General features: G+C 33.5%; 5 protein-coding genes across 13 annotated transcripts; 3 read left to right on the top strand and 2 right to left on the bottom strand.

Moving 5' to 3' along the window:
* Nucleotides 1–1024: 1024 nt before the first annotated feature.
* On the bottom strand, nucleotides 1025–4579 carry GRF12 (general regulatory factor 12). The gene is made up of 7 exons (XM_028202022.2): nucleotides 4394–4579; nucleotides 3112–3418; nucleotides 2559–2646; nucleotides 2317–2426; nucleotides 2035–2183; nucleotides 1421–1467; nucleotides 1025–1340 (listed from the first exon to the last, which is right to left on the bottom strand). Exons 1-7 carry the CDS (start codon nucleotides 4464–4466, stop codon nucleotides 1335–1337), a joined length of 780 nt encoding a protein of 259 aa, XP_028057823.1. The 5' UTR covers nucleotides 4467–4579; the 3' UTR covers nucleotides 1025–1334.
* Nucleotides 4580–10703: 6124 nt separating this feature from the next.
* LOC114261744 (uncharacterized) lies at nucleotides 10704–11687 on the bottom strand. The gene is made up of 2 exons (XM_028202043.2): nucleotides 10983–11687; nucleotides 10704–10880 (listed from the first exon to the last, which is right to left on the bottom strand). Exons 1-2 carry the CDS (start codon nucleotides 11685–11687, stop codon nucleotides 10704–10706), a joined length of 882 nt encoding a protein of 293 aa, XP_028057844.2.
* Nucleotides 11688–14401: 2714 nt separating this feature from the next.
* On the top strand, nucleotides 14402–19915 carry LOC114261722 (protein KTI12 homolog). Of its 5 annotated transcripts, none has more exons than XR_014330840.1 (3): nucleotides 14421–14705; nucleotides 16062–18398; nucleotides 18726–19915. XR_014330840.1 is itself a non-coding variant. In XM_082871102.1 (3 exons), exons 2-3 carry the CDS (start codon nucleotides 17637–17639, stop codon nucleotides 19688–19690), a joined length of 975 nt encoding a protein of 324 aa, XP_082727228.1. In that variant the 5' UTR covers nucleotides 14423–14705; nucleotides 16062–17636; the 3' UTR covers nucleotides 19691–19915. The 5 variants fall into 5 exon arrangements, 4 of the variants coding, with proteins under 4 accessions (XP_028057826.1, XP_082727228.1, XP_028057827.1 ...); XM_082871102.1 differs by having other exon boundaries at nucleotides 14423–14705; nucleotides 16062–17646; XM_028202026.2 differs by having other exon boundaries at nucleotides 14441–14705; nucleotides 16062–16091.
* An 18519-nt stretch (nucleotides 19916–38434) lies between these two features.
* On the top strand, nucleotides 38435–46394 carry LOC114261723 (putative methyltransferase PMT5). 2 transcript variants are annotated; one of them, XM_082871099.1, is made up of 10 exons: nucleotides 38435–38733; nucleotides 38859–39780; nucleotides 39951–40086; nucleotides 40227–40467; nucleotides 41846–42071; nucleotides 42286–42448; nucleotides 42636–42937; nucleotides 43115–43247; nucleotides 43498–43705; nucleotides 46042–46394. In XM_082871099.1, exons 2-9 carry the CDS (start codon nucleotides 39269–39271, stop codon nucleotides 43645–43647), a joined length of 1863 nt encoding a protein of 620 aa, XP_082727225.1. In that variant the 5' UTR covers nucleotides 38435–38733; nucleotides 38859–39268; the 3' UTR covers nucleotides 43648–43705; nucleotides 46042–46394. The 2 variants fall into 2 exon arrangements, with proteins under 2 accessions (XP_082727225.1, XP_082727226.1); XM_082871100.1 differs by having other exon boundaries at nucleotides 45987–46394.
* Nucleotides 46395–50509: 4115 nt separating this feature from the next.
* On the top strand, nucleotides 50510–58855 carry LOC114284111 (beta-glucosidase 6). Of its 4 annotated transcripts, none has more exons than XM_028226990.2 (13): nucleotides 50510–50952; nucleotides 53942–54008; nucleotides 54199–54257; nucleotides 55024–55099; nucleotides 55890–55961; nucleotides 56117–56204; nucleotides 56306–56561; nucleotides 56838–56953; nucleotides 57416–57639; nucleotides 57750–57781; nucleotides 57891–57993; nucleotides 58319–58427; nucleotides 58526–58855. In XM_028226990.2, exons 1-13 carry the CDS (start codon nucleotides 50809–50811, stop codon nucleotides 58698–58700), a joined length of 1521 nt encoding a protein of 506 aa, XP_028082791.2. In that variant the 5' UTR covers nucleotides 50510–50808; the 3' UTR covers nucleotides 58701–58855. The 4 variants fall into 4 exon arrangements, with proteins under 4 accessions (XP_028082791.2, XP_028082792.2, XP_028082793.2 ...); XM_028226991.2 differs by lacking the exon at nucleotides 50510–50952 and adding an exon at nucleotides 53753–53846; XM_028226992.2 differs by lacking the exons at nucleotides 50510–50952; nucleotides 53942–54008; nucleotides 54199–54257 and adding an exon at nucleotides 54805–54823.
* The last annotated feature ends 13234 nt before the right edge of the window (nucleotides 58856–72089 follow it).

Below are 72089 nucleotides of genomic sequence, written 5' to 3'. Positions count from 1 at the left end.
AAATGTGTTTGATTTTATAATTAATTTATGTACAAATAAAAAAAAAATCTAATATTTGACATTATTCACACAAAGTGATTGTCCTAAAATACTGGTACAATCTCCCAAGCATAAGAATGGCATTTATTCCGCTTCTAATTCATGAATGTGTATACTGTTCTATGCGCATAAACATCAAGCCACAATACAAATGACTTGTATTGCTCGACTAGGCAGGGGGCTTGTTCTCTACCCCGCCCTCCTTTCATAGCCCGTCTTTCCTCCTTCACTACTGACAATTTTGGTCGACACTTTCTAAATCAATTCATCAAATATGAGATACAGAAAAATCCAACTCCACCATTGCCTTCTACCAAAAAATCGAGCAAAATAAAATAAAAAAAGCAAGCGATTTATGACAAACAAATTAGAGAGAGAAATAAATGCAATGTAAAGATTGTTAATTTTGAAGAAGGGGCCCAAGTTGTCAAGGGCACCATTGTAATCCACCAAATAAATTAATTGATAAAGTCAACAAATGGTGTCACAGAGGGGATAAATTATAATGAGATTATAATTTTTATGGAGGAAAATGTTATTTCCAAACCGTCAAGGAAGTATTCAATATTAAAGCCAAACCTCAAGAGTGTAGACCCAATTTAGCCAATGCAATTATGTAAACAAACTAAAGTTAAAAACTCTTTGAACCTTATTATTATTTGAGCTCAATTTGAAATGGGGGTTGATAAACCCATCTACACTTTTTTTTTTGTTAAAAAAAGGCTCTCAAGCTGAGTTCAATTATTCAGAATGATATAACAGCTATATGTTTCCTCATTTTAACATCAAAAGTCCATCAAAATGACCCCTATTTCTAAGAATGCCATTGTCACATTGTTCTTGTCGCAATTTTGTATAACAACTCTATTTGTAAATCAATTTTCATTTTTAATCGAAATTTGAACAATCAACTCTAATTAGATCAACATGATTTGTTTACTATACCAATAATTTAATAGGCAAGATAAGAAGAGAAAAGTAGTCATTTAAAACAAGAGCTGAAATATAAATATTTATATATTTGAAAAATAGAAGTATCTATGGAAGTACATGAAGCAGCAAAATTCGAAGCAAATGATCAACATAGAAAAATAAAATAGGAACAATTATCAGGCAGATCATCAAAAATTCTCATCATCATCTGGCTTGGGATGAGCTGAAAAGATTGACTGTCCATCATAAAATGTTGACACTGTCCCATGTAAATTCCTCCCCTTGTGAGAAAAACTGAGGCAAAAGCCAATTTTGCATAGTATTGTCATGGATTGCCTTTCACAGTGCTCTTGGTTACCTCATCAATGCTGCAAAAGAGATTAATTTTAGATTTTTAAATTAACATTAAGAATAGAAAAACACAGAGAAAAACAAGTGAAGGATTAACCTCTGGCTCTGCTGATTTTGGTTCTTCAACTTTGAAGTTCTCATCTCCTGCACGAGTTATTTACAATTTAGATTTCACGAGTACAACAATGCTAGAGATTTCTAAAAACACACCTCTAATGAGGTGGAAAAGGGAAAAAAAAAAAAAAAAAAAAAAAAAATTCAAGACACATGACTGACAGTGGCAGTGGGTGGGACCCACTGCCACATCACTAGTGGTACCTCTAAATTAGAGGTCCCAAGCATTTTTCTTCATGAGCATGTTTCTGTGCCAATGTAAGTTGGGGAAACACCGGAACAGAAATTCAAACTCCTCCCTCATTGTTTTCCAAGCATTAAAAATATCATTTGCATGCAAGTGTATTAGCGATTGATATGCACCTCACATTCTCTCTTCTTAAAATTCACCCTTCAACAATTTACTGCTTGAATTTCATGTATGAAAACAATATCAATAATGAAAAGAATTTGAACTTTCAATTTGAGCACTGTATAAAAGGCTTTTCCAACCAATGGAAACAGATTTAAATTTGAGAGATCAGAGCCAAGCCAAGTGCGCTGAAATCCCCACATCAAAAAACTTCCTAATCTATTTTGTTTCTGGCTAGACTATACCTCCATCTTCAGGCAAATCAGAGGTCCAGAGAGTGAGATTGTCTCTCAACAGCTGCATAATCAGGGTGCTGTCTTTGTATGATTCCTCACTCAACGTGTCCAACTCTGCAATTGCTTCATCAAAAGCTTGTTTGGCCAAATGGCATGCTCTGCAAATTCAACCACCGATATAAATCATTAAATAGCCATAAAAATTGAGGTGAGAATGTCCACAGAAAAAAAAAATAAAATAAAAACCAAACCTCAAGAAGTGACACTAGATGCTTGAGCAATAAAAATTACCTCTCAGGAGAATTCATTATTTCATAGTAGAAGACAGAGAAGTTGAGAGCAAGGCCAAGACGAATTGGGTGTGTTGAAGGGAGATCTGTATTTGCAGTGGCAGAAGCAGCCTAACAAAGAAACAGCAACAAGAAGACTCATCAAGTGAAAGTTCAAAAAAAAAAAAAAAAAAAAAAACTATGTAATATGCAGCAGTGCACCATGCATCTCTATGTATAAGATGTTACGACAAGTAAACGTGCCTCATAGCCCTTCAATGATTGTTCAGCTGCCTCTTTCCTTTCTTGGTCAGTCTTAAACTCAGCAAGATACCGGTAGTAGTCACCTTTCCTGAATTAGCCAAAACACCGTAACTTGTAACTTTGAGAAGACAATAAAATTATCAGAAAAAAGAAAAGTAACCAAGTGCACCACTTGTCTTGTATAAAAACCAATAAAGGGATAGAAAGAAAAGATCAAATGGATAGTTCAATTCCTTTCATGAGTGCACCACTTGTTTTTGTATAAAGGAGGGAAGCATGGAAAGCAAAGCAAAAATGCTGTCCCCTTGCATGCGAGACTTTGAAACTAATCAAACACAAAGTACACAATAATGGCAAGAAAAGTGACCTCTCATTGTCATAGTGACATAAGGCGGTTTTCACCTAGAATATATTCAATGAGATATCTGAAGATAATAGTAGTATATTCCAAATGAAAAGGCATCATCAAGCACGTGGGAATTGTCACAGAGTAATCCATATCAAACAAGCAATCATATTAAGAGAATTATACCATTAGAACAACATGACTCACATCTTGTAGTAAAAAACAGTTGCTTCCCCCGAGTTGGAAGAGGGGATGAGATGCTTGTCAATTATAGTCAGAATGTCACTGCAAATCTTTGAGAGCTCCTCCTCTACCTTGTGACGGTAACCCTTAATGAGCTTAACATTGTTCTCATTTCCCTTAGATTCTTCTTTCTGCTCAATTGAAGACATAATTCGCCAAGATGCTCTCCGGGCACCTATCACATTCTTGTACCCCACAGAGAGCAGGTTCCTCTCCTCTACAGTCAGCTCCACATCAAGTTTTGCAACACTCTTCATACACTCAACCATTTCTGTAACAGCAATCAAAGTTAAAGTTTAGCATTGCAACAATCTTGCATTGTTACTAATCGAGAATTCACATTCAATGTCTGTCCACAAGAGTTAACACAGATTTTACGATCTTAGAGAAAAATTTTAAAACTACATTGGAGTGTAAAATATGGTTGTATCTATATTCCATATATACATATACAAAAAGAAAAGAAAGAAAACTGTCCAGAAACATAGGAAACTTAATATTGTGTAATCTAAGCTTGCCCAACCAATGAATAAACCACCAATATGAAAGGATTTTTTTTTTTTTTGATCGACCCATCAATATGAAAGATTGAAGTTCATTTTGCCTACCCCATAATCCATATATATGAGTTTGCAAAACTACCAGTAGTACACTATCGTTCAGTATTTTAACCCCGATCTAAAAAAATTTATTTCAACTTGCATCCAATGAACAACCCAAACTGTAACATGAAACAATGACCGTAAAGAAAGAAAAGAAATACAACAATGCCCATTTCCTTTGAGGGTCCAAACGATCAAAATCAATCACACTCAACCAATCAATCGATAACCAAATAACAATAACATCTCTCATTTCTGTCTTGCTTCTCACATGCATCAAATCAAAACCAAAAACACAAGAATTATAACTAGAATTTTCGACTCCAATAAAACAAGCGAATCAAAATAAATTTAACAATGCAATCAATCGAATTGGCATCTACATTTCCAAATAACACAAATATAATCAAACCAAACAAATCAGGATTAGATCAGACCATATCATCAAAGCAAAAGAAACATCGGATTAATCATCAATATAGAGATTCCACGAATTCCTCATATATACAAATCAAAACACGAGGCCAAATCATTTGGCATTTATGAGCTGAAATATACAATTCCTATACATGAACAAACACATTCTTATTATGTACATACACATATACAAATGGATATATATCTATATATATATATGTATGTACCGTCATATCGCTCGGCTTGTTCGGCGAGCTTGGCCATGTAAACGTGAGTCTCCCTCTCCTTTTCGGTCGACATTGTTGAAACGAACTCCAAAGGGCAAGAGTTGCAGAGACGATTTTCAGAGTTAGAGAGAGAAATGAAGAGAGAAAGAGATATAGAGAGAGAGGAATGGAGCGTGAGAAATGGAGGGGGGCATTTATATATAGTCAAGGTGGGGGGAAGACTGGATCTGGACCGTTGGATGTGGGGGGTTTGGAAATTTTGAAATTGGAATTATTTCTATTTATTTATTTTTGTTATCTATATATAGGTTTGAGGAGAGAGAATGTGAGTGAGTGAGTGAGGTGGATTGATTTGTTCAATCTTATGGCTCGGAGGGGGTGTTTGGTTGGGAGGAAAATGGAAGAAAAAAGGTATAGGTATGGAGGGATGATTGCTTTGTAAACAATAGTGAACCATATTAATTTTTATTAGATTTGAAAAAAATATTATTAGTCACATATTTTTAATATATTTATATTTGTATTAATATTTTAATTCATATAATAGTAAGTCAGGTTTTATTAATAATTAATCCGTATAATAAAAGAAAACTTCTCTTAAAATTTTTAAAATGAGATAAATCTTCTTTTTAAGTTAGTTTTTAATTAAACGGACTCCTCTAAAATTTGATGAAATTGCATAAATCTTTTCTAAAGTTTTTGAAATAACAAAAGAAGTTTTATTATTAATTAAATTACCTCCTGTGAGGTTTAACGAAATTGAATAAATCTCTTTTGAAATTTTTGAAATGACATAAATTTCCTTTTGAAGGTTTAGTTTCTTATTATAAATTTTTTCTTTTGTTACTTTATTGTGAAAAAATTAACAGAAAATGTTGACATCATTGAATAATTTAATTATATTTTAATTTTACTCTTTAAAATTGTGTAAAATTATAAAGAATTTTTTTAAAAAATGTAATTTCTATTATTTCTTTGTTATGCCTGCAATTACTTTTGGTTGCATTTGCCTCTTTTGTTGTAAACATAACGAATGGAGAATAGAAATGAATTAGCTTCCCTCTTGTCCATAATTTGAGTTGAAAGGTATTGTTTGTTCATTTTATAAAACTTTTTGGGTATATTATTTATATTAAAAATAATAGTTTGATAATTGCAAATATTCAATTTATCGTGTCTTTAAACAAAAAATTAGACGGTCTATTTTTAAAAATATACTTGTCATTAATATTTTTTACACAAATATAATAAAATTCAATAAGTTATTATTATTAAATTGATTTAATTTTTTTATAAATAATATATACGAAAACTCTTACAAAATTAATCATTTGAATCATAGAAATGGAACCATACTGAGATCTATGAGCCCGGAAAATACCATCTCATCCAGATTATAAATTGGAGGATAAAATATTAAGTGTGACCATGATACCATCCTATTTAAGTATTACCAGCGAATAAAAAATCCCAAATAAAGTTAGATGAAAGTCTTATATATCATTAACTCAATAATGTTGAGTACTAATATTACTGTAAATTGACATTTAGAGCTGAATAAGGAATCTGTGAAATTCGTAATTTGATTCGGTTCAGTCTAATTTAGTAGATTTGGATTGGTTTTTTGAATCCATAGTTCGGCTCCGGATTGAAAAATTAAAAATTCATAATTCACGGATTGGTTCTAGATTGAACCCCACGGTTCCGGATTGGAACCGATTCGGACCGTATACAAATAGTCTATATTTTTATTATACACCCTCCTGCATATTATCTTCTCTTATTTCATATAAAACTTAAATCCAAACCTAAATTTAAACTTGCATAGTATCTTTTTTTATTACTTTTGTTTGCTAGTTTTTAGTGTTAATTTATAATGGTCTAAATACTTATGATGGAACTAGTTTTCTTATGATTATTTAAATTATAGAACAGTTTGTCGCTATTATGAAAAGACATGTTACTATTGTGAAATTAATATGATGTTATATTTATATTTTTATGAAATTAAAGTGTTATATATATATTTTTTATTATTTAATTATATAAATCCGTAGTTCTAAACCTATTCAATCTGTGTTTAAATAAATTGATTCGAATTGATTTTACAATTTAAACGACTTAGATTAGTCAAATCCGGACCATGTTCAACATTAGTGACATTGCTTATCGAATGTGATGCCATCACATGTGACTTTCTAACCGTTTTTTAGGGAAACGTCAATGGAGGCCTGTAGCCTTCATTTGACAATTGGGCTGGATTTCGGGTTAGTTTAATTTTAATGAAATAAAATAGATTTTTTAATTTAATAAAATAAAATATAATATTTAATTTATAATTATTATATTATTTATCTTATAAAAATTTAAAAAAATTAAAAAATTTATTTCAAATAAGATTTTTAACCCCAAACTTAAATAGTAAAAAATCCAAAAATTTTAAAAATCAACCTACTTCCTAAACGAACGAAAAAATTATTAGTTGGTCATAAGGTATTACGTGACTATATTTTAGGCCAATCACAAAACTTTATGTCCCTCATATTCCTTAATCACTTAATACAAAATTATGAATTCTATCACCATTATCAATCACAATATATAGGTTTTATTTGGGAAATTGGCTATTTTAGTATATTATTTTAGTTTTTGAATATTTTAGTATGTTAAAATTTTTGTGTTTTGAAAGATGATTATTTTTTTTTTGTAATTAGATGGGACGTATGTGAAAGAAAAAGTGAAATGATTATGAATTTGATATGACATTTTGGGAAATTCTATTTCCAACACCCTGATAAACTCATGGCAAATCTTTTCTCAATACACATCTCTATTAATTTAATTATTAAGTAATTATCTCAACCCACATCCTTAAAATTACAAATAACCCTTTCACTCATATGTACACACACTTTACTCTCAAAATACACACTTGAATTTCCACCTACTCCTGTGAAGACCAAAGTGACCCCAATTTACATCTGTACTTCAAACAGGAAGGAAGAAGAAGAAGTTCAAACAGGAAACAAAAAAAAAAAAAAAAAAATCTGCACTTTCCTCACCTCCATTGAAGATTTCAAGAGCTCCATTCAATATCTACTAAACACTGTTGAAAACCTTGTTTAAGGTAAGAAATCTTTCAATTTTATTATTACATTTATCATTTTGTTATTAGATTGACAATTTTCGGATCTCTCTTCACTCCATTGGCATGAAAGTAGGTTAGATTTGCGACTGGAGGTGCTCGGCACTGGGTTTTCGAAAATATGTTTTTCATTCGGAACTTGACTTCCGAATATTATGCATAATTTCGTCCATTGACTTCCGAAAAAAATAGATAACTTCGTTGTTCCAGAACCGAATGTATTCTATATTTTCAGTGCTCTAATTCCGAATAAATGCATTGATTTCGGGACTTTATTGATGAAATATTTTTGTAGGTTCAGTCCTGAAGTGACGAATGGTTTTTTTTTTTTTTATATAGAACTAGGTTACATAGGCCACCAATATTTGTTTTACTTTAGGTTCAATTTTATTTTATGGGTATGTTTATGTATTTTTTTTTCCCCCAAATTGAATGCATAACAATAGAAACAAAAAACTATGTAGTATTAGTATGTTCACATGATATTGTTAGCTTAATAGTTGGGTCTTCATAAATTTTGTTAGCTAAATAGGTGAACAAAATAATTGCATTTTATAGAGTATTAAAAGCTTGAGTTAATTTCACATCCAAATTGTGAATTTAATGGTCTATAACTGTGTATTAGATTTCATTAAGGTGGCATGGTTAGGCTAGTTATTACCCGCATTGATGTGATCCTTTTATGGGAGTGCTTATTATGTTTCATTATATTGGGTTGATAAGAACAACTTTTCTTATGCAGATGGATGTCGGTCAACGTCGATCAGTAACAGCTTCGAACAGAAGACTCTGTGAATTAGAGAGACGTAGACGTGGATGTGGACGTGGACGTGCTCGAGTGCATGATGATGACATGCACATTGCCATGGATGAAAATCCTATACATGGGGCACCAGCTATGGATGATATTGCTATGGATGATGACCCTATTGGTGATGATGTTGACATTGTTGATGAAGATATCCTTACTCAGCCATTTTCGGGAGGTCCAACTGATCCATCAATCCTTAAAAGTTTTAAAAGTCATGTTGCCGCAGCTATTTGGAATGGTGCTGATGAAAGGGGGCCCTTAAAGTGTCATAATCACTCATCTAAGATTCATTCGTGGCCATGGTGGGAACAAGGAAACAACGGTACATTTGTAAACATTGCGGAGATGTCAGGACTTGCACAATTAGCTCGTTGCACATACCGCTTTGTCAATAAAATTGTAGTGTCTAGTTTTGTTGAGAGATGGCAACCGGAGACAAACACATTCCATTTGACTGTTGAAGAGATGACTATCACATTGGACAATGTCGCCACTATCCTAGGGCTTCCCATTGTAGGCAAATCTATTAGCCTGCGTAAGTTGTCAGAAAGGCGGGTTGTTACATTAGTAGTTAATACCTTGGAAATTGATGAGCAAGAAGTCAAACATGAGATGTCTACTGCTGGAGGCAATTCAGTGAGGCTTGAGTGGTTGAGGGCACAGTTTCATAATGTCACAGACAATGATTCAATGGAAAGAATTGCATGTGCAGGTAGAGCATACTTGCTATTTTTGTTAGGTTGTACACTTTTTAGTGACAAGACATGTACTAGGGTCCCCGTTGTTTATTTGAGTTTGTTGTCCGATTTGACGACTGTATCTTCATATGCTTGGGGTGCTGTTGCATTGGCATACTTATATAGGCAGTTGGGGTACGCTAGCAGGTCCAGCGTGAAACAAATAGCCGGTTACATGACACTCCTTGAGGGGTGGATTTATGAGCACTTTCGTGGATTCCGACCACACTTGAATATGAATTACACTCGAGACATACCACATGTTTACCGTTGGACTTCTCAGAGAGAGTGTGGTGAAGAGAAACAGTTGCAGGCTTTTCGAGAGGAGCTTGATAGGTTGGGTGTACATGATGTAAGTTGAAAAGTCCTTCAAAATTTGAAATTCTATATCATACAAAATTTACAGTTGTCATATCTTACAGTTTTTATTGTTTGTAGGTTATTTGGGACCCGTACTAGAGTTGCAGAGATGTCCATCCATGTCATCCAGTTACGTTCAACCACGGTTGCCTAAAGTGTTTGGAAGTAGTTGAACCATATCACCCTGATAGAGTGTTGAGACAGTTTAGCAGAGTGCGGACAATCCCTAATCTACCACTTGGCCCTATGCGTGCTTCTCGAGGAGCCACAGCTCCACGCTACAATGTTATGTATGCATATTTGGACATCATTTGGGAGGCATGGGGCAACCATGTGTTATCTGATCGGAGGAGGAGTACACCGGTACGGCAACCTTGGGATTGTGCTCCTGGTTACATGGATTGGTACCAAACCATTACCCATATGTATGTACAAAACCCATCGCGTCGTTCTCAAGTGGATCTGAATATCCATCATTATCAGTATCCTAGCCAAGACGCATAGGTATCCTTTTTTTCATTTACATTGCAAATTATTTATGTAAACTGTTACAAGTTTGTACATAATGTTATATTTGTTCTCGTAATGCAGCGTATGTCACAGATATATCATATTACTCATCCTTTCATTAAGGCTGGCTATGAGGACAATGTTCAACATCCTGATAGGCTTTACTACGCAATTGATGCAATCGAACAACTTCTTCAAGATCAGCACATTAGTGAAGCTGCGCCCAGCACATCCACTAAGGGTCGGTCTGCACCCAGCTCTTCCACTGCACATCGTTTTGGAGCACATTACACTCGCCGGTCACGTAGTTAATAGTAGTTCATAATGTTAGCACAAATAGTTTCTGATGATGTTGGTAGATGTATAAGGGGACAAATATTATTATTATCTTCGAATTATGTATCTTTTGGATTATGTACAAGCAGACATGTCGTTTGTGATGGTGCGGATGGATTGAACTACTATTTAGTATATATATATATATTTTATTTACATACTTGTTTAATCCAATAGCATTTTAATTGCAATTGCACTTGGTTAATATTATTTTCGTTACGTTTTGTGTTCAGACAATGTAAAAATAATATGACATCCATTCCATAAATTGGAGAACTATAATATTCTATTTTGCAAAACAAAACTGACCATTACAAAATCCAATGGCAAAATGCTATCTACCTCGTTACTGTATACTAGTAAATCATAAAAACTAATGTCCTAACCCTCTCATTACTACTCTGTAATACCTCAATCTATGTCAACTACATCAAATGTCTCTCGAGTAGCTACAGTAGGTCCTATGTTGTCTTTGAATTTTTGAATGCGGCTAACATATGCATTCTCCCATTCTGACGCACAGGGGTGATGGAAAACTCGCCAAAGCACGGCAATGGGAGGAACTGGATGATCGGCTTCCAAAAATACCTGCACATACATCCAAAAAATTACATATCTTTACCAAATACATAAAAATTGCAATTACACAAATATTAGACAACAATGTTTGGTTATTTTCATAACTTATACCTGCACAAAATGATTTTCATTAACAAATCCAACGGCAATCTCGCGACGATCAGCTAGGGTTACCGGCGGTGCTCTTAAAGGTAAGAAAGTGAGACACTGTTGCAATGACAAGTGGTACAAGACTACATTATAAAATGATGCAATAAGATGCCCCATGTCAGGCATAATCATCCAACGATCAAAGCCTGCGCTATTTTCAAAATATAAAAGGATGTGTGTCAGCTCCTTAACCCTCTCATGCGACCCATATAGTACGACGTATTCATCTCTGTGATTATTCAATTCAAGTAGCAGATCACGCCTAACTTGCACCCAGTCATTCTCTCCAAGACCAAATAAACCTGCAATAGCTCGAAATCCACAATTCCCATCACCATCTACATCCTTCATCAACTTTATGAATGGTATTAACATAGGCGGGAAGCCAGCAACATATGCATTCGGTAAACTTGTTCTTGTACGATATGCCTTTGTCTTCACATTCCGCTTCTTCTCATGCACTTTTGAAGCTCTCTTTTTCTTTGACTGACTGGAAGCTAATGTGCTTTGGCTATCATGCTCATCATCAACTAACTCAAATGCACACGGGTCACGACGACAAGATATATCAATTTTCTTATGTCCTCGACGTAGATTAGGTTTCACATCGGGCTCAATAAGAAAAGTGCTAGCTGGATTTGCAATTTCCCTCAACTTCTTCAACATATCCAATTGCGTGGCAATATCAGACTCTTCGAACCGCTTTAAAATCAACTCAAGTTCTGGGATACAAGTCAATTCCAACTTTTGTTCCTTCAAATTATGCACACATATAGTAAGGTGCGTCTAATGTACAAGTATGCTACTGAGTGGAATAGGACGGCCTTGTCTCGTGTAATCTGCAATCTCGTGAGCACAAGGTAAACCATGTGTGCGCCTAAGAACACACCCACATGTTGCAACATCAATTCCAACTGAATTTGATCTCTTGCTCTCTGCTAACACATACTCAAATGCACAAATAGACACATTACCCCGGAGCTCTCTGAATTGAGAAGGTTTGAATTGATGTTGTACAGTTGTCAAACTCTTCTCGAATGATGCTTTAACTTGAATGTGCTGCAACTCAAGTAGACAATGTATTTTTTCAAATGAAACCTCAAATGTCGTTTGACTTGAACCTAATTGCCTCTTCAATCTAGCATGAGCACTCTCAACCCTGTTCATATGGATGTAAACCAAAATAGTCAAGTATAATAATTAAAAATAACAATATGATTTATTAAAAATTAAAAAAAAAAAACAAATCTTACCGATTGGTTGTAACATTGCCAAAATGCATACACATGTCTGTATGTACCGCAATGAATTTTTCTTGATACGGATTCAACCAACTCACAGTAACATATTTGATTGCCTCCGGATAGTTACTGAAATCCTTATGTAGTGTTGCAAGGTGATCATTGTATTCCTCTTCAGTGGATGACAATATCAAATAGTTCCATGCAGTGTTAAACTTGTCCCATTTTTCTTTTGTCTCAAACATTTTCTTGCATTTTGTCAATACATTCTTATTAATATGCCAACGACATAACAAATGTCGAGCATTTGGGAAGGTGTTGTCAATGGCATTCATCAAAGCAAGCTCTCTGTCTGTGACAATGACTTCAGGTAAAACACTGTCGTCCATAAGATCACGCAATGTTTGTAACGCCCATGCATAATTATCAACCCGCTCAGTTTGCAAGTATGCGATAGTCACGGAGAATGTCATATGAGTTGATGTTACTCCCACAATTTCAAGAAGAGGAAGCCGATATCTATTCGTCTTATATGTGCAATCCATAATCAACACACGAGGGAATGTACGAAGCAAATCCAAACTCACTGGATGTGCCCAAAACAAGTCTGTGACAGTCATAGAGCCTTCCTCACATCGATGACGCTCAATGTACTTATGTTTCGCTAATTCACCCAGCAGTTATTGCATCTGGGATCTACCAGCTTTCTGTAGAACCCTACATCGATGTCGTACATTGTAAACTATCTTCATTGTGCTCATCCTCTGTTTGAGTGTAATGAGTATCTCTTTTGGTCTTACTAGGCTCTTTGACATATCAACTAATAGTGACTTTTCATTAGCTGACAATCTCCCTGCATATGAATGTCCTTGGAGATGCTCCGCAGCTGGATGATTATGCAGCCCGCAAACTACATTCAATGTCCATTCATCGTTTGTTCTCAACTTGAATGCCCTCAATTCAAATGGACATTCGCACTTCTTTGTACCAGTTTGTCTCAATAAGTCTTTTGGGCCATCTTTCAGCTTTTTACGCAATCTATACTTCCCACTCCGCTCACAAGCAAGATAAATTCTTGGTCTCTTACGACCGCCACCATAGTCCGATGCCCTTATAATAATAACAAAGCCATTTATCCTTCCAATGTCTCGTACCCAAGTGAGTAATTCATCTTTACTGTCGAAAACCTATATATGATGTCACATAACTTTCATAATAACAAACTAAACAAACTAACTAACACAAATTTATGAACTTACAAATTTTATGTTAAAAATTACCTGTTTAGCTGTAAAATGACTAGTACAATCCACCATAATATCCGATCGAATCTTAGGTTCTTCAGTGCATGCCATCTGAAGAGGAGGCGGAAAATTTTAATTCGGTTCTACAGAGGCGAAATAAATAAAAAAATTCGGAAATTGAAGAACGAAAATAATAATAAAATTCGGATTCCTAGTACCGAATACATTGATTTTGTTCGGAACACTAAAACCGAAACAAATTAAAAAAATCGAATTTATAGTGACGAACTATTTATATTATTTCGGAATTGTATTACCGAATTAATTTAGTAAATTCGGCACTGCATTACCGACTGAAAAACGCAAAAAAGAAAAAAAATTACTCAACGATTTTACCTTTTCAACACTGATTTTGCCATCACTATTGCTTGAGTTTGAACTGTCATAGGTTTGCAATTCTTCCATATCAAAATCAAATAAAAATTGTTGAACTAATAATTAAACGATGTTAATAATTGAGTATAAACTTAAAGATTAAAACAATAGAGGAGATGTTTTGTTTGCAAATAAGAGAGAGGAGTACAGAGTGTATAAGAAGCAAAGTGACTACAAAAAAAAATTAGGGTTTAATTTTTTTGTTTCAAACAGTGTATATTAAGATATTTTTATTTTTAAAAGATGTGTATAGAGAATTTATATATATAATATTAGGAGGGTTGATCAATGGCTATTATAGTAAATTTCAAGTAGGATATAATTGTCATTAATCTAATTTTTCATTAAGTGTGTTGACTGAGTTTATTAGGGTGTTGAAAATAGAATTTTCCTGACATTTTATCTTATTGACTATTTTAATATATTTTAACTTTTAGTGAATTTTAACTTCAAAAGCCAAATTTTAGCTTTGCCAAACAAGGCCATAGTGTCACGATTCCCCTCGAGTCACCCTGCTCCTGTTTCTTTGTCAAAGAACCATCCATTGACGATCATCTCGCCTCCATCAACCATCTCGTCTCTCTCTCTCTCTCTCTCTCTCTCTCTCAATATCAACCATTGTCTGCCCTCGAAAGCGAAGGAATCTCACTCTCCTGGGACCGCCTCCGAATCTCAACATTCAAGAGGGGGTCTATCTCACCATTCTTCTTTATCTCTCTTCGTCTGTGCAACCACTCCATCTAAAGTCTCGTTCTTTGCCTGAGGTAATCTCAATTCATACCTTCTAATTACCTAGGGTTTCTCTAATAATAATGAACTAAAATATGTCAAAACCCCCAATTCAAACCCTAATTTAAAAATCCCCAATTTCAAAACATGGTACTTTTCAGTGCTGGGTTCATACAAACCCAATCACCCTGTTTGTGTGTTAAATTTTCTTGTTAGTTGTGTTGTGTCAGTCAGTAGCTAGTTTTTGTTGGTTGAAAAACACTTCAACATGCATTTTTTTAAGCTATCATGCTAGTAGTATATACTATATGGCCACTGTGATTTGTTGTGTTATACTTAGCCATTGTTTTTGACAATGTTTGATTATCATGTTGTGCTGTTATGCATATACATAATAGCCACTGTTTTTGACGGTGTTTGTCATTTTGGTGTATACACACTGTTGTGATGGATGATAAATTTCTCCAAATTGGTGTTGTTATTATATGGATGATACAATTTGCCCTCGAGTAAAAGCCTAATGAAACTGCTATTGGAGAACCCACAACACACGAAGAAGAACCCAAGAAAACTAAACCTAAAACTGGTAGAAAAAGATCTAAGGTTTGGGATCATTTCACTGAATTGGATGTTGGAGAGGGTAAAAAAACCTAGGGCTTCTTGTAACTATTGTGGTGCAGATTATGCATGTGATCCTATGGTTAATGGGACGCAATTCATGCTAACTCAATTAGATTCTCAATGTAAAAAGTATCCTTTAAGAAACCACTAATGATACATTTGTTTCGATAGGAAAAAAATTTCAAAAAATTTCTTTCACAGAAAGCAATTTTTTATTTTTATTTTTTTATGTTTGGTTGCAAGTTTAAAATTAATATGCTAGTCATTGTGCTAGGGTGGTGGTGATTGTAGCAATGGTGGCTTGTTAAAAAACGGAGAATGTTTTTGGCCTAAATAAGCTCATTTTCGTTGAATTTCATTTTTCGTCATACCAACCTACGCACAATATTGTCCGCCGAATCTAATGGGGCATAAGTTATCAATAATTATCCAATAGCTCTCTTTCTAACTAGGCCATTAACTCTTTTACCTTTTTCGTATTTCTTGGTCCCTTGAATGCATTGAGTGATTATCTACTCATAAATGCCATAATTTCTTTTTGGTGCTACTTCTGTTTACAACTTATTAGGCAAAAATAGTTTAAATAAGCTGATTATCTAGAAATTGAGGAAGAGATACTTTTTGACTTTTGCTTTCTAATTATCTTACAATAAGCTGCACCAAACATGCCAGTCTTTCCAACATTACCTCTCCAATTAGATCACCAATTAAAAACAAGCCATCTCTTGTTTTTGCTTTTCAATTAACCAAAACTTTTGCTTTCATTGTAGGAAAGAAACTCTGGTCTTCCCATTTTGAAGGTACCCATCTCTTCTACCCTTTCTCATTTTCCAAATGAAAGCAAGACCAACAACATTCCCTAAACCTCTCATAAACCTCCTGTCCCACCTCCAACTTCGAACTTTAACTACCAATTTTACCCTTCCCAAACCCCCCAACTCTATCATCACACCAGTAGTCAACCCATCTCACCTTCTCCGAGTTTGCACCATCCTTTACCAACAACAACACTCCCCTCACCCCAAACTCCAAACCCATCTCAATCGGTGCGAATTCCACCTAACCCATGAGTTCTTCCTCCAAATCTGCAACAAATTCCCCTTTTCATGGCGACCTGTTTACAATTTCTTCCAATTCACCCAAACCCAACACCCACATTTCAATCACACATCAACCACCTTTAACAAAATGCTTGACGTAATTGGAAAGTCCAGAAACATTGAGCTCTTCTGGGATGTTCTTCACGAAATGGGTCGCCGAGGCCTCATAAATGACAAGACGTGTCGAATCGCATTGAAAACATTGGCTTCAGCTAGGGAGATGAATAAATGTGTTGAGTTTTTTCATGTCATGAATGGTTTTGGTTGTTGTTATAGTTTGGAGATTTTGAATAAGGTGGTTGAGACTTTGTGCAAGTCTAAGCTTGTTGTTGAGGCTAAGTACGTTGTTATAAAGTTGAGAGATTGGATTAAACCAAATGGGGTTACTTACAAGTTTTTAATTTCTGGGTTTTGTGATGTGGGTGATTTGATTGAGGCTTCAAAAGTTTGGAACTTGATGGTTGATGAAGGGTTCGAGTTGGATATTGATTCGATTGAGGAAATGATGGTGACTCTTTTCAAGAGTGACCGATTTGGCGAAGCGATGAAGCTTTTCCAAATGATGAGAGCAAACAGGGTTGATGTTTTGGGTGTTTCAACATACGGGCTTGTGATCAATTGGATGTGTAAAAAGGGTAAGCTTGGGCAGGCACATTTGGTGTTTGATGAAATGCAAAAGAGAGGGATTCAAGCAGATAACATGACAATGGCGTCTCTAATTTATGGTCTTCTAACAAAATGCAGAGTTAGGGAGGCTTATATGATCATGGAAGGAATTGAGAAGCCAGATATAACTGTGTATCATGGAATGATTAAGGGGCTTTTGAAGTTGAGAAGGGCAAGTGAAGCAACGCAAGTGTTTAGGGAGATGATAAAGAAAGGGTGTGAACCAATAATGCATACATATATTATGCTATTGCAAGGGCATTTGGGGAAGAGAGGTAGGAAGGGATCCGATCCACTAGTCAATTTCGACACCATTTTTGTTGGAGGTTTGGTTAAGGCGGGGAAGTCATTAGAAGCAACAAAGTATGTTGAAAGAGTGATGAATAGAGGGCTCGAAGTACCTAGGTTTGATTACAATAGATTCTTGCATTACTATTCGAATGAGGAGGGTGTGGTTATGTTTGAGGTGATGGCGAAGAAATTGAGAGAGGTTGGGTTGTTTGATTTAGCGGATATATTTGCAAGATATGGAGAGAAAATGACAACCAGAGACAGGAGGAGGAATAGAGCAACTGAACAATGACAAGAGGTTCTATTTACCTAGTTGTGGAATTCATGGAATGTTTTGTGGTTTTTTGTTCACTAGAATGGGACCTTGATTTATTTAAAATGTGACCTTTTGAGTCCAACAGGCAATTCCTGGGGGAACGAAACGTTCAAATACGAATGGTTGATTAACAAGAACAGGAGATTCAGATTCAAAGTTTGGGTTCTAATTGACAACATACAAATGACTAAACCTATCTATCGCTGTCTGTCATGGAGAAGATGATAGAAACTAGGAAGTTGACCTTCAATTTATATCCACTCTGCATAATCCTGAAGTTTATTGGAACTATACTGCATCACATAAAGTTAGCTTATGTGTGTTGTCGACAGGGGAGTCGTTAGAATTGATCACAATTTGCTAGCATTTTGTGCAAATGGATGGATTAACGGTGTTTAATATACACTGATAGCATCATACTACAAGAGCAACTCTAATGGTCAAATTTAAAATGACTTTATTAAAATTAGTTTTTGGCTTTTATGGTTTAAAAAATCATTTTTTACTATAGTATTTCAACGGTGACTTCATTTTGTGAACTCTAGTAGGTAAGGCAGTTGAGTTTTCAACAGAAAATTTCATGTGGCAAACAAGATTTTTGCTAAACTTGTAGCCAAATTTGACACAAGATTTGACTTTGTTATTTCCATTGATCAAGGAAAATGATTTCCTTTGACTTTCATTATTCGTCATACCAACCGCTGGAAAACGTTTCCCGCCCAAACTAACAGAGTGTAAGTTATCAATTATTATCCAATTGCTATGTTTCTAACTGGCCCATTAATTCTTCTGTCCTTTTCCTATTTCTTAACCCCTTGAATGCCATGAGTAATTATCTATACTCATGCATGCCTTCATTTCTTTTTCATATGAACTTCAAAGTACTTTTAAGAGACATTCATTGAACATCATCAGTTGAATTCCTTTGTTTTTTTTGTTTTTTGGGTTAGTGAGTTTCAATTTTTTTGCATGCATCTCTAATTTGAAACTGTCTGTCTCAAGAAGTATACAGTTCTCAACTATATGTGATGCTTATTGATTTACTTTATCTGAATTGTAAGGAGGAAAGCTAGGAGCATATATCACTGCCTCAAAAAACAATTCCAATTTTCTGCAAATGGCATTGGTTGTAATCTGTGGGCAACCATGCAGTGGGAAGTCAACTGCTGCACTCTGCTTAGCGGAGGCTCTCAATGGCACAGAATCCAAACCTACAGTCAGAATCATTGATGAAACTTCCTTTCATCTTGATCGGAACCACAGCTATGGCGACATGACTGCAGAGAAGAATTTAAGAGGGGTCCTTAGGTCTGAAGTTGATAGATCCTTGTCAAAAGATAATATTATCATAGTGGATTCCTTAAACAGCATAAAGGGTTACAGATATGAATTATGGTGTTTGGCTCGTGCTGCAGGAATAAGATATTGTGTCCTTTATTGTGATGTTGAAGTGACCCATTGTAGAAAATGGAACGAAGAACGCAGAGAGAGAGTGGAATCATCATACAATGATAAGATATTTGATGATTTGGTAAGAAGGTTCGAGAAACCAGATAGAAGAAATCGATGGGATTCACCTTTGTTTGAATTATGGCCATTTAAAGATGGTGTAGAAAAATCTTCTCCAGCCATTGTCGATGCTGTCTTGTATCTTACGAAAAAGGTGGACTCGAAAACAAAGGATGTTAGAGTTTTGCTGCCTACAATTGCAACACAAACTGCACGGGTTTCTGAGGCAAATTCTCTTTATGAGATGGACAGAGCGACACAAGAAGTCATGAGTGCTATCATGGAAGCCCAATCCCGGGCAATCGGGGGTCCTGTGAATAGAATTACTCTTGGCCATGGACTACCAACTGTCAATATTTCAAGAGCAGTTGGGCTGCCGGAGCTACGTAGGCTGCGAAGAACTTTCATAAAATTGGCAGGCCAATCGAGCTTAAGTGGTCCACCCCCACCTTCCGATGCAGAGAGTGCAAAGAGGATGTTTGTGGATTACTTGAACAGAGAATTAGAAACTGCTTGACAGCAGAAGATCTGTGCGATGTCAGACTTCTGAAAACTAGAGCTTAAGCACGGGCGGAGCTATGCATGAAGTAGAACGCACTGAACCTTGAATTTTTTTTTAGAATTATGTAATATTATATAAAAATTTTGAGAGGTTTTCATGAATTGATACTATTAAAATTGTTCAAAAAAATAGATTTATCCAAAAATAAAAAATAAAAAATTACAAAAATAATTAATTCTATGTTTGTCATATTTTCATAGCATTTTTTGTTTAGTATGTATAATTATTAATGGTTGAGTATGAATGAGATTTATTTGAATATCATTACAACAATCATCGCGTATGTTGTACATTCTACTAGTGTTTTACCTTGTTATGCACGGGATTTGTTTATAATTATACATTTATATGTGTGAATTTTATAAAGAAAAGGGATAACATACATCCTACGCACTGTGAAATGTATCAAGTTGGTTGTCAAGGCATGCTTTATTGAAACAATGAAATATTGTGTATATATATATATATATATATAGGCAACATTTTCTTTATTTCATGCAAATATTTCAGAAAATGCAATAATAGGTAGATTCAATCCTTCGAAAAAGATTAAAATTCAGAATGATTGTCACCTTTGGAAACTATCAGAAAAAAAACTTTTTATTTTATTTATTTATTTTATATTAACAATGATGTCATCATGTAATCAATCACAATAATACATGAGTTAATTAGTGCAGAGGATAAACAACCTCGAAGTGCATACAATTTATTAAGATCAACACAAATCAAATTGAAAAAATGGATAATCATATCCAACATCAATGAAAATCTATCACAAAAAGGTCCGAGTAAATAATTAATACGCCTTCCTATATGAAATAGTGCATATCTAATTAAAAACAATAATAATAAAATAAAACTTCAAACCTCAACGTTCAATTGCTCAAAAGCTAAAACACACACATTATTCTCAAAATATTGAACTTTTATTTTTTTAAATTATGGACAACAAATTGAATAATTCATAATGAGAATAATTTTATTACAACACTTCATATCAAAACTTTGTTAGAAATGTTTTGAAAAAATCTAGGTAAAAACAGAATTTTTTCTTAATTTTGGTCTATTTTTTAGGTGGTACCTGTACGCCAAAGTTGGCGGGTTTAAGTGGTAACGCGTTCTATGCCGCGTTGTGATTTACATGGTATATTTGGTTGCTCAAAACCATTATCGGGTGAATGAGAAATTGAAACCAAAGTGAGCTCCATAGAAATTGAGTTTTGGTAGAAATTTCTTAAAGAGTTGAATAATGGCTTGTCCCACGTTGATTTTGTGGGAAGTTTTGAGTGGGTTTATAAGACATGGGATTGGAACTTGGGGTAGGCCCAAAGGGCACCAAAGTTTTGTAGAGAGGGAGGTTATAGGAAAAATGGGCTAGACGTATTGGACCCAAATATCACGCGCGCGCCATCCGTCCGTCCAGGCTTGTGTGAGGTTGGGTTGGGCTTGTTTGGCCCAATATTAATCTTTTTGGGCCAAAAATATTTGAATTTAATTTTATTTTTTGGTAAAATAAAATTTCTATCCAGAATTCAAATTACAGTCATGATTGGGACCCCCTCCAATCACCACCCCCACCACCCCCACACACACGTGGTGGGTGGTGATTGGAGGAGAAGGGAAAAAAAAAAAAAAAGAAAGAAAAACTGTCCAATGAGGTTGAGAGGGGGTCAAGGGGATGGGGAAAAAAAGGGGATCCGGATCTTTATTGTTCAAATTAATTCCAAAAATAATCAGTTTCGATTTTTCCCTACATCCAAACAGGTCCCTACGGTTTTTATTTGTTCAAAATTTGAACCCAACAGATTCGTAGCTGTTTATTCAAACTGAACAGGTATGACAGGTTTTGCACCTGTTTAATTCAAATTGAAAAGCTACCACTACATTTATAAATAGGCAGCCCTCATTTGATGTTTTCATTCAGAATTTTCGTACTTTTCCTCTGCAAATATACTCTGCATTTTGCTGCATTTAATTTTTTGTGAGAAAGAGTGTAAACACTTAGTGTGTTCGTTGTGTGAATAAATTGTAATGCCGCATTTATTCGTTGATTGATCATTTTATTTTGGGAGATAGACGTCCATATTCTGAAAGTACCGGGGAGAGGATGAATCTGTCTTAAGAACACAGTGTCTAACACTGGACTTGATCAGAATATAGTACAAGAAATTAATCAAGTAAGTAATCTCTGAGAAACTTTAATCTCTGAGAAACATAGAGATAAGTTCGAGATAAATTAAAATAGATGTAATAGTGACGGATTACCTAATTGAAGCCAATCAAAATAGAGCCAGATAAGTGTACATAGAAAGGATGCATACAGATAGAGACGCCTTATAATAGAAAGTGAAAAGACAACGTTTATATTCCATTAAAACAAATCACATATTACGGTGGTGTTTGGCAAGTGGGTTGGGGTTAAAATAGCCACAAAAGACAAAACAGGCTATTTTAGCCATAACAAACAAAACATCACATCCAACCCATAATCATTACACTCTTCTCTCACAAAAAAAAGTCAAAAAGCCAAAAAGCCAAAAAGCCCTTCCCAAACCAAGCTTTTTAGCCCAGGCTAAAATAGCCAAAAAAGCCAAAAAGCCAAAAAGCCAACCCACTTCCCAAACGGAGGCTACACATTTTAGTTCGGTTGAGATTAAGGAAAAATTTAGCATAGAACCGCACTTTTCAGTTTTGTTGGTTGAAAAATTAAAACCGACTTGTATGCTATGGTTTGATTTTGTCGGTTTTGTGTAAAAGACATACTCATTTAAGGCTTTAAAGATATAGAAACTTGCATAATTTTACATTGAAAATAAATAAATGTATAGGAACTTGTAGAATTCTAAATTGAAAATAAAGAAAGAAAAATGGTAAAAAAGTGCTCTATAAATGCTTCCCCCTTCACTTTTATTACAAAACATATATTATTAATCTTTTTTTTAAAATGTAAAAAAAAAAAAAATATTTTTGTCAGTTCGGTTAGTAGTAACAATTGAAAACGATAACAAGTTATGAAAAACGGTTGCAGCAAAACGGATTTTGCGATGGAGGTGGTTTGCAACGGTGGAGTGGGTGGGTGTGTGGATGGGGGCTTACAATGGTGACAAGGGCTCGTGGTGGCTATGATGGTGGCCAAGGGTAGAGGCAAGTGGTGGCTAGGATTAAGATTAAGGTAAAGATTTAAAGAAGATAAAGGTATATATTTATGTCATGATAGACTATATACTGAGAAAAATGTTTGAAAATCATTAAATATATATTGAGTAAAGCTATGCATATAAATTTTTTGATTTGTGAAAGTAAAAGCTTCCTTCCTTTTGGTATGCCAAAGCAACCCATCTTGCATATATGCCCTCTAGATTGACCTGGCATAGATAGCTTGAAATGGACTGCAATACTACGTAAAACCACTAGTTTGGTGAACATGTTAGATTAGTTAGATTCTAACCCCTTTTCTGCTAAAATGAGTTGGAGTTAGAACCACATCTCCCCTTACCTAACTCCTTTAATATATATTCTTTTTTCTTGATACAGTACTATTTGAGTTGGTGTGCTCATTATTAGGGAGTCAAGATGCCCTCCTTACATTCCCTCCTTGCATTTCTTATTTGTAGGGTCATTAGGCCCATTTTTGATAATTCGAAACGTTCATATTTTAAGATTTGTTCAGTATATTATATCTGTAAAAAATCAAGTTGATTGGATATCAGAAAGTATGTGTTCGGAAAACTGTTTATTAAATTTATAAAAAAAATAGTTTTTTGTTCAATTTTTCCGAACACATGCTTTCTGATATCTGATCAACTTGATTTTTTACAGGTATGATATACTGAACAAATCTTAAATATGAACGGTTCGAATTATCAAAATTGAGTCTAAAAGTGAGCCCAATAGCCCTGCAAGTAAGAAATGATGCAAGGAGGGGATCCGTGCACCATTATTAGGACCCAACAACTTCCAAATTATTGTTGTATGTTCTTGTTTGGTATTTTAAACTCATTGATAACAATCCCACTGTGCATTGATAATCTTACAATATACTTGATAATCTTACAATTTAAGGGTTGTTTGGGATGACCTAAATAAGTACACTTTTTGTCTTTTTACGAAAAGATGTGTAGAAAAGTAGAGAGGTAATGTGATAAAAAAAAGATAAAAATATAAAAAGATGGATTATTTTGTATTAGCCAAACTTAACCTTAATAAAGGTGTGAAAAAAAAAAAAAAACAAACAAACAAACAAACTGTTAACTTGTGAATTTGCACCAACTTAAATTATTCAAACTAACTTGTAGAGTATGAGAAAACAAACAAATTAGACGACAAAAACTATGGGTCGATTGACATTCATTTTAAAATTTGTCGATTCATTACTATATAATTTTTACATTTTATTTTATTCACAATATATTAAAATAATATAAGTTAGTTTTGTGAGTATGATAGTCTTTTAACTTATTTGATGACTAGTGTATGCCCGTGCCTAAAGGCACGGTGTAAATATTATTGTGATTAAAATATAATTGTAATTTATACGTTTCATTTTAAAATTTGTGGAGTAACATTTTTTTATTCTTCTTAAAGAATTTTCAACAATTTTACTTGTACGACACGCTCTATAGAACTTAATTAAAATAACAACTTCCCTTAGCTTTAATGCAAATCAAAATAGTAAAATGTAAAGTAAAAAAAATAAAAATTTATAACTCGTGCCTAAAAGCACTCTCAACTATTTTTTTGGTACCTCACAATCTACAAAACTCAATTAAAATTAATCAATTCAGAATGACAACAATTTCATTACACTATAGAACTCAATTAAAATAAATCAATGCAGAATGACAACAATTTCACTGCATAGAACTCAATTATAACAAATCAATTCAAAATGACATACTTCATGCATAAAAGGAATAGTGAATGAACATTTTGGTATAAAAGAATAATCATTATAGCTTATTAAAAAACAAAAAACTAATCATCCAGTCAAGAATGAAAGGCCAATCATTAACACACATAGAAAAAAGCAACATAACCATAACGTTTATAATGCTGATCAGTCACCTGTAACAAATCACTCCAACACTTGAATTCGACTTTAAAAAATTAGCTAAAAGAAATCATAACAGGAAAACTCATTCAAAATATTTATGAGAAATAGGAAAATCAATAATTATGAATTAAGAGAAATTGAACATAAAAAAATTTCTAACATAACTCTTCTTGATAAAAATACCAGTGTCTTCCCCAATTTACCTGCAATTATCAAACTAAATACCATCAATTTTCACATTCATAAGTATGTGATCAAAATACATGATTCCTTAAAAGGCTAACCCCCCTTACCCACTAACTGTTTAAAAAAAATAACCATTAAAAAAATGTAACACTTGAGAAAATCCAAACAATCGAAACTAACTATTACCGACAAAAGCTAAGAGGCAAAACAAACTATTGTATTAAAACTAAAAAAATAGGACACCTAGTCAAGGCTTCTCACCTTCATAAGTATGAAAGTGTATTGTAGATAATTGGTTTATTCCCTTCAAAAAAATTCGCCTTGAGTTGTAATGGAGTATTATAGAACTAAATAGGAAAAGCAATATTAAGTCTTGCACTTCCTTTTACGTCTGTAGTGTTCAAAAAAAGGACAATACTTCCAAATGCCTTCGAGAATTACCAAATGCATCCATCATTACAATCTGTGAATTAGTATTATAAAAGATTGGTTCAATTCCTTCGACTTTCCTGATCTGAAGAACCTTTACAGTTTATTCATATAAAGCCACATAAGAAAAGTTAATTGAAGTAAGCATGTTAAAGAAATAAATAGGCATTGAAGTAAAAGTCAATTGAACAAAATTATTGACTACATGCATGATTTCATTAGACAGTGATGAGACTACTTGAATCTTTCAAATCTAAGATATTACACAATCATTAATAGTACATTATCCCCTGTTTCTCACTTAATCCCATTAAAAGAAATAAGCTTAGAAATTACAAATGTATTTAAACTAATTAAAAAAATCCATGAGATCCATGGCCATCAAAGTCACCATCTTGTTGTGCCCTTGGGTCAATATTCACTTATCCAGCTTTTCATTGGAAGACGAATACGGAATATGCAAACCAAAAAAAAAAAAAAAATCCTGCATACAAGAACAACTTTAAATTCTTTGTTTGTGATGAACATAACAAATCTAGTAGTTCATGGCAAAACTGATATTACACCTATTACTACATTCCTAAGTATGTATTAGTGTTGGAACTAGGAAAATACCACAATGTTGCATTCAATTATTCGAACATGAGGAGCTTTTAGCATGATTTTTTTTTCTCTTCTTCATAAATAAGCAGACTTTATTAAAAAGCATCAAGATGATGCAAAGCATACAAAAATTCAGCCTCCAAACGGATAACAAAGCTAAGAAATCAAATCATTCACAAAATCTACAAACGCCAAAACATCTGGATCTACCAAAACATTGACTTATTGGCTTATTTGGATCACATCACCTCTCTACTTTCTGTACATTTTTTTCGTAATAAGTCAAAAAATCAACTTATGAGCCACATATAAACTTGACAAAACACAACCTACAGGTAACATCAAGTAAAAGTTTAACAGCAATACTAATATTATGAAGCATCAGGTGTTTTATAGTCTCGAATCATACTAATATTTAAATTGTTAAATAAATAAATAATTTTAAAAAAAATTCAAGAACCATACCAGTTGATAAGAATTTTATTCAAGAACCATCCTAGGACTAAAAAAAACTACGATGTCAACACTTTGAAAGTTGTTGAACCTCTTTTAAAAATAAAAAAATAAAAAAAAACTTTTGTGACAAAATAAAAAATTCAACATCTCACCAAAAAAGAAAAAATAAGAAAGAAAGAAGTGTAAATTATCAAAAGAAGAATATATCAAAATAGTCCTTAAACTAATCTAGCGAATGACCTGTGCCTAAAGGCACTCCCCAACCAAAAATGAAGCGTAAATTATCAACATTTGATATTCCTTAAACTCACTGTTAGCCTTACACTCCATTTTTAAACCTCAAACAGTCCTCAAAGATTCAATTTTCTCAAGAAAATCAAATTAAGGATATTAATGCAACAAAGTTCACTCTAAATATTCACCCAAAAAAAAGTTCACTCTAAATGGTTAACAACAAAGTCCAAAACAAAGAATAAAAAAAATAAATAAAATAAAAGAAAAGCAAGCAGACAAATACAAATCTAAATAAAGGAGCTCTTATATGATCTAAAAACAAAGGCACATAAGGATCTCATCACAGCTTGAGTTGAAAATAGAAATGTTTTTAGAGATCTATTAGTTGGCATAATGGGAAAAGGAAAAAACCAAAAAAGAAAAAGCTCATTATGTAATGAAAGAGGCACAAAAATAGTGAAAGCAAAAATTAGAAGGGGTTGAGAGATATCTAGAATCTGAGATGGGTGGAGTGTTAAAAATAGACCATTGGATTAAATTAATCTAGACCGTCCAAATTGCCACATAGGACAAATACATTTTCAAAATTAGTGTCAGAAATGGACCGTGGATGAAAGGGAGAAGCAATCCTAGCCATTGGATCAAATACTACCCTTCCTTATTATATATAATTTTCTCTAAAACTAAATATTTGATTTTTTTCAAATTTATTCCCTCATCACATTGCCACCACCTTCTTTGTCTTTCCCTCCCCTACCGCACACCCTCTCTGCCTCACCAACAACTTACTAAACCCATAAAGATAGAAATTCAATAAAACCAAAGTAAACCAACTAATGTGCTAAAGAAATTCAAAAGCGCTTCAACTAATAAAAAATCAAAAACATCAAAATCAACAACTAACAAAAATAATGATTTATTAAGCATAATATGAAAGGTAGATGTCAATGAATACCTTCAATTATTTAGATGATCTCATAAAAGCATAATCAGAATTAGTTCAATTATTTCTTGCAGAATAACGCAAAAGATCATCTAGAGGGGATTCCATTGTAGATCATCAATTATTTACAATAGCTTTTGAATGTGAAAATTTCAGAAATTGATTTAGAAAAAATCCATACCAAATTGGCATATCTTTGACATAGCTTCATCATTCTATGACCGAAGAACCAAGAGACATTACAAATTCTCCTGTAATACCAGTTAAATAAAAAAAATAGATAAAAAAATTATATCAGTAATGGGAATGGTTACAAAAAATACAAACAGATTTCATGAACCACGTAAAAAATATTCAAAATTATACAAACAATGATACTACAAAGAACAAAAATTGTGTCTGAGAGAGAAAATGGAGTTGTAGCTTTAGGGGGGGGGGAGATCGAGCAAGGCTAGAGTAGATCGGCAAAGTTGGGAAGAGAGTGGTTAGCACTTCATTTTAAAGCCAACTCACCAATAGGATTGGACTATATGATATGCTTCAACAATAGGATTTCAGTTTGAGGTGGTTGCCGATTTTGCATATGAGACAAAAAAAAAAAAAAGAAGAAGAGTGGAGAAGGTAGAAGAATTATCCCTCTAATAAAAAATTATATATATTATTTTGAATTTGGATGATAATGCTGGACCCAAAAAACCAATCTCGAACTTTCTTTGACCCATTCACAAATAGATGTTTTCAAACAACATCAAATAAATATTGACATTTTCAGGGATTGGTAACACAATCTGACTCTAAACAACATCAAAAGAAAATATTAATGAATGTTACCATTTTTCTTACAAATTAATAAATCATATAATTTTTAGATATGCCACATTACCCCAACCTAGCAAATGATGCAAATGAGTAGAAATTTATGTAGTAGCAAATGGTGGAAATATTTGCTTCTGCACCTAAAGGGTAGAAAAGCAAACAAAAGTATATATTTCATAAAGTCAACCGCTAAAGTCAAAAAGCCAACAAATAATTTCATAAAAAATGATTCATCCACCGGGTGGTCAACCACTAAAACGTTTCCAAGATATAACTAAGCTAACTTTTTTTTTCACAAAAGATAGATATGATAAAGAAATATTTCAATGTACATAAGAAAATATCTAACCTTAAAGAAATGTTATGAGAATTGAATTATTAACCTTAAAAGATCTAAGAATTGACTTTCCAAGATTGTTTCATTTTTGGGAGGAAAAGAAAAAAAAAAAAAAAAGAGGAAAAAAAAATAAAAATAAATTGGTTTGCTTAATTTATTTTTTTCTTCTATAAATTGGTTTTGCTTCCTCAATTTAAGAAAAGTTATGATACACTGCTTTAGGCATTGATAAATTGCAAATAATGTCTTGCTCATTATGATCTTGTGCGAGAAACTAAACACCAACAATTTAATTCTTTTAAATTGTGTTTGGATCATGAACTTGAATATGGATTTGAAAAACGAAATAAAAATGAAAAAGAAGAAAAAATTTAAATTATATTTCATTTATATTTTACTCACTTTTTTTCTTTTATCTTTCCAAATCTCTAGCTAAAACCCTTAATAGATTACATTTTCTTAAACAAAACCAAGAAAATCTTGAGTAGGGATGAGGTTGCCAATTAAAATTTTATTCAAGTCTATGCATATGAAAAAAAAAAAAAAAACAAGCAAACAAAACAAAAAAAAAAAAAAAAGAGGCAAAAAAGAAGAAGAAAAGCTTGTCATACTGCAAGGTTTTATCATGAGTTGAAAAATGATGACAGGTTATCTAACAAAAACGCAAGAACGATGATTCTTAAATTTTCTAAATTTATTTAGCTAGGTTTATAATGGGCAATAAATTATAAATAACACCTCATTACACAGGTTATTTACTCAATGCTCTATCTAATCATCCTTTCTAGAAGATGGCAAATAGCCATATTTGCTTCTGTTTCCATTGACCTTCTGGCCAAAGCAGAGGAGAAGAATGTTGTTATGTTCATACAATTTTATATAATTTTATATAATGCTTTGCCATGTTCATACAATTTTATAGGTGAAAAGAAATAAAGATTTTCACTACTCTATAAGTTCACCAACTAAGCAAACCCGTGCGCAACATGATTTATTAGAGTAAATATTATTGAAACATTATTGAAATACTCAAGAAAAATCAACGCCCAGGTTTCCATTTTCCCCATTGTTTGCTCACCTAAACAGTATTTCTACCAGATTCTTCCTTTGTGAAATAAAACAGTAATTAATGATTGGTTGGTTGTGTAATTAATGACATTTAATAGCATGTTATTTCTAGAGGTTATTTGTAAATCAAATTCTAATGTTACCAATGTTACCAATTTTACAAACTAATAAATCTTACCAATTTTTTATGAATGGGTGTTTTAATAATAAAATGATTAATAATCCCATGAATTAGTAAATGATTTGTTATCCAATCAAATTCATGACATAACCATTTATTATGTATTCATTGAATTTTATTTTATTTTTATATTTGAAATTATGATCCCCAACTCCTCTCAGTATTCGCTAATTTCGTTAGATTGAATCCGGTTAATAAAATTTGCAATCAAACATAGGATTGTGAGTCCATGAACTAACAATCCCAATAGATTACTCTATCAACCAATTAAGTTAACTCTTATCTATTTTGGTTAAATTTGTTGCCGAATAGGAAAATTAGCTAAAAAGCAAAAAACTAACACAAAAAATCAATCCATTCTCTCTATTTATTTTATATAAGTCTTTTTGTAAATAATTAAAAAGCCACAAAAATAAAACAAAATAAAATAATAAACAATTTCCAAGCAAACCCTTGGATGAGAGAAAAGAAACAATATCATCAAAATAAAATTTTATAAGTGTCAGTGTTTTTTATTTTTTCTTCAAAATTCAAAATGAGGGTTTTAGAAGAAACCAATGTCTCCCCTATTCACTAATCCAAACAGATGATATGAACTAAAATAAACACTTTTCTTTTGTTTCTGACTTTTCGTGTAAGATCTATGTAAGTTTTTTTGGCCTAATTGAAAAAAACCATGGAGCCATCCCTGTACATCCATAAAATACACACAAACACATATCTATAAAATACACGCAAATCCATAATTTTCCCTATACAGATGCATATTATATATATAATACACACAAATGCATATATATATATATATATATCTGTGTGAGTGAATTTCTGACCACACTGCCAACTCAGTATTCAGCTGGAAAGCACTGGCAGAAGAGATGACACCTGATTGACTTGCAAAAGAAAGAAGAGATTCCGGTGGTGGTTCGTCCACCCGGGAGCACTCCGACGATCAAGTTAGTTATCTCTCAAAGATAAATCAAATGCTTAACTCACTGTTCAGAATATAAATTGCGTACCTTAGACCCATGAGGGTGCCTCTCTTTTATGGTTAACTCAATCTTAGTCCCAATAGAAGCCTGGCTTCAATGTACTTCTGCTCAGTGCTTATCCTGGACTCTTCAATAGATAAAGATAAACTTCCTAAGAGCTTTATCCTTATCTAGACTAAAGTCCTTTCTCACAACCAGGCTAAGGTGATCTTGGCTAAGCCGAGGTTATCTCCGAAGATATCGAAATCCGGGATAAGCGGATAAGAGACAAGATAAGGACTTCAGTCTAGACATCACAACCAGGACACGTGGCACCTCAACTGACACGTCGATGTCACCTTGGCCACGTGTTGGTACTCAGAAAATATATCCCCACAATATCAGTCTCCATCGTATAGATAAACATTATTGAATCAAAGCCCAGATTTCATTTGAAAAATTAGTCCTCATTGCTCACCTGAAAAATCAATCCCCATTTCCCTGTACAGATATTAAAAAACAACCTTGCGCAGTGGCTCTATTCGTCAATATTGAAGCGGGTTTGGGGCTGTCACTATTGATGACGATTGGGATGGCGGAAGGAGGGAGGGAGGAGATGAAGAGAGTAATAGGGGGTTTGGGGTTCGGTCGCCGGCTATAGACGTCCCCGAACGTCCCGGGAGGATGAGTCCCGTTCTGTTCATTTAGGCTCACCACAGTTCAAGACTCAAAGTCACGGTCCTGTATCTAATCTCGCAGAGTGTAATACAAGACTGATGAATCATCAAAGAGTCTAAATCCGGCAAATTTTTTTTGAAAACAGATTTTTTGAAAGAAGTGCCAAACATGGACTGCTTTGCCAGATACAGAGTCGCCACCTAAATATTTTATTTTGGGAAATTTAGAAAACCCTAACTCGTTGCCTAAGGCCACGTGTCCGTTATCACCAAAGTTGCCTCGGCTCGGGAACTTGGGTACGATTGGGGAAGGTCACTTCGTGAGCACCCCCGCTCGCTCGATCAAAGATCGGCCTCTACTATCCATGATATCAAGTTTTGAAAACATTATGCATTATTATTCCGGTTATTAGGCTAGATTTACTACGTGATGCGCACAACATACAAGTATAGACTGGGTCGCCTGAATTGGAACGAAACATCTCATGTTTGTTTTGAAAACGGTTTGCTACTCGCAAGTAGGCTAAAATGTGGATTTGCCACCCTCAGATGGGCTTAGAAAAGATGGTTTTGCCATTATCTAGTGGGCTTAAAACTCATAGCTAATGCATTGTTCCAATTCAGATAACCCAACCTTCTCCCACAAGCATTCAGGCATGTATATCACATAAGCAATTAGCCTCATGGTAAGCATGCTATCATGGCAGTCACTCACACACATGCGGGGATGCTAAAGCATAAACACTTACCGAGTACTCCAAGCTAAAACAGAAACTAGTTAGAAATCAATGCATGATCCTAACTATACAGAAATGCCTAATGCAACACATACAAAAATGCAACTACAATAGGCTCGGCTATTCTAAGATGGCATATGATGATGCTACAGCTAATACGTATTCAATTTGGAATTGAAATACAAGTGCAGTTAGTATGATGCGCCGAGCCTTGATGCATGCAAGACAGATGAATGATGCAAACATGCAAGCATAAGTATGCTAATTGAAACATGTCCTAATCTAACCATCATAAGCTGGTAAATAAAAGGGAGAAAGACGTGGGGTTGGAAGACATACATCACACACACGCACACTTATTATAGTTGTGCCCTCGCTCGGAGGGTCCGAAAGAATAATACGGTCCGAATAAATAATTAAATATTACAAAACCCTAATTAATTAACAAATTAACTAGGAAATCGGATAAACTAGCATGCAAGCTTATGGACCGCCTGAGCTCTGTTCCGAATGATGAAAGATACATGCTCGAGTTGCCTTGTGCGGAAATCCATTGTGATGCCCCGATCCGCCTGTGTTTACAATTAATGCCGGAATGCTGTGCAAGGCTTTAGAAAGCTGCTAATTTCTGATTTGCTGCAATAGAGAGCAAGAAAGGGGCACAGCAAAGTATTTTCACATATGTATGCATGACTACTCTTCAGGGAGTGTAGTCCTCGATCCTCGTGTCACCAATCACGCATCTTGATGCATGATGACCGAGGAGTCGAATTGCACGACTCGATGTGAAATGAATGCACATATAAACACAACAAGACCTAAACTCCATTATGGGTAATCCGGAGTGTCGGCGACCGAGAATTGAGACACGTTTCGTCACTCGGAGTACGAAACGTCCCTCGTTTCCCGTGCTTGGGCTAACTCCTATCCCAAACACAATGCAAATGAGATGGCATACACAATGCAACTAACATACAACCTAGCATACGCAATGCTATGAAATGGCATACACAATGCGCGATGTACATGGCATACACAATGCTCTAACATGCAACTCAGCATACACAATGCTATGGACCGAAATGGCATACACAATGCACGATGGACTTATACCAACATGAGTGGACCTCAGCCACACTCACATCAGTGGCCATTAGATGAAAATGAGATAACCAAAATGCGTGCACACATGTACGAATACCAAGGACCGAACCTAAGGCATGACATGCAACTCTAACAAGGCATAGCAAAGGATGAAACATGACATGGAATAACATAAATTACAGCTCTAAAACAGCGTGAAATATGGTCCCGAAACATGCAAATATGGCACACAATGCAAGCTAGGGGGCCTGGGTACCGAAACTAGTGAAGTGCGTTACACTAGAGGTACCCAAAGCAATGCACCAAAGGAAAAACCAACCCCAAACAGACCCTAGGCAGGTCTGAAACAGTGGGGAAATGACCTAAAATGATAGCTCGGAATGCAACGGAATGGAGCTCATTCAATGGTCGGTAAATGAGGCATACAAGCCCGACTCTCAAACGCATTTAAAGAGATAAAAACATGGCAACATGACATTCGTATAAGCTCTGAAATTTGATGAAAAATGACCCCAAGGCATGAAAATACCTCAGTATATGCATGGAATGGATCTCAAAACTCAAAGCTAAGCATGGACCTTGAATTACAAGCATGCAAAACTAACATCATTCAACCACAAGACCCAAAAACAGAGCCAGGGCAGTCCAAAATAAGCACATTATCAGTTTAAGGCATAGCCAAAATATGCTAGAATCAATTGCCTATAAAGCATGCAAAGAAAGCTAGTGAACCATGAGTTGTTCTACAACTATATGAAGCATATGAGGGCTCACCCAACCAGCCAAAAACAGAAGTATTTCATGCCAAAATATGCCCAAATAACCACTGAAACTTAATCAACACATGCAAGAATGATGAGCCCCTTTGGAAAGCCATGCGAGGGGTTGTTCTACACATACATGATAGACAGACAAAAGGGAAAAACCACATCTGGAAATAAGTTATGATATCCCTAAAACTCACCAAAAAGGCCCTGAAATTAGTCTAGGAAGCATGCAATGAAAGGCCCCTTTGAAAGGCCTTGAATGAGATTGTTCAACACATGCATCATAGACATAAAATATGGCCAAAGGGGCTCCAGACAGAGCTAAGGCAGACCTCAAAACTCACATAATAGGGCCTGAAACAAGACTTCAAAGCATGCAAGATGGGGCCCTTTAGAAGGCCAAAAGGGCCAACAAACAAGACAAGGAGAGAGGGGGTCACCCCCCTCTGATTTTGGAGCCCAAAAACACATATTGGCCACTAAAATCCAGTGGCTAAAAGGCCAAACCAAGGCCAATGCAAATGCTCTAATGCATAGCCTTAAATATAAGGAAATGGAGCATACAAGGGGGAAGATGACCCCAAACAGAAAAAAGTTCTTAAACAAACATGTTTAGAAGATCAAAACAAGACTTTTTTCAGTTTATGTCGAAGTCCAAAAATGCTTGAAAATAGGGCTAAAGAATGGAGCAAAATAATGTCAAAAATGGAGAAATAGAGACTCACCCTTGTAGCACAGCAATGCAGCAACTTCTGGACCAAGAAAGTGAGCTCTCAACCTCTGAAAATCAGTCCCAAGGTGGTTGAATAGATGGTGGAGGTGGTAGGCTAGGAGGTGTAGTGTAAATGGTGCAAGAACAAAGGGGTTTTGGAGTTTGGAAGAGAGAGCTATGGAGGGAAGTGTATGTATGATCTAACCAAAGGGTTCAACCCTAGCAATGGAAGAGAGCCCTTTCCTTATAGAGGAGAAGGTCTAAAGCTTCTCCAAGAAGCTTCAAAGCTAACTTAAACATCCTCCATACACGTGTATGGAGGATGCATTCTGAGGACTTAATGAGACAAAAAAGGAGAAAGCTGGCCGGCCAGTTCAGGTGGCCGGTCGACCACTTGCCTTGGTCGGCCGACCAGGTCAAAAGGTTCAGGTGGTCGGCCAGCCACTTTTTGTGGTCGGCCAGCCAGGTCAAAAAAGTCACTTTCAAAAAGGTGGTCGGCCTACCCATATTGCTAGCCTCCTAGATGAGCACAACACAATGGTGGTATGAAAAGCCAGAAATTGTGGCTCAAAAGTGAGAAAAATCAGCTTTCTGTCAGAAAAATCGATTTTAGGAGAGAGAAAAAGAGAAAACTGGTTTCCAAGGAGAAAAGGTGGCCTCCCACCATATTACCACCTCCCTAACAATGAAAATAGGGTCCCTACCAAAAATGGACCAAGACGGATGCAAAACGAGGGTTCGGGGGCCAAAAAGCGTAGTCCGAGGCTCCGAAAACAGGCTGTTAGGCACCGGAAGTGGTGTATGACCACGAAGGTGGTCTCCCGGGCCACAGTGTCCCTCTAAAGGGAGGAAACAAGGTGTGTACCAAAAATCGGAGCAAACAGAGGTAGTTAAGCGGTCTCGAATCGAGGCACACGGCCGGCGGCTTTGAAAATTGAAAACCGAAAACTGGTCTCCAAACGGGAAAAATGGCCTACGGCCACGAAACGTAGCCTACGGCCACTGAGAGATGGTCTACGAGACCTTTCCCTCCCTTCGGGAAGAGAAAACAGAGAAAACAAGACCTGGTTCGCAAACCTAGGCAAAGCAGAAAAGAGCCCCAAAGTCCGGAGGCAAGGCTCGCAGCCAAGACTCTGAAACCTCAGAACGAGCACAATATGCATCATCACCGAGCGCTCAATCGGTGACATCTAAGTCTTAAGGTAGGTCAAAAATGGGGTGTCTACACTGGCAAGGGTTGGTCTCCGACAGGGAAGCACCGGAATAGGATTCGAGAGAGAGAGAGAGAGACGTGTGTTCAAATTTTGAAATTAGATAGAGATGAGAAGGATGTGGGTAAGGGAGAGAAGGAGGGGGTGATTACATTTTGGATTGAATTTTCAGCCTTTGGATTGAATCAATTTAATGGTCTATATTTTAATAAAGGGACAAAAGACAAATAAGAGTGAGACATTTTTAACCATTGGATTGAATCAATTTAATGGTGCATATCTTGACACATAGACAAAAGTTCCATCAAGATTCAAAAACCATTCTCCCTTATTATAAGAAGATTGATCACTTTTATATTTATGTTTTACTAGTGGTGGACATGGGTCGGATTGAACTGGAGTTAAAATGCTTAGCCTCTGTTTGGGAAGTGGGTTGACTTTTTGACTTTTTTGGCTATTTTAGTCTGGGCTAAAAAGCTTGGTTTGGGAAGGACTTTTTGACTTTTTGACTTTTTTGACTTTTTTTGTGAGAGAATAGTGTAATGATTATGAGTTGGATGTAATGTTTTGTTTATTATGGCAAAAATAGCATATTTTGTCTTTTGTGGCTATTTTAGCTACAAACCAACTTGCCAAACAACACCTGTTGTTTGGGAAATGGGTTGACTTTTTGACTTTTTTTTTTGAGGACTTTTTGATTTTTTTGACTTTTTTTGTGAGAGAAAAGTGTAATGATTATGGGTTAGATATGATATTTTGTTTGTTGTGACTAAAATAGTCTATTTTGTCTATCTCAAGTTTGGCCCATGGTCAAACTTATATTTTATTTTTAAATCCATCAAAAATCAAAGTACAAAAATCTCAAGGCTATCCATATAACTAAGATATTATTTAATATAAATAAATAAATATTTTTTCATATTTTAAAATTTTAAAAAATATATTTGTTTAATAATTTGTGCATCTCTTTAACCTATTCAGGGTAGGAGTTCAAATTTTCCAACCAATTCTTTTACCGGACTAGTATTACATGTGGGTTCGTTTGGAAAGAAAAAGTCCGGGGTTTTTTTAGTTACTTTAGCCACAAATAAAATAGATTTTTTAGCCTAATAAGGCAAAACATTACATCCAACTTATAATCATTATATTTTTCTTTTACAAAAGTCAAAAAAGTCATCCCAAAAGAAACATTTTAACCCTAAATTAAAATAGTCAAAAAATTAAAAAGTCAATCCACATCCCAAACGAACCTATAGTATATGTTTATAAGAAAATAAAGTTAAACAATGTAAAGCATACACATAAAATTTATAAAAATATATAGCATAATATTGTTTTTTATTATTTTTTTGGACATTAATTGATTCTATAATAATGACCACTGAAAATTAATAAAAAAAAAACCCCTTATTATATGAGCACCTAAAATTATGGATAAATTACACTTTAAATTCTTTTAATTTGGTTCAAATTTATTATAGTTCATATTATTTTAATTTGATCAATTTGATCTCAACACTTTAAGCCTAATTTTAATTTAATAAGAAATTAGTTTTTTTTCTACATGTACATGTTAAGAGATTTACAAGTGTTTTAGAATTATTAATTTTAACTTTTAATATGAAAAAAAATCAAATTAAAAATAGATTTAAAGTATAAAAATTAAATTGTTCAATTTAAAAAACATAAAATAAAGTCAAAATTTAGATTAAATTATAAAGATTGAAAATATGGTTTACTATTTTTTTAAAGATTAATTAATTAATTTTTTTGGAATGAGTCATGGCGACACATTGATGTGACACAATACTTCGCGGTCACTATTAACCTACCGTAGAAGCTCTGTTTGGATAACAGCATTATTAATGCACTCCACTTGCCCAAATGCTAGTTCCAAAACTGTCACCATCATTTTTTTCACATTTCAACATAACCGTTAACTCACAACCGTTGATCCAATTAAAAGACCCCCACAAACACCACAACGCATCATCACATCTAGAGGTCCACAAAACCGACGGCCTAGATTCCATCAGTCACCACGATCTCACCGTCAATCCCGTCACTCTAGCACTTCGCAATCCGATCCGTCTTTGCTTTTCTGACCCACCTGGCGTATTTGCGCAAACAAACACAATTATTCTTTAATTTTATAATTAATTAATGAAAGTATGTTTGTTTGTTTGTGTTTTTTGGATTTGATTTTGATTTGGATTGGTTTGGTTTTTTTTGTCTCATCAATTTGCGAGCATTCGGATCCGAACGGCACATTAAAAATGATGACCTGGACACCAAAAAAAAAAAAAAACAAAAAAAGCAAAACGATAATCCGTATTTATTGATCTCTCAATACCAAAAAGTTGCCTTCTCTCTCACTGTCTCTCCCCCTCTTTTTTCTCTCTCTACATGTCAATGGCGAATTCCATCTCTTTAGTATTGCTTTCTCAACGGTCATAGATACACACTCTTTCTGTTTGTGTGTGTATTTGTTATCTATATTTATTTGCACGGTATGCCAAAACCCTAATCTTTCCAATTATGCAACGTGTGATGATGATTTGTTTGTTTCTTTTTTTGGATCTGATCTGCTTTTGTGATCTGAATGTTTTTTTATTTTTTGATTCTCACTCTGCAGGATCGGGATTGAAAGCTAGTTTTGAGAGTCGGCATTTTACTAGGGAAGTAATTCGATATTGGGTATTGTTTGGAGTTATTGTTTTGTTTCTAGATTGTTTAGATTTGTCTGGAATCGAAGGATTGGGTGCTTGATTCATAATTAGGAGTTGAATTGGGCAATTTGTCTTCTGAATTCTGTGTTCTTGTTATACAAGATTCTCTAGATTAGATTATCAAACCAAGCCAAGCCTTAAGTCCCATAAAAGAGGTGTTGCTTCAATGCTGGTAGGAGTTTCTGGAAATGTTGATTATAGGATATTGGACATTTCATGTTATGACAGGCTATGATTTTCATATTTCTTGGAGATTTAGGTTAGAACAATAGTGTTTTTTCTGTTACTGGGTTTTTTTAGATTGAAGAATTTGGACATGAGAAGCCCTTGGTATAGTAAATTATCCCTGTTATTGGGCCCCCGGTTGCCGCACAACTGGTTACTCTTGTGTCTCATCAGTGTCCTTGTAGTAATTGTGTTATTAGGATCGTCTTCTTCTAGTGCCTTTGACTCTGTAACTTCCACGGCGAGGTCCGATGTCTATTCAAATTACAGAAGATTAAAGGAGAAAGCATTAAGTGATTACTTGGAGTTGAAGTCTTTCTCTTTAGGAGCTACTCGTCAAAGGGAGTTTAGTTTGTGTGGAAAAGAAAAAGAGAATTATGTACCTTGCTATAATGTGTCTGCGAATTTGTTAGCTGGGTTTAAGGATGGGGAGGAGTTTGATAGGCATTGTGAAGTGTCTCGAGAACAACAGAGTTGTTTGGTTCGGCCCCCTAAGGACTACAAGATCCCCCTGAGGTGGCCGGCTGGTGAGGATGTGATTTGGAGTGGAAATGTGAAGATTAGCAAAGACCAATTTCTCTCTTCCGGAAGCATGACGAAAAGGTAATTCTTATTGATCCAAGCTAATTGTCATGTTGGTTGCAAATATAATTGAAGCCTCTGTGATTAAAACTTGTACCCACAAACTATTGGTCGTCTCGTTCCCTTTTCAGCTAATAATGACATCTTATTTGGAAATTCTCCATTTTTGTATTTATCTTAACAAACTGTAGGCTAATGCTACTAGAAGAGAATCAAATTGCTTTTCACTCTGAGGATGGATTGATCAATGACGGAGTCAAAGATTACTCTCGCCAAATAGCAGAGATGATAGGTTTAGGAAGTGACTCTGAATTTCTTCAAGCTGGTGTAAGTATATGCTTGAATAAGCAAAGTACAATCTTTTGCATTTCCTTATCTCTAGCTCTCTCCGCAAAAAAAGAAAATTCAACAATGCTTTTGAAGCATTTACTTCTGTTATTTATTTTTCTTATTTGTTTCAATTTCAGGTGCGCACTGTATTAGATATTGGTTGTGGGTTTGGTAGCTTTGGGGCTCATTTGCTGTCACTCAAGTTAATGGCTGTTTGTATTGCGGCCTATGAGGTAACAGGTAGCCAAGTTCAGTTAGCCCTTGAGAGAGGTCTTCCGGCAATCATTGGCAACTTCATTTCAAGACAGCTTCCATACCCATCATTGTCATTTGATATGGTTCACTGTGCTCAATGTGGCATTTCATGGGACAAAAAAGGTATTATTTGATTTGATGGCCAAACTTTTTTTGCTACTGTTATGACTAATCTCATGCCTGGATCTTTTGGATGCTTCAGATATTAAAGTGGTCGAACTGTTTCTTTATTGATTGTTGAACAAATATATCTATTTGTTGTTTGATAAATATAGTACTCACTTACTGTCTCTTCATTAAAGCAGTTTTTTAAATTAGTGTCTCCTTTTTTTTTTCTCCTGATGAATCCTTAAAAATGGTCCTGATGATATAAGTTCACTGTAGTAGGCTAGTAGCTGATTGTCATGGGAGGCACACATTTATTTATTGCTGTATTTATTAGATTTTGGTTTTTTTTCTCTTTGATCTCCATTTATTTCCTTCTTTCTACTTCTTGATATCTTGTGACAAGAAAGACATATACATCCTTTCAGATTTTTTTAATGTAGTTTCAAACAATAATTACTTCTTATTGTTAGTCTTAGAGCAGAAAATTGTCTTGATGGCCTTGAACTTAGTGCAGCTAATGTGATCTTAAATGGCTAGCAATGTACTCAAGTGGTGAGAGTTGCTATTACCTTTGAATAAGTCAATTATGCTTATATAATGTCCTATTCATGAAAGGACAAATAGCTGTTTAGTTGAGAGGTGAAACAGTGAAATTTTGGGAATGGAGTTTCTTGAGGAGATTATCTGCCTACAAATGTTATTATAAAAAGTATTATACGCTCATTCATAGATGGAAAAAGTTAAATTTCAATAAGACAAAAAATACTCATTGACAAGCAATCTCGATAGATTGGTTATTTGGGCCTGTGGCGTCAGTTTTTTATTCTTAAGACTGCAATTCTGCCAGTGTCAACTTGATTTCGTAACATTTTGGAAATGATTTTGGTATATTGCTTGGTTTTAAAGCAAACATAAATGCTTCGCTGGTTTTAAAGCACTTCTCTTAAATGGCCCCAAGTGAAGGCTTAGGCTGCATCCCTGGCCTAGCCACCAGTGTGTATATGTACATAAAAAATATATAAAAGGTAAAAAAATTACCAAATGCCAATGAAGAACATGTGCAAGCCCCCCTCTAAGTTTTCTTTATTCTACTTTGTGTTAAAAATGATTTGGTAAGCAAATATTATAACAAGATATTTTCAAACAGTTATCAGTTGGTATTAGTTGCTTGCCCTTGAACCAAGTTGGTTTGGTTCTGGATATTATCTGGAATTGATATTAGCTTGCTAATTATTTGTTATTAGATATTTTTATTGTATTATATGAGTTTATGGCTTTATGTGGAAGTTTATACTCATTAATTTTGCTATATCTAGGAACGGTGATATTTTTGTCTTATATATTTAGATTTTTTTTCATGCTAATAATAATGATGATGATTTTACTAAATCAGATGGGATGTTCCTTATCGAGGTTGACCGGGTACTCAAGCCTGGAGGTTACTTTGTGCTAACCTCCCCAACAGTTCAGCCGCATAGAAATTCATTGAGCTCAAAAAAGGGTAGCATAATAAAACCAATTGAAGAATTCACCGAAAAACTCTGTTGGAGTCTTTTGGCTCAACAAGATGAGACTTTCATCTGGCAGAAAACTGCGGATGCTTATTGCTATATATCTGGGTGAGGCTAGTAATCATGATACACACACTTCCATGAATAATATTTCATATTTCCTTTAATAGGATCTGACCCTCTTTTTTTATATTATTTTGGGTGTAATCATGTTCGTTACCCTTATATTTTGCTGTACAACTTGGATTTTTTTCTTTTTCTTATTTCTTTGTGGTTTGTTTTTGTTTTTGTTTTCATTTTTTTTTTTCATTCTTAATTCTAGCAAGCAGAGTGCTGTACCTCTTTGTAAAGAAGGCCAGGATGCTCAATCATATTATCAACCACTAGTGTCTTGTATAAGTGGGACCAACTACAAACGCTGGATTCCCATTCAGAACAGGTCTTTTGGTTCGGTTGTGAGTGCAGCTGAGCTTGAAATTCATGGAAAGTATTGATCTAATTAAAACCTTCACCCTTTTTTGTCATCTTATAATCTTTGGGTGACTGTTGATGCATAGTTGTTAAACTTTGTCTTCCATCTCCATGTGTAACAGACCTGGGAGTCTTGAATAATCTTCCCCATCAGTTCTCTCACCAAATTCATTTTATTGATTCATGTTTATCTTTGCAGGAGTTCAGCCTAATGATTTCTTCGAAGACTTACAGAATTGGAAGTCAGTGCTGAGAAACTATTGGTCTCTGCTTACGCCATTAATTTTCTCTGACCATCCAAAGAGGCCAGGAGATGAAGACCCATTACCTCCACATAACATGTTACGCAATGTGATGGACATGAATGCTCATTATGGGGGTTTAAATGGTGCATTTCTTGAAGAAAAAAAATCAGTTTGGATGATGAATGTTGTGCCCATTGGGGCACGTAATACGCTTCCTCTCATACTTCATCAAGGTTTTGCCGGTGTTTTGCATGATTGGTAAGATAGACTGATGTTTATCACCAACTTTTGGAAATTTTACTTTTCGGTCACACGCATTGAATTTGATAATCAAATCTTTTTTCCTGCTTTAAATTGAATGTTCTTACAAATTGGGCACTGCTATGAACACAAATTTATTTCTCTGACTTCAATGTTCTTACTAATTGGGCACAGGTGTGAACCCTTCCCTACATATCCTCGAACATATGACATGCTTCATGCGAATGGGCTTCTTTCACACCTTATTTCCGAAGGATGCAGTGTAATGAGCCTGTTCTTGGAGATGGATCGTATTCTACGTCCGGAGGTAATTCTACTTACATTCTGGTTGCTAATATATATATATATTTTTAATGTATTTTGGTGTCCTCTGTTTGGAAACTGCCATTTACTGTTTCTTAAAATTGATATTATTCCCACAAAGAAAAAGAAGGCTGTACATCTATCATGTTTACAGAGGCGGGCATTTCGTGTCTCGCTTTATGCTCTTTGATCTTGCACTTTTCATATGATTTAAACAGTCAATTTTGATATGTAAAATACTTGTTTGTTAGCAGGGATGGGTTGTCGTTAGTGATATACTGGAGTCTATAGAGCATGCACGTTCACTTGCCACACAGATCCGATGGGAAGCAAGGGTAATTGACCTTCAAAATGGCAGTGACCAACGGCTACTTGTTTGCCAAAAGCCATTTTTGAGAAAATGATTGATTCAATTGTGGGTGGTCTCATCCTTCCTTAGACCGTCCAGTTTTTCAACCTCTGGTAATTTCTCTAAACCTGCCAGCAAAATTAGCCAAATTATAACTTCAAATATTAGTGATGAGTACTCTCTCTCATATACATATATACGGAAAATGAGATTTTATTTTATGTGTAGTGACTCCAATAAGGTCACCCTTTCTCTAGCTAAAACAGCCAGTGGAGTGAGTGATGATCTCAAGTGTCCTTCATATAAAGGGGAAACAAAAACAAAAAAAAAAAGCAATGGCACCAAAGCTATTGTAGCCAGTTGTAAATTGTTGGGGTCATTTAAAATGGAAGTGTTAGTGCTTCACCATCAATTTTTTCATCGCTTATCAAAAACAAAGTGATGATTACCTGGTTAGACATTGTCAGCTTTGTTTTTTATTTAGCAGAAGATGTTGTCTATCAGAAAACTATTTCGGAAAAAACTTTTCCCAAGAGCTGAAAATGACCTGCAGATTATTTTTCTGAGTCATTCTCCAGATAAACTTTCCAATCTCTATGATAAAAAATACACATTTTTATATGTGCACAAACATTAATGCTTATATGCATGCTTAACATATGTATATATATGTACATATCTATATATTTTTGTACACATGAATGTATATATACTAGTTTGTAGACACATATAAATTGTCTATATTTTCTTGTATACAAGCTTATATACTAACATATGTGATGTAGGACGAGTAGGGATTACTTTCCTACAAGTAGTGAGCCTAGTTTAAGTATATTGGCTGCAGCAACAATAGACTTATAGGGCTGGATTTTGTGGGATTTTATGGCTGCAAAAGTATTTAAAAAATAGGAGTTAAAAGGGTTTGTAAACTGGTAGGGTTTTGGAAATGAAAACACGAGTGCTTAGGGATTGTTGGGTGGCCGTTCTGAGCATTGTGAACCACGTGAACAGTAATCTTGCTAGATAGAAGAAGAGGAGAGAGAGAGAGAGAGAGGTGTTTCACCCTCACAAGGGATAGGCCAATCGTCCAAACACAATCTCAAATTTTCATAATATTAACTCTTCTATTGAATCATTGAGATTACAAATATATTTATAAGCTAAAGACTCTCCTAATTTTGTAAGGACTATTTCTCAAATTTAGAAACTAAAAATATTTAGCAACTATTAATATTCTAGACCAACTATGACTTCTAATTTTATTTCAATCATAATAGGAAATTTTAATGACTTCTAATTCTACTTCAATATCAAAACAGGAAGCTTGGACTTTTGATCACCAAAATTATTTTAAACATAATAAAACCCATATATAATATAATAACCCATTTAATAACTTGACCCAAAATAAGGTGACCCTTACAACCCATGTCCAACGATTATTGGAATTACCATTATACTTTTGTGGTTGCAAAAGTATTTAAAAAATAGGAGTTTAAGAGTTTTTAAAAGGGTAGGGTTTTGGGAATGAAAACATAAGTGTTTAGGGACTGTTAGGTGGCTTTTCTGAGAGAGAGAGAGAGAGAGAGAGAGAGGTGCTTCACCCTTACAAGGGATAGGCCAATCTCACAAACACAATCTAAAATTTTCATAATATTAATTCTTCTACTGAATCATTGAGATTACACATATATTTATAGACTAAAGACTCTCCTAATTCTATAAGGACTATTTCTCAAATTTAGAAACTAAAAATATTTAGCAACTACTAATATTCTAGACCAACTATGACTTCTAATTCTATTTCAATTATAATAGGAAATTTTAATGATTTCTAATTCTACTTCAATATCAAAATAGGAAATTTAGACTTTTGACCACTAAGATTATTTTAGACATAATAAAACCTATATTTAATAACCCATATAATAACTTGACCCAAAATAAAATTCATGGGTGACCCTTACAACTCATGTCTAACAATTATTGGAATTACCATTATATCCTTAATTACGAAAACCTACTATAATGACATGAAGACTCAAAATTATTTTAAAATTTTAATTCTTGATGCCCTAAATCTGCTTCATGTGAAATTTCAAATTTTTCCTTTTTCTTCTTTCCATGATCTTCATCAATATGCATTTGTAGCACAAGCACAAAAAATAGGTTTTTAGTGCATATATAAATCTTTTTTCATGTAGAACACTTCATATGGAAAGTATTTTCTAGTGAGAAACATTTCACTTTGAAACGAGTGGAATGCTAAATAAAATTTCTTTTGGATGACTTGAAGAGGGTCACCATCCATTGTGAATGCAAAGTTATTACGGTTGTTTAGTCCTTAGCTAGATTACTTAGTTAAGAAATAACTGTTTGTTTTGTTTTTTCAAGTCATTGGCTGATAAGGTATCGATAAGCATACAAGATTTACAATGATCTGTAACAGGACCACGGGGAAATCTGTGCTTAATACTTGATTTGGAGTCTTGGCAGACTTGAAGATGCCGAGATTGAAAGGAAGGGCGTGGAAGCTGTAGATTTGAAGGTTGACGTACCCGCAGTTTTTTTTTTTTTTTAATATTTTTTATAGGAGGTTGTAGCAATTCATTTGTCCCATTTTTTTCCTTTGTTTGTTTGTTTGTTGGTGTTTTTTTTTTTTTTTTAAAATCAGTTCCTACATCTCTTCACTAATTTTATAATTGATTGTGTTTTTGTAATGGACACTCTACCATTGAAGAGAGGGGTGCTGGCCACGAATTGTAAGATTTTTGACTTTATAATATAAATTCTTTCTCGTCCTATTTTTTTTTTTTTTTTTTTGTTTTTTTTTAATGGTTAAACTCATTGTAAATTTCCAATTGGACCTTGATTATGTCAAAAAAAAAAAAAAAAAAAAAATCAGATTAATGTGACGATCACAAGTTTAGGTCATGCGTACTTATGCTTATTAGATTACCTCTAGTTTGTTCCTACCACTTCTCTTTTGTTCCGTACTGTTAGAAACAACATTTTTGCAGATTGCCCTCCGGTCATCTCATGACCTTTGGCCGCCAACCCCTGGCCAACCCTTATCAACGATCATCATATTTGTCCACCCTCCACTATCGGTCATCACCTTCGCCAATTCACCAAACATTTTTCTTTTTATTTTTATTTGTGTTTTAAAAAAACTTGTACACCAAAACAAATTTCTTGATTTCATTTTTTACCCCAAAAAAAAAGAAAACTGGTGTCCAGTTTTCAGAAGAAACTGACAATGTTAACAAAAGGGTCATTAGGTGTTAGACCATTTGGATGGAATGATTTGAAGAGAAAATAAAAGAAATTGATTTTTCTTATTTTTAATTATTTGTTTGGATTAGTAAAGGGAAGAGAATTAAAGAGAATTGAAAAGAAATAGTGATAAGTTGATTTTCTCTTACAATTATTTTTTGAATCTTGCCAAAATTAGAGAGATTTTGAGAGAAAAGAAATGTGATGATTATTAATTTTATATAATATTAAAACTGTCCATCTAGTATTAAAGAAATTAAAACATAAAAGATTTTGATATAACTTATATGAGTTTCTATTCATTTTTTTTTTTTTTTGGCAGTCTATCCGAATAAGATTAGAAAGAAATTACTATTTTTTCTTTTCTCTCAAGTTTAATCAAATTAAGGTGTCGTTTGGGGAGTGGGTTGGCTTTTTTTGCCTAAGGTGTCGTTTAATCAAATCAAATTTAATCAAGAGAAAAGAAATTACTATTTTTTTTTTGCCTAAGGTGTCGTTTGGGGAGTGGGTTAGTTTTTTGACTTTTTTGGCTATTTTAGCCTTTGGCTAAAAAGCCTGGTTTGGCAATGACTTTTGGTTTTTTTGGCTTTTTTGTGAGAGAAAGAATGTAATGATTTTGGATTGGATGTGATGTTTTGTCTTATTGAGCTAAAAAATCTATTTTGTTTTTTGTGACTATTTTAGCCAAAATAACCCTAAAAGTCTCTTCCCAAACAGAGGCTAGAGGGAGAGATAATACGATAATTTTTTCATTTATTTCTTTTGCTAATATAAAAAAAAGACATGTATACATGTTGTGGGAGGTAAAATTTAAGCTGTCACATTGTTTGAACGGGTTAGAAGCACATATACAACTGCCGAGTAGGACACGTGACATATGATGGTCAAGTAGAGTTACTGATTGAATAGACTTAGCAGGACACGTGGCATAGACGGTCAAGTAGAGTTACTGACTAAATAGGCTAAGCTTGAGTTGTGGATTTAAATGAATTAGGTCATGGGTAAATAGTTCAAACCTAGCGGAATCGTGCTTATCCTTTCGTGGGACGCTGCGAATGTGGGACACGATCCCATCAGAAACAAAATAATAAGGGAATACCATGATAGAGATCTCTCAACGACAATTAATGACACTTAAAAGTAAGCCAACAATTTTAGAAGATATGTTGACATTCTGACATACTTTTTGAGAGTTTTACTATTACGATAATTGATTTAGATGTTAGGTTTTCCTCTGAATGGTTTTCTCAATGTGTTTGATTCATGGATTTGGAGAGAGATTTAAAAATATAAAAAGAAAAAAATGTATGAAAATATGTGAAATATAAATATATTTTATTCACATTTCACTTAATTTTTTTTTTTTTTTTTTTCAAACCTCTTTCCAAATTCATGAACTAAGCAAATGTCAACTTAAGTAAAACATGAGAATTGTTTTCCATCCTACAAATTGAAGTGCAGCATGCACTTCTCTTGTTCTTGTTTGAAACAATATAAAAACAAAAGGAATATTGACAAACACAGTTAAAAATGTGTTTGAGTTTGATAGACTAGTTTGACACTTTATCAGAATTTTTTTTTTTCAAAAAAAAAAAAAGAGGTCTGAGACTACGGTTTCATAAAAATTAAATAATTTACTTTGATAACAAAATGACAAATTTGTGGTAGCCGGTAAAAATTTTCAAAATATTTTGATAGAATGATAGAAAAGGATTTTTTTGGTGTCATCATCTCAAATAATATTCATTAAAACAATTAGAAAATCTAAGAAGACATCACTTATGATATTCATCAATTAGGTTTCGCTTGTTCTACATTAAATATTTTTCATGTAAAATAATTTTGAAGAAAAGTAAATATATATTTTAATTCTTTTATTTTTACTTGACAAAATATTTAAAACAAAAAAAATGAATAATAAACTAATTATAGATAAAAATTTTAAAAAGTAAAATAAAATAAAATATGACAAAGATTAAAGCTGATGAAGCGATAATCAAGATGAGAAAAAAAATAATTTATAATAATTCATTTTTTGCTTTATTATTAAAAAATATTTTACTTTAAAACAAATATAGCGTTGATAATGAATATAAGTCGGACAAGGACTCTCACTAGAGGCCAGAGTAGGACTAATTCCGAGAATTGAATTCCCGTGAAAACTCAGGTGATGGAGGGAATTGGACGGCCAGTCGGAAAAGCACAAATGTGAAGCAAACAAACAGAGAATAATTCCTACTGAGAAAAAGAGAGGAAGCAAGAAAACAAAAGAAAAACCTTCTTTGGGCGGAGGATTTGGGAAGAAAAGGAAAAAAAATGTGTGAAATTATGTGAAATACAGATATATTTTATTCATATTTTATTTATCTTCTCCTTTTTTTTTTTTTTAAAATCTCTTTCTCAATTTTCCAATTAAACACAGCGTAAAAGAAATTTCACCAAATTGATAAAAGCAGAGACACATTTAGGGCTGGTTTGGCATAGACTATATAATCAATCTTTTTATCTTTTTTCTATCACATCACCTCTCTACTTTTCTGTACATCTTTTCGTAAAAAGACAAAAAGTATACTTTTTTAAGACACCCCAAACCAACCCTTAAGCAATCTACACTACAATTGTTGTAACACTTTTATCATTTTTTGGTATCATGTTATATTTATTATTTTATTTGTTAACATGACATTAGTGTAACGATGGATCCAACGATTCATGTATATTTGCTGACGATTAGAATGACTTTTTTTGTACAATTTTAATAATATTATAAATTTAAAAATTTTATTTAAAAATTATTCAAAATATAATCCATATTCATTCTATATATGAACTCCATAACACAATAAAAACATTCAACACCCCCCCTCCCCCAATATTAATAATATTATAAATTTAAAAATTTTGTTTAAAAAATTACTCAAAATATAATCCATATTCATTCTATATATGGACTCCATAACACAATAAAAACATTCAAACAACCCCACCCCCCCCCCAAAACCAAACTTCTTGTTGTATAATATTATACTTAACATCTTATTTGTTAATATAACCACAAATCTAAAAAACTAGAATTTAAACCACAATTTTATCCAAAAAGTTGAGGTATGGTTTAGATTAAGTTCTTGGAGGGTGAAACTCCATCTAAAATAAATTTTAATCACACCATGAATTTTTTAGACAAGTTTCTCGTAAAAACTTATTGAGAGTTTATAATTCTTGTTAGTGTAATGGATCTTACCATTCATATTCATGTATTGAGAGTTTATAATTCTTGTTAGTGTAATGGATCTTACCATTCATATTCATGTACATTAGTGACAACTAGAATATCCTTTATATATCCTATTATATTTATCATTTTATTTGATGTAATTGGTCCTATTATTCATTATAATTAGTCCAGATACAAACTCAAAATTTTTACTATAAAATTTATCCAAAAAATAATGTAGGGTATAGATTAAAACTTAATATGATGTTGGTCAGCCTCATATTGAATCTAGTCTATACAATTTTAATTTTATGTAATTTTCTCCATTCAGTCAAGATACAAACTCAAAATTTTTACTACAAAATTTATCCAAAAAATAATGTATGTTATAAATTAGAACTTAATATGATGTCGGTCAGTCTCCTGTATTAACAAATCCCCCCCCCCCCCCCCCCCCCGGGCAGGTAGTCCAATTATAAGATACAAGTAGAGAACAAAGCTTATATTACCCTTCTCTCTCTCTCTCTCTCTCTCTCTCTCTCTATTTCTCTTTGTTCACTCTTCTCAACCCTCAAAGCTTCTTTATCCATTTTGTGTTCCCCTCTCTCTCTCTCTCTCTCTCTCTCTCTCTCTCTATATATATATATATATGTATACATATCAATCTTAACTCTATATCTATAGATTGAAAGATCTGATCACAGAATATATTGAGAGTGAGATACCATGTTGTTGAGAAAAGGCATTGCCTTGGTTATTGTTTTGGTGGTTTTGGGGTCCTTAGAGACATGTTTGGCACAACAGAAACAGATCAATAGAGGAAGTTTTCCGAAAGGTTTTGTTTTTGGGACTGCCGCTTCTTCTTATCAGGTTGGTTTTTTCCCTCATGCACTTGTATTTTCTTTTCTTTTCCATTGAACATATTCATTTGTTAATTTTTTCATGAGTTGTTTCATTTACTCATTTGTAGTTTTGAAATACCTCAATCACACCTTTCAAATTCAATTTTTGTTAATCTAATCTGGCGCACATATCGAACTTGGTAAAATGAAATAATTGAATACTTAAATACAAGATTACGTATTCAAGAGATTATTCAAGAATACAAGATTACGTATTGAATTTATGATAGTTTGCTATTGTCTTAGAAGAAAGGAAAACAAAAGTTAAAGAGGAGCTAGGACAGTTTTTGCATGAGGTCGACTCCATGCTAAATGCATACGCTTTTACGCTGCGTTTGGTTGAAGGATTTGGAGAGGGATTTAAAAAGGAAAAGGAAAAAGTTTGGTGAAATGTGAATAAAATATACCTATATTTCATTTAATTTCACACACTTTTTCCCTTTCTCTTTCCAAATTTCTCAACCAAACACAGCATTAATGGATTGATATCTAATCCCTTTCCCTTTCCAAATCGCTCAACCAAACACAGCATTAATGGATTGATATCCATATTATGAGCTGTACCGTAACAATGTTTGTTGTTGTTTATACTTCTTTTCCGTTCTTTCTTCTCCTTCCAATAATTCTATTACACTTCCAAAAAATTGTATATGTCATCGCTTTTAGACTCGCTGACATGATACAAAGATCATCCAATAGTCTTGAAGTACTTCTAACTTCTTTTAAAAAAAAAAAAAAAAAATCTGTATCGAAGTGTTTAGTGCTGAACTTATAAGATAAAAATAACTTAGATAGGTCAAAAAAAAAAAAAAAAATATTATTACGTAGGAGAGAGAGGCATTACGTGCTTTTTGATTATTAATTTTTAATTTGTTAAAAATTATATCAAACAAACTCATAATATGTTAAAAAGGAATATAAAAATGATAAATCGCATTGTTGAAATCAATAGGAATCAAATTTAGCGCACTAAGGCCTTGTTTAAAAACTTAACTTATAAGTTAATAAAGTCAAAAAAATACAAAATTTTTTTAAAAAAAAATAAGTTAAACATACTAATAATTCACGTTATTTTATACAACTAAAAATTATTTTCATTAAAAAGTTAAAAATATTAAAAAAATTAATTTCCAAACGACTCTTAAATAATTTTCCAACCCAGTATGGAGAATAGGGCCCTGTTTGGGATAGTGACTTTTTAGTTAAAGTAGTCAAAAAATAAAACACTCAATCATATTATTCTTTTTATTTTTTTGATATGTTTTTAATAAAAAATAAAAAATAAAAAATAAGTTAAAATAATCACTTTCTAAACGAGCTCTAGGATATTTTCTATAATGTTTATCAAGAAAGCTGCAGAAAGGGTAAATTGGTCAATTCACAAAAGATGCCGTTAGAATTATTGGCCGCACAGGCGTCGACAAATTAGGGGAACACAACAACCAACGACTTGACGTTAAAAACTTGAAAGACATTGCATTTTCATGTATTTAACTTCACCTCCTTATACTTTGTAATATTTGCATGCTTCCGTTGCACTTTTATAAAATTTGCAAGGCACTCCTTCATCAAATTCTGCTGAAAGGCCTCTCTTGTTTCATCTTTAACCCCATCATCCTGTTGTCTCTTCGTTACATATTTTAAAAACTATTTAAAATTTTTCATTTTCCATAAATTTTTTTATCCTTTTTTGATTTTTTAAAAATATTTAATCATTTAAAAAAATATTTTTACTTAATTTAGATGCACTTTCAAAATAAAAAATGTAAAAACATCTGAAAAAATGACAAAAAAAAAAACACTTAGAAATGTGCTATTTTTTGTTTTCTTTTGCCTTTAATGATTTTTTCCCCCCCTACGTTTCTTTCACAATTGTTTTGTGTACATCTAGAAAGTAAAATCTTTAATGCTGTGTTTGGTTGAGGGATTTGAGGAGAAATTTGGAAAGGGAAATGGAAAAGGTAGGTGAAATGTGAAAAAAATATACCTACATTTCACATAGTTTCACACAACTTTTCCCTTTCCTTTTCTAAATCCCTCCCCAAATCCCCCTAACCAAACACAGCATAAAGATAATACAAAAAATAAAAAAACTAAAAAAAAACTTAATTATCTAATTCAGTAGCAAATGACCAAATTAGGATCAGTAGCAAAATGTAGATGCAAGTAAAGAGAAAACATGGTTGTAATTCCTTTCAATTATTCAAGTATTAGTTTAGACAAATTTTACTTTACTCCTGCTTTTGCCAACGTGCAGATTATCCCTGTCATTTAAAAATAGAAAAATGTTTGAAGGCCATAAATTCTGTGGCTCAAATGGTCCGAAACTATCAAAACAACGTCGTTTTATGTCGTTTTGCATCCAAAACGACGTCGTTTTGACAGTTTCGGGCCATTTGAACCACAAAATTTATGGTCTCCTAGCATTGCTGTTAAAAATAATTACATAATCTCTTATGATTTATGAAGTGAAGTATACCGTTAAACATTTTGTTTGATTTAACAAGTGTAAATACTTGCAGACATAAAGGGAGTTATATGCATATTTTTTTCAAGGGAGTAAATCACACACAGAATAAAGTACATGGGGTTAAATTACATTTTATCTTCTAAACAAACGACGAAAATATCCGTAGTTCACACACTTATGTTACTAATAATATTTAAGAATATTTTAATATTTTTCATTAAATCGTCACGGTCTTAAAGGTATTCTTCAGTCCACAAACTATTAGGACCTATGTGATTATTTCCAAAATAAGAGAGGGTAATCCGCAGGGTCAAACCATAATGAGTAAAAAGAAATTTGCCCTATTGGTTTTAAGCATCATGCCAGATTGGGTTATTCTTACATGAATGAAAGTAGATGATTGTGCCAATTCAAAGCAATCCATCACAAAGTTTACAATTCATAGTTAAAAATTGCTTATTAATTAGTTACTCTATTTTATTTGCAGTATGAAGGAGCAGTGAAAGAATCAGGAAGAGGAATGACTGTCTGGGATACATTTGCACATTCATTTGGTAATGCATTAAGAATATATATATAAACCAAACCGAATCAAAAGTTTTAACTCCCATCAAGGGGTCGGCTTTTAAGAGTATATATATATATAAAGTTGAAGTCAAGATTGTCATAGATTTCATTGCAAAAATCAATAACAGAGTCCCTTAATCAGAGACTTTGAAATATAATTTTGTATTTTTGTTGCAGGAAAGATAATTGATTCCAGTAATGCTGATGTTGCTGTAGACCAGTATCACCTATTTGATGTAAGTCCTCAGAGAACTAGTTTTGTTTTTTCTGGAGATAGATAGTGTTTAACCTCAAGGGCTAATAAGCATGAGGTTATGAGTTCAAGTCACGGGCAACCACTTTGTCTACTATGCCACTTTGTACATTATACCAAAGGTTAGGTTTGTACCTAATTTTTTTCCTCCCAAACACTTATTAATGTGTACTAATTGGGCGTTGTTTTTTTTAGATAGTATTTAGCAAATTAGCTTTATACCTTGCCTGTTCAAGTGGTGGATTATGTGCAAGGACTTGCCTTGGGGTTGCCACTGAGGCTTGGCAAATACAATATATATATATATATTTTATAGAGAAAGTAGCTATTAAAAAAGCTAATGCATTTGACAAATGTTAAAAAGTTACATTTTTTTTTTTTGTGAGCAGTAAAGTTGAGTGAAATTTTTTATTTCCCTCCTTTTGTCAGCTAGATTAGCCAAACGGGCAAACTTTTTTTTTTCCTAATCAACACTAAAGAAATATAAAGTAAAGGACAGCTTGGCCCAACGGTAAAGGTATCGTGGTGGCAGCATGGGTTCAAGTTATGGTAACAATCTATTTTGTGGTCTATTTTTCTCTTCTTACACCCCATTTTAGTCACCGTCTTGCGAAGAAATGAAATTGTGACCGAGTTGCCCTAGGCAAAGCAGCCATGGGTTTGGCAACAGACCCATTTCTTGTTTTATAATCTTTCTTTTTGTTGCGCAGAGATATATTTTAGAAACTTCTGTAATTGTTTGGATACAGGAGGATATTAAACTTATGAAGGACATGGGAATGGATGCCTACAGATTCTCAATTGCCTGGTCTAGGATTTATCCTAGTAAGTTTTTAATTTATTTTATTGTCCTTTAAGATCAATTACTTGGTGATTCGCTAGTCAATAATAGTCTCATTGACCACATAGAAAATAATAAAGAACAAAAAGAAGAAAAAGAAGAAGAAAGAAAAAAAGAAAAAAAGAAGAAAAGAAAAGGCATCAAAATTGATTGTCGTTTTTAACATCATATATATATACCCATTATCATCATAATCCATGTGCTACTGATCCAGCACTAAAATCGTTGCTCTGACTATAAAATGCTTACTAAAATTCCATTTCTAGGATCGTACGTAGCCCTCACAGTAGTTTCATTGAGGTTACTTACCAAGTACAAGACCTATTTGAGAAGACAAATTCTCTGGAAAAAGATCAGTTGAAACCCTCTAATGGTTTCTGCTAAACAAACATAATTCTTTTGAGAGCTGGAAAATACTTTTTTCTATGAGAAAGGGGAAGAATTCAACTTAATTTTTGAGGGAATCGAAAAAGAGGCTCATTTTTTTTTTCTTGTATTTTTTCATATTGATTAACTAGAAAATCACTTTTAAGGGTACTTGCTCCTCCATTGCACAATCTATTTGAACTATGCCTTACAGAAATGGTCCTACTACCACTTGCTCAATCCCGATGCATCAGGTGACATGATAGATTTTCAAGCAAATTTAACATCTTACATTTTTATCCAGTATCTTTAGTATTTTTCACGGTATATTTTTCTCCTTTTACTGGTCCAAAGACATGTTTAGAAGAAATAAAGCGAAGTTCTTATTGTTTACCCTCGTTGTGCCAGATGGATCTGGAGAAATCAATCAGGCAGGAGTGGATCACTACAATAATCTCATTAATGCTTTACTAGCCGCCGGTACCTTTATTGCTTCTCTGTCTTTTTTCTTGTTTTTATGAATAATCTATCTGATTCTTGTCTTTGATGGACCTACCATTATGCATCAACAACATTACTATGGTGCTCTAATTTTTGTATGATGTTTAGCATTGACTTGAATATCACATGTGTAGGAATCGAACCATATGTGACCATCTACCATTGGGACCTTCCTCAAGCCTTGGAAGACAGATACAATGGATGGCTCGATCGCCGAATCATGTAAGTGAATTATCTTTCTTCTCAACTTTCTTTCTCTTTTTTTGGGTGAAAATACCAAAATATTTCAATGCAAGTGGAATATGACCTTAGCCTTTCTTTAGAAAGGACTTTGCAACATATGCCGAGACATGCTTTCAGAAATTTGGTGATAGAGTGAAGTATTGGATTACATTCAACGAGCCTCATACGTTTACCATACAAGGCTATGATTTGGGTCTCCAGGCTCCAGGACGCTGCTCCATCATTGGTCACATTGTTTGTAGAGCTGGAAACTCTGCAACTGAACCATACATAGTCGCCCACAATGTTCTCATTTCTCATTCTATCGTGGCAGATATTTATAGACGTCAATACAAGGTATGTATAAAAGAATTTTGTTTGGAACAAATGAAAAGATCAGTATTTTGAAACTTACCCTTATTTTTTTTTTTTGAACAACTGGTGTTCACAAGATTGTAATTAGGCTAAAAATTACATAGAATAAGCAAGTGCAATTACTATCCTTTTCCAAAAAAAAAAAAAAAAATGAAAGAAAGTAGAAGAAGAAAATTGATAGAAATACCAACTGAAATATTTGTAATTTTGGTTCAAACACATGACTTTGATATTCATTACAACTTGACTGTTGCACAGCCAAAACAAAAAGGATTACTTGGGCTATCATTTGATGTTATGTGGTTTGAACCTACAACAAACACCACAAAGGACATTGAAGCAACACAAAGAGCGCAGGATTTTCAGTTAGGCTGGTAACATCTCATCACCTATGCTTGTCTAGTTTTAAGAGTTGCAGGAAAAGAAAATATTTTGGTTCATAGAGGAAAAACAAGAGTTATGTCTACAATCTCTATGTGGAACTTAGCATATAAAGGCCAGGCTTGAAGTTTGGAGGTGTATACTGATATATAATGCCTATTTGTGTTTCCAAAATGACCCTCTTTATGAAAAATATTCTAAAAAAGATTGTCATGTCTCATATAATCCATGTTCTTTATAATTGTAAATTGAAAATGTCACTTTGATCTTGAATTTCTTTATTTTGAGGCCTGTTTGATCAATTGCACAGAGTTCACATCCTCATAGTAACACTTTTAGCTGAATCAAGTTATTATGTTGAGTCTCATAATGGATTTGGCCTCATCGTTCGTGTGATTTATTATCTTTATTTGATGTTCCTAGTGATATCAATATATCATGTTGCATAATTGCAGGTTTATCGAACCTTTGATTTTTGGGAATTATCCGAGCTCAATGATCAGTAGAGTTGGGAGCCGGTTGCCAAAATTTACAAAAGTCGAGTCTGCTCTTCTCAAGGGATCCTTGGATTTCGTGGGCATAAATCACTACACAACATATTATGCAAACGAAAATTCATCTAATTTATTACCAATCCTACTTAATGACTCCCTAGCGGACTCTGGAGCTGTTACCCTCCGTAAGTATTTACCTATCCATCTATTTTGTGACCTCTTCATCTCAATCTTTAGCCATTATTGTAGTGACTAAAAGTATTTTAACTTTTTATGACTGCATTTTTGTTTTCAGCATTCAAATATGGACAACCTATAGGAGACCGGGTACGTAATCTCAGAACTATAAAGTTATGTTTGTTTTCACTGAATTAGACATGGAAGCTCTTTATTATTATATATTTGTTTTGCCTAATGTTTTGGTTTTATATCCTAGGCAAATTCTATATGGCTGTACATAGTACCTCATGGGATTAGAAGTTTAATGAATTACATCAAGGAAAAGTACGGAAACCCTCCAGTCATTATCACTGAAAATGGTAACCCTAGTTTAATTTTCACATCAAGATTGTTACTTTATTGTCTTCTACATAGCATTTCATTTGAGTCCTTCAAGTTTTCTTTTTTACATAATGTGTGTGATTGAAATGTTGTGAAGCATTTATAACTTGATTTCATATCCATGCACCATCAAAACTTCAACTAAATTAATAGCCATCAACTAAGAAAAGAAAAATATGGTGAAATCAATATCATTATAGAGCTTTTCAAGAGTTCAAACCCAATTTCTGTCTTCGAAAACGAAGGAGCAAAATTGTGACAAACTAAATCTTTTTTTCTTTCACACTTTTTTTTTGGGGCCAGGAATGGATGATCCAAATGATCCATTCGTTCTGATTAAAGATGCCTTAAAGGATGAGAAAAGGATCAAATACCACAATGACTATCTCACAAGCTTGCTAGCTGCTATCAAGTATGTAATCAACATCTTTTCATGAATGTACGTGTTGTAAGGTTATATATAATTAAGGGCAAAAGACATAATATGTTGTGGTTTTGACTAAATTGCAGTGAAGATGGATGCAACGTTAAGGGTTATTTTGTATGGTCGCTATTGGATAATTGGGAGTGGGGAGCAGGGTATACTTCTCGCTTTGGTCTCTATTTCGTGGATTACAAAGACAAGTTGAAGAGATACGCCAAGGACTCGGTTAAGTGGTTCAAGACTTTTCTGACTACTGCATAAAAAAATGAGACACTACAACACATTATTGCATAAACATGTATAAGGGTTGTTTCTGTGCATTTTGTTTACTTTTGGGAACTTCATTATTGGAGGACATGTTCAGTTGGAATGATTTAGAAAATGGGTGGAAAAATTGCTCACCATTTGGTGTTCAAGTGTTTGTTGTTTGAAGCAAGTAGAAAAATCAATTGATGTGCAAAAATTTCTCAGTATGCCATAAGAATTACACCACAAGTTGGGCTAAAAATAATGTTTTTGTTTTGTGGAGAAAAAAAAAAATGAAATATATTTAGCAACAAATATCACTTTTATAAAGTTTAATAAGACATGCACAAATATAGGGATGTAAAACATGTCAAACCACTTAAGTTTTATTCATATTCAACTCATTTGAGACAAGCTTGTTATGTGAAATTAGTCAAATTTGAAGATATTTTTGAAACTTGTTAATTTTTTAAACTCATATTGAACTCGAATCTTTAAACTTTTTGCATTATTAAGGTATACTTGAGCTTGACTTGATAAGAGTTCGTTTGAAATCTATTTGTGCAGTGGTTGTGGGCCATTTTAGGATTTCTTTATCAAAATGTACAAAGATGAGGCCGCTTTGCCAATGGAAAATTTTCTTTGCTAAATAAACTTCAAAATAAATTTATTCATTTTTGACTAAAAAAATTTAACATTAAAAAAAAATGACTCACTCAAAGTTTTTATTTACCAAAAATAAATAATTTTTTAATATTTACCAAATGCATTGATTTTTATTTATTTATTTATTTTTTTGTAGATTTAAAAAAACAAAAATTATTTAAAATATTAAAAAAAAAAAAACAATTACCAACCTCCCCTAAATGGAACCCTGTCAAAATTTAGAGGTTCAAGCAAATGAAACTATAAAGATTTCTTTAGTTGCCTTTCCTAACACTAAGATTAAAAAAAAGAAAAAATGCAACCCTAATCACATTGAGTAATTCTTGTAGATATGGACTGGATCCTCTTTAGTTGGTGTCCTTTAATCTATTATAAACTTAATTCAATCAATTAAATCATTTTGTAAGGTTCATTAAATAAATTATTCGTGCAAAAAAATAAAATTAATTAGATGTTGAGACCACCCAATCGATCATATCTGTCTAAAAATAATATGTTATCATTATTTTCATAACTGTTATTGTAACTAGAGGTGAAATCGGTTTGGTTCGGTCGGTTTTTTCACTAGTTTTGCACCGAACCGATCATTTCGGTTTTTCATATTTGTGAATTGAACCGCCCAGAAAAGTAACATAAACCGGCGCGGTTCGGTTTATTACGGTGCGGTGCGGTTTTTTCGGTTTTTCAGTTTTTTTGCCTTTTTTTTTCCTAGTTGGGCCTCACATTTTGGGCCTATATTTCTATTCATTTTGCATAAAATTTAGGCTCAGGCCATGTAATTCCTACATAGGTTTGGGGCCTCACATTTTGGGCCTATTAATATTATATAAGTCGATGCAGTTCGGTTCAAAAAATCAAAAACCGTAAACCGAACCGAATGTACAGAAAAACATAAACCAAACCGAACCGAACGATTGAAAACTTAAAACACCGACCGAAAACTGTTCGGTTCGGTCGGTTCGGTCGGTCCTTCCGGTTATTCTTTCACCCCTAATTGTAACTAATTTTTTTTTATAAATATATAAAATTAGTTATACAAAGGTAGTTATAAATTATATGGGTAATTTGAAGAGAGAGGAAAAAAAAAAGGCGGTTCAAAATTCTAAAATTACAATTTTTTAATCCAAATATTCAGGTGTTAAAATATTATACAAAAATATTAGAGATTCTAAAATTTTATCAAATTTTTTTTATCAAATATCCCATATAGATATGCGACCCACATACACACCCATATAAAATATTTAATAAAAATTTTAATAGAATTTTTAAAATCTCTAACTGCACTTAACATTATATCCATCGGGACAAGTTGTGCCAAATGGCCAAACTACCATCCTATATATGTATTATGAGGTCTTTTGGGAAGCAAAAAAAAAGCCAACTTTTAGTTTTTTTATCTATTTTGGGTCACATCACCTCTCACATTTTTTACTCACAAAAAGACAAAATAAACTAAAAAAATAAAAAAATTAACTTTTTATCAACTTCCAAAAACACCACTATACCCGCATATTCCCGAACCAAACCCGCCACTACCTCTCTCTCCCTCTAGACCTTCTCTCTTCGCAATTCCCAAACCAGACCAACTCGCCTGTTTTTGAGTTTTCAAAAATATTTTTAAAAATTTTTAATTCATTTTTTTAGTAAATTTTTTTTAATATTGTAATTAAGTTTTTAATTTTTTTGATCTAGCTCAAGTAGATATAAAAATTTTAAAAATAAACAAATAAATAAAAATTGGTTAAAAAAATAAAAACGCTCACTATAAAAAAATATATGAATTGAAAATTCAAAAAACTACACTTGAAAACTCCAATCAATAAAAATTGAGGGATGCTAAATGCCCCTACCTTTCTATTGTAGATCTCTTGCTTCTTTGGCCTTCCATCACCAAAATTGCTTCTCTCTTTAATTTTCTTTTGACCTCTACCATAATCTCAAATATACCCTTTGAACCTCACCCATACACTTTTTACTTGTAACTCTTCATTCTCTTCTCCGGTAGTCCCCTTTCCACTCCGGTGACCCTTTCTCTACGGCCAACTAGTTTGGAATAGTATTCTCAAAGATAAATTTATTTCTTGTGGTCTAGATTTGATCATTGAAGAATGTCCGTCAATGATCATTCAACAAAACTTCAATGTCAATAATTAATAGATTTGATTCAAATCTCTGACATATATATTCAGGGTAAAATTGTCTAGAAAAAAGAAAAAAAAAATATTAATCTGTCTTTTATGAAGAACACGTTTCTTGTTTAGGAGGTTTAAGAAATAAAATAGTTTAGATTGTCCTTTACACAGTAACATGTTGGGAATAGAGAATTTTGGCTAAATTTTCCTAATATTGTTGACAAATACTGACTTTATTTTTTATTTTTGTCAAATAAAAGAACATGATTTTATTATCATCAACCCATTGTTAATTGGACCAATTTGGTGCAATTTATGGGCTACTTGGTATAATTTTCTTTTTTTTTTTAAAAAAAAAATTTGTGCAAGAATTTTGGTGTCACTTTTGCTTACATTTCATAAGAAAAAAAATAGCTTGAATAAAATGAAAAAAATATAATTTTTGAAAAGCAAAAAAAAAAACAAAAAAAAAACAAAAAAGTGATTTTAATTTATATTTTTTGATTATCCAGTTTCAACATGTTAAAATCTACACCAAACATAGTGATAACAGTCTTCAATTGAAATAGCCATAGCTACAATTCTGTTTTATTGTACTAGTTTGGGATATAAAATCATGTGATTAGACTATGTATCTAGTCAATTCTTAATTCCATTTTCGGATATAAAAATGGGTCTTTAAAAAAATTTATATTGATGTATTATTTTTTATCCTTTCATTTTCAGTTGAAATACCAACTAGCTCATGGGTGGAACTGAGTCAATAAATTTTGAATCCATAATTGATTTTACTATGTTGTTTGTTTGATATCCTATATTCTTTGTATATTGGACAAATATATAAACATAAGGAGTATATCAAAAAAAAAAAAAAAAAAGAAACAAAAAATCACTTATATAGAATATAATTTTGGAGATTTATATCAATTCATTTTAAACTATAAGACCTACCTTATTATTTTAAAAATGTCATGCAAATTTGTATCAGTGATTTTAAACCAAAAGACCTAACTTATTATTTTAAAAATGTCATTATCATATATTGATGCATTTTATCCATGTCAACAACATTTTTAAAATAATAAATCAGTTTAATATTGGTTCTTTTTTTTTTTTTTTCCTTTTGAAATGAACGAATTCAAATCTATGACATTATTTTGTAAAATTTTTTATTTGTATATCAAATTTTTCCTTTATTTTTATTTTTATGAAACCAATTCTTGGCCATACTCTCTCATGCTTGTCCATCCTTTTGGTATTTTAATGGTTCTTCAGAGATTCATATTTCATATTGTAACTTCTTCTAACTTGACAAAATTAAAAGACTTGTATTGATCATAAAACACTAAATAATTTAGGGTTAATTAATCAAACTAACCAAGGTCTAATTCACATGAACCAGTTAGTCACACAAATCTTGTGTGCTCATAATAAGGTTTAAATTTTTTATAACTATATTTGCTCTTTAAATGTGGAGACAAAGCAAATGAACTGTTCCAATGTAAAAAAATGGAGGGTTTTCTTGGTTATTGAAATGCAATTTGCTAAGATTAGTTGCTTTTTTGGGTAAATCTATAAGGCACTAATGTTTGTTATTTTTATATTTTGAATTTGTGGAAGATTTGTGGAGGGAAATGAAGAAAAAGTTAGAGAAGTGAATGCAATATTAAATAAATTTTTGTTTACTTTTTTTGTTTATTTATTTTTTTCCCCCCGCAAATTACCTTACAAAATCTAAACGTAGAAGAATGAGATATAGGAGAAAACCATAACAAATTTATAGTCTATTGCAACAACTCTAATCAACCAATAAAGTACAACGATGGCCAACTAATTGGATTCCAATAGTACCATGTTGTTATGGTCATCTCCTCAAGTGCCACCACGACCACCGTTCAAGGAATCCGGCATGGTCACCTCATCAAGCGGGTTCTCTACTTGCAGGTCAAATGCCACTACCTTCGTGGCCACCTTCCATAGTGCAACTCAAATGAAAATTGATTAATACATTTAATATCACAACATTACAATCAACAACTGTCATGTTAAGATGTAATAATATGTCATAATATCATCTAATTTATTTCTATTTAGAAAATATTCTTTTTTTCTCGTCTTTTGTATTTGTTGAGACGAATGATATATTTTCTAAAAAAGAAAAGAATAAAAAGATAGTTTTGTCTTTAAAAAGATTATTGTGCAGTACATTAATTCACCTGAATTGATAGTTTGATATCTATCTTTGATCACTTTTTTTTTTCCCTCTCTCTATCTTCACCATACATTTAAGTAATGTCATTTTTCTAAATATTTTTCATGTGAAAATGTTTCGTATAATGAATTTTAAAAAATATACCTAAAAATTAAAACTCAACACATTTTAAATTCTTAGTAATTTTTTAAATATTTTTCTTCTAAGCAGACCATCTCAATATAAGGATAACTATTGAGATTCTCTCTTATTATTTATTTATTTTTTTTCATTTGAGTGCCTACAATATCATTGATTTGTATTAAATTGGTAATCCGACAAGTATAAAATAATATAACATAGGCACACAATTTAATTATATGCTTACAATTATTTTCAATTGACTTTTTACCAAATCTATTTGTTAGTAGAATTATATAAAATTGGTAAATCATATAGAAAATATTTCTCAAAGAATTGGTAGATTTTCAACCCAAAATTATTAAGTCTGACAAAATATTGCATAAGAATGAAAGTAGATATGGTGTGCCATGTTTTTCTCTTTCCTTTTCTCCTTATTATTATTATAAGAAAAATATTTGAAAGCTCTAATTGAGCATTCCTATTCCACCCACAATAACATGGAATGACCATATGAAGAGGGACTTACACTCCTCATTCCTCCGCTCTCTATCTCTCTTTATTCTCTATAGCGATCCCTGTTTTGCCCGACCTTCTTTGTGTCCCGGACTTGGGTTCCGCGGATGAATATCGTATTCTTGTCTTGTTATTCTCTTTTGACTCTTTGTACTTGAGTTTTGGATTATGTTGGGCATGTTTGGAACATGTTGGTTGTAAGTTGGTCTAGAATGTTGTTGCCTAGATTTTGGCTTCTTCGCTCGAGCGAGGCTTCTTGCGCTCGAGCAAGCCTTGTGTAATTTGCTTCATCACTCGAGCGAGGGTTCTTACGCTTGAGCAAGGATTGAGAGTCCTTAGGTCTTTTTCCAGACGCAGCTTTTCTGGGAAGGTGGAGTGCTTCGCTCGAGCAAGGCTTCTTGCGCTTAAGTGAGCCTTGTGAAATTATTTCTTCGCTCGAGCGAGACTTCTTGCACTCGAGCGTGTGTTTGCGTTGGTGACAGACCTGAAGCTTTGCATTCTACGCTCGAGTGACGCTTCTTATGCTCAAGCGAGGTCATTGTTGTGTCTGGTCACTCGAGCAACGACTCCTTCGCTCGAGCGAGGACTGCGTATAGCAGTTCGCAGCAACGTGATTTTATATCACTTTTTGGTCTCTTTTTCACCCAAAACCCTAATTCGGCTGTCTCTCTCTCTAAAATACACATTCTCTCTACAAATACTCCATGATCTTGGGTCTCTTTACCCTACTCCCTTGTTAAAAAGATAGAGTTTTGCGTGGGCTTCCTTTTGATCCGAAAAAGTTTGAGTTTTGGGCATCTTCAAGTTTCTCCTTCTTCCTTGTTGAGCTCTACATTTGAGGTAGGGATATTCTACTCTTTAATATGAGTTTTAACCTAGATATTTGTCATTTTGTATAAATGATGGGATTTGGGAAGATTTGGGTGAAGTTAAGGTTAGGGTTTTGATATTTGAAAGAGGGGTTTTCCATATTTGGTACCATATGTGTATAAGAGGCCTTGAACATGATATTGCTTGGGTATAATTGGTGAAATTTGGTCTTAGGTGTAATATTTGTGAAAGGGGAAAGCTTGCCCTAATTTGAATTAAATAATTATTTTGTTTGAATAATGAAATTGGTATGGGAAATATGAAATTGGGAGGATGTGTAAATAAAAGGGTGTAGTTGGATTTGATAAATCATTCACCTATGGAATTTGATAAATTATTTGTTGATAGATTTATTTATCTGTTTAGATATATCTGTTTTGGGCTATCAGTGGAGGATAGTTATGATTGTTGTAGAAACTGCATGAGAATTAGGAGGATTGAAACTAATCAATTGAATTATGTCATTGAATATGACAGTTTGATTACACCATAGAATATGTGTTTTGATTAGTCATTGTATATGACAAAGTGTTTAAATACATTGTATATGTATCATTGTTTGGGAGGAGATAGGGGATGTACTCCATTGTGTGGGAGGAGATAGGGGATGGACTCCATTGAGAATTAAGTTGGCTGGAGTGTCCAGGGTAAAAGTCCCGAAATCTTATATATTTATGGGTGCCGGTTCCCTCGGACGTGGTTCTGTAAAATGGCAAGAAATAGAAGTGTTGGATTGATGAATGTATTGAATTGTGAACCATTGAGTTGTAGTCTCATATTGGTTGCTTTGATAACAATGAATTTGGTTAATTGATTTACCCGAAATGGAAGAATGGAAATGAATTGAGATATTGGCTATCTATATGGAATGACCTTGAAAAGAATATGTGTTGGTTAAGAATGTTGCACATTTATCTGATGCTCATATTTTAGTTAATTCTCATATATTGTTTAGTATATCTTTACAGATTTTTGGCTCACCCTACTTGGGAAACCATGTTCAGGTACAGGTGACATGTCACCTCCAAGGACATAGCTTAGGAGGCTTAGGGGTTGAAGGCTCCACTTTTGTGATTTCGTCTTTTTTTTTTTTTTTTTTTTTTTTGTGATTGAATGTTTATTCAAGCCGAGGGCTTTACTTGTATAGAGACTAGACTCTTTTTTTGTTGTAACCAAGTGATAACTTAGAAAGATGAAAGCCCGTAGGGCACTTATTTTTGTTGTTAACAATTAGAGTTACATGCTATAGTTTCAAGATGAACATTTATGAAAATGTAATGCATGTGATATCTCTTGTAATATAGACTTTGATGAATGAAAATATAACATTTCTATTATGTCTATAGATCTCGTGAATGAATGATTTATATAATATTTTGAGGGCATTACATTCTCTCTCTTCCATCTCATTAGAGGTCAATATGGAGATGATATATTAGGGGATGTAGCACCACTTTTTTATTTTATTTTTTTGATCAGCAAAATGAAACTTTATTGATGAAGAAAACAATACATGCAAAAGCTTACATCAACAAAGAGGGAAGTGCAAAGAGCATCAACGCTAATCTTAACAATCCCAACTAGGTTGGTACCGCTAAGGAAGCACAATCATTTGCAAGCACTTGACCCAAGATTAGTGAGAAACCAATCAAAAGGAACCAAAAGAATGAGAAGAACAAAAAAACAAAATAATAAAACTATCATCAACAGAGCAAAAACCAGTGCATCAGCATTTTAACTCCTCTCTAGCTGCACAGATGCCTCCTACACAGACTAGACCAATCAAACAAACCAACAGCATATAATAGGCCAAAAATAGACCAGACCAATCCTCTGAACAGACCAGCCTAGATTAGCAACCTGTCACCAAGTCTTTTAGTAGACCTTAGACACATACCTTTACCACAAAACAACAGCAACATCACAAAACACTAGCAGCAAACAAAAATAGTAGTAGCCAAAGACTAGTGAAGTGCTTAAAAAAATCTTAATAGCAGAGAACAAAAAGCAGAGAATTAGTAGCAGAGTGATAGCAGTAGAGTAAAAGACTAGAGACCCTCTACACCTAACCAAGCAATTGTTTTATGCCACCAGACTTGAGCCATTTCTGATACAAAACTTCACCTAAGCAAAGCAATCCAGCAACAGCCAAGAAGCAAAACACCCAAAAACAGCAGCCAAACTCACCAACAACAAGCACCATCACAGTAGCTACCCTTCTCAGCCATCTACACAGATTCCAGTGAATACTACTCCCATATGAAGAATTCAGCTAATTATACAAACTGACATATGGATAGCTCAGCTTCCATTCCTAATGCAATATTGAACCTGCTGGTTTAATGTATACTTTCACACATATACCTCATCTACAGTTCATAAATCCTAGTCCTTGAGCCTAATCTTTCCACCCAGCAGCAGGACATCCTCCTTATAAGCCCAGAAGACCTCACACCAATGCAAACCACACTTCAGAGAAATCGAGGCCACAACAATATACAACAGAACACACCAGAAAACAACACCAAGCTCTGGGCCACACTCTAAAGACTCAAGGTCATCTCAACCTCCACTAATACATACTCCACCCAAACAATATCTGATGCCTTTAAGATTAGAAATAAAATCATGAACAATAAAGTGATACTCCTTGAAGATTGGTTTTAACCAAATAGCAATTCTAATCTTGACCTCTTCACATAATTTAGGTAGATTTAGTGTAGAATTATTGAACACACAATCATTTCTAAGTTTCCATAAAGACCACAACACAGTAGGAGGAATAGCTTTCCAAATCTTTCTCTCCCTCTTGTTTGGACTAACACCATCCCGCCATAGTAGTAAGCTATCAATTGTTCCTAGGAAGGCCCCTTGTAAATCCTATCAACTCAACATATGAGACCATACACTCCAAGCAAATGGGCAGTACAATAGTAAATGATTCACTAATTCAATCTCCTTTTTACAAAATATACAGAGTGTTGAGGCACTAGCAAGTAGTACACCAATTCTATGGAGAAAGGCAGAGGTTTTGACTTTATTTTTCCAAGAAAGCCAATAGAAAAATTGAACTTTGGGTGGAAGGTACTTAATCCATACAAACTTGTTGGTTAACAGATATGGACCGAAAGAGTGTTCAAAAAATTGGTATATAAACAGTACTGAAAACACACCTAAGTTTATGGCAGCCCAAGATAACATATCAGTTTGATCAAAACTGATGTTAGGAGTAGTCAAAAGCAAATTAGTGAGTCTGTAAACCTCCCTATACTCCCAGTCAAACAGCCTCCTTCGGAAATTGAATATCCAATTGGATGAACCATCCATTTTCTCATACATTGATCTGAATGATTCTTCTTTGTCAACTACTAATCTAAAAAGAACAGGGAACTCTTTTTCCAAACACACATTCAAACACCATTTGTCTTTCCAAAACTTGACTCTAGATCCATCACCAACCTTTATAATCAGGTTGTTCAAAAAGAATTCCATTAAACTGCTTCTGCGATCTGCTAAAGATATGATGTCTTTCCATACACGAGAATACCTGCTACTAGATCTAAATGATGGAACCTAGCTATCCAACTCCAGGTTGTAATTGCTACAGATTACCCTCTCCCATAAAGCTTCCTTATCAACCCCAAATCTCCACCACCACTTGATTAATAAGCTATCATTAACCTCTCAGACTCGTCTGATGCCAAGCCCACCTTGTTCCACACTTTTTGAAATTTCCTCCCATTTCACCATATGAAGTTTTTTCTTCAAATCAGATCCGCCCTATAGGAATCTAGCTTGAAGCTTCTCAAATTCAGTAGCTACCCCTTCTGGCATCTTGAAGAGAGATAGATAGTACACAGGTAAAGAGGAAGTTACAACTTTAATTAGAGTGAGCCTACCATCAAATGATAGCAACCTTCTATTCCATCTATCTAACCTGCTCTTTAATTTGTCCAGAATTGGTTTCCATGTTGCTTTCTTGTTTGGATTAGCTCCCAGTGGCAGCCCCAAGTAGTGAAAAGGCAAGAACTTGGTCCTACAATTTAGTGTATCTGCAAAGGAAACAATGATATCCTCCTGCACACCCACTCCACACACCAAACTTTTGTGATAATTAATTCTCAAACTTGAGATCAGTTCAAAGCATCTTAAGATTCTTTTTAAATTGCAAATTTTAGCCTCCTGTGCTTCACAAAATAATAATAAATCATCCGCAAACTGAAGATGGGACAACACCACACCATGACCTCCTAACATAACTCCTTTAATGAGGCCCAACTGTTGTGTTCTAGTTAATAAAATGCTGAGGTCTTCTGCTGCCAAGTTGAATAAAAATGGAGATAAGGGATCCCATTGCCTCAAGCCTCTTTGAGGGCTGAACTCCTGAGTTGGGGATCAATTTACAAGGACTGATAGCCTGGTAGTGGAAAGACACTCTTCAATCCAGCTGATCCATTTTCCCTCAAAACCAAAATTCAACAATAGAGATTTTAGATAGAGCCAATTCACAGAGTCAAAGGCTTTCTCAAAGTCAAGCTTAATAAGTACATCCTTCATTTTTTTTTTCTTCCACCCATGTACCACCTCATTAGCAACTGGCACACCATCAATAATATTCCTCCCCCCTATAAATGTTGTTTGAGATTCACTGATGATATGAGGCAACATAGCTTTTAACCTTCTAGCTGGCACCTTGGCCAAGATTTTGTAAACAGATCCAATAAGGCTAATGGGTCTATAGTCTCCAAGACCCACAAGATTTTCCTTTTTAGGAATGAGTGAAATAAATGAGATATTTAATCCTTTCACCAGTTTGCTATGCATGTGAAACTCCTTGAGAAAGTTATAGACATCACCTTTCATCAATTTCTAGAATTTTTGAAAACAAAACAAATTAAATTCATCCGGGCTAGGAGCATTGTTACCATCACAATCCTTAACAGCTTTAATTTCTTCCTGTGAAAACTCTGCTTATAACATCCCATAGTAAGAACAACTTTGCACTGACTTAAATGTTCCACCTAAAGTGGGTCTAGAAGCCCACTTCTCTAAGAAATGCCCCTTGAAATGCTCATAAACCTTTCTCTTAGTTTGATTAGGATCTTCAAATAGAATATTATCAACTGAAATGAGTCTTACGAATTAGAGGTCAACATAGGGTGATATATTGGGAGATGCAGCACCACTCTTATTATTGAGTCTCATGAATATAGGTTTGTTAAGGAAAAATAGCTTATATATATATATATATATATATGAATATTGAAAAGTAAGAAAAAATGTCTATTTAAATTCTACTATATGATTCTCAGCATTCAACTTGTTAAAAACTACACCAAACAAACCAGTAATAGTCTTTAATTGGAAAAGACTTAGCTATTTGTTGTATTTAGTTTGGGATATAAAATCATGCAATTAAACTATGGCCTATTTTGGGAAGTTGATTGGAAGTTAGTTTTTTGTTTTTTTTGATTTTTTTAAATCACATCACTTTTCTAACTTTTTTATACGTTTTTTTTTTTATAAAAGAAGTCAAAAAAATTAAAAAATTAATTTTTAACTTACTTTCCAAAATAGACTTGTGTCGAGTCAATTCTAAATTCCAACTTCAGATATAAACATGAGTCTTTGAATTGACAATTTTCTCATGCTATATATTTAAGAAGACTATTGAGTCTCATGAGGGGATGTGATACAAAATTAACCGATTGAAAAAGGTTCAGATTAGTAGATTAAAAGACCTCAATACTCTCAAATTATGATCATTGCACCATGTTATCTATAAGTCTCTTTGTTACAACTTCTAGCAAGTTCAACTATTTTCTAATAATGAACGTCTTTTAAAAATTATTCAAGTTTATTTCTGTCTCATAAATTATAAAAGTTGCACTAATTACTTTGACGCAAATTTTTTAAATTATTATATATATATATATATAAACAATTTCATAAACTATACCAAACAATCTCGGGGGTGTTTGTTTGGTGGGATTAATGTATGGGATTAGACTCCATGTCTAACAAAATGGATAGTCCAATGTTTGGTTAAAAAAGTGAAGGCTGAACTAATAGTCCGGTCGAACTAGTAATCCCTAATATATGGGATAACTCATGGAGGTGTGGGATAGAAATGGGAGGACTTAGCCAACTTCTAAATTAGTTAGTTAAATGACGAAATTAACCCTTAAGTATAGATATAAAATTTATTTGGGTATATTACTCTTACCTCCCTTGAGGTTTCTGACAAATACAGAGACCTCCCCTGTAGTTTCAATAATTACAGTAGCCTCCCCTACCTTACTTGACAATGTCAAGATTCTCCCATTTTTTGACTGAGTTTACACACTTCAGAGAACCTGCTGATGTCATCAAAGCTAAACACTAAAATGCCTATAATGTCCTCAGGTGTCTTCAACCCATCTATATATACCAATACCAAATATTGGCTCGTCGTCCACCCGAACGTCTGGAATAGTGCTCCTTGTTTTCTTTTTCTTTTTTTACAATTGCAACCTTTTATTTAAAAACACAACAAGAAGTAGGTTATCCACAACTATTAAAATTTATTCTTATTTATTTATTTTATAGTATTACTCCAATCAAAATTTTAGCTTACAATGAGGTGAACACTAGAAGCATAAATAATTAATTAGACAAACAATAACAAAGAAACATACACTTTAAGTCAAATTTCAATCTAATCCTTCTATTCAAATTTGGTTAATGTTTTGCATGATTGATAAATGAAAAATCATTAATTTTAACTTCCAATTTAAGCAAAATAACCAAATTAAAATTAGATTTAAAGTATAAAAAATCAAAATAAAATTTGAATCAGACTGCACGGATCAAAAGTATAATTAACTTCTTTTTTTCATTTGAATG

This window comes from Camellia sinensis, chromosome 5 (genome assembly GCF_055761805.1).
Source record: "Camellia sinensis isolate YWXY chromosome 5, ASM5576180v1, whole genome shotgun sequence".
NCBI classification, from domain to species: Eukaryota; Viridiplantae; Streptophyta; class Magnoliopsida; order Ericales; family Theaceae; genus Camellia; species Camellia sinensis.
This window is presented reverse-complemented; position numbering and strand designations above follow the sequence as displayed.

Bases quoted from the DNA above. Each gene is read 5' to 3' on its own strand.
- LOC114261723 (XM_082871099.1), top strand. From the start codon at position 39,269: ATGAGAAGCCCTTGGTATAGTAAATTATCCCTGTTATTGGGCCCCCGG. The intron at 40,468-41,845 runs GTATTATTTGAT...TTACTAAATCAG, and splicing joins CATTTCATGGGACAAAAAAG to ATGGGATGTTCCTTATCGAG. The intron at 42,072-42,285 runs GTGAGGCTAGTA...TCTTAATTCTAG, and splicing joins GCTTATTGCTATATATCTGG to CAAGCAGAGTGCTGTACCTC.
- GRF12 (XM_028202022.2), bottom strand. From the start codon at position 4,466: ATGTCGACCGAAAAGGAGAGGGAGACTCACGTTTACATGGCCAAGCTC. The intron at 2,647-3,111 runs GTGAGTCATGTT...TGGCTAATTCAG, and splicing joins ACTGTTTTTTACTACAAGAT to GAAAGGTGACTACTACCGGT. The intron at 1,468-2,034 runs GTATAGTCTAGC...TAACTCGTGCAG, and splicing joins TGATTTGCCTGAAGATGGAG to GAGATGAGAACTTCAAAGTT.
- LOC114261744 (XM_028202043.2), bottom strand. From the start codon at position 11,687: ATGTTGAAGAAGTTGAGGGAAATTGCAAATCCAGCTAGCACTTTTCTT. The intron at 10,881-10,982 runs GTATAAGTTATG...ATGTATGTGCAG, and splicing joins ATGAAAATCATTTTGTGCAG to GTATTTTTGGAAGCCGATCA.
- LOC114261722 (XM_082871101.1), top strand. From the start codon at position 16,126: ATGAAAGCAAGACCAACAACATTCCCTAAACCTCTCATAAACCTCCTG.
- LOC114284111 (XM_028226990.2), top strand. From the start codon at position 50,809: ATGTTGTTGAGAAAAGGCATTGCCTTGGTTATTGTTTTGGTGGTTTTG. The intron at 57,782-57,890 runs GTACGTAATCTC...TTTATATCCTAG, and splicing joins GACAACCTATAGGAGACCGG to GCAAATTCTATATGGCTGTA. The intron at 57,994-58,318 runs GTAACCCTAGTT...TTTTGGGGCCAG, and splicing joins AGTCATTATCACTGAAAATG to GAATGGATGATCCAAATGAT.